This window comes from Neofelis nebulosa, chromosome 7, assembly GCF_028018385.1.
Source record: "Neofelis nebulosa isolate mNeoNeb1 chromosome 7, mNeoNeb1.pri, whole genome shotgun sequence".
Classification (NCBI taxonomy): Eukaryota; Metazoa; Chordata; class Mammalia; order Carnivora; family Felidae; genus Neofelis; species Neofelis nebulosa.
In genome coordinates, this window is record NC_080788.1 from 23,732,938 (window position 1) to 23,805,026 (window position 72,089).

A 72,089-nucleotide genomic window follows, 5' to 3' on the forward strand; every position below is an offset into this window, starting at 1 on the left:
CATAATAACATCATGGAATCAGAATTAGTGAGGAATATTTTCAGTGAGAGTTCAAGAAAGAGGCTTTCAATACACTGACAAGCTACCAGGTTCTTAACTATGAATATCTTTACATGTAAGGAAAGAGAAATTTGGGACTTTTAACTTAGTTTCTTTTAGCCTGGCACTTAAACCTGTTTCTTACACAGGCGCTTGCTGTGTACTCTTATCCAGAGTTTAACAAAGAAACCTAGCATTCTGTACTGCCTCTCTTTGGGACCCTAACATATCTTCTAATTAGAACCCAAATTTTTAGTAGCAAACTTTATCCATACCAGCTTTAAGAATATTTCTGAAGCAATTGTTTAGGAGTCAGTCACTAATGGATCTTAAATTGGAGTGAAGATAAATGTTTCAAAAGTGCACAGTCAGGGTCCTGGGGGATGGTCTGGAGGTCCAAAAATGTACCTGACCTTATCTGAGTCTCATAACATCATCATCATCATCATCATCATCATCATCATCATCAAAACAGATCCAGACATTAGTTAAAGTAATAAAAACATACACTATCCAGGACTATGACAATAGAGGGAGAGAAACCTCTTTACAGAATTGGGCTCAATTATAAATACATCAGGAGCAAGTGGTAGTTTTTAGCCAGGAAGCCTGGTGGGTGTCTGTAAATGAAAAATTACTAAAAGGAAACATCAAGGCTAAAGGAGTAGTTGACTAATCTACCCACAGGAGTCTTGGTGAATACAAGGAAGGCTTATTTTACACACCCTGATAGATGGTGGAGGATAAGGAACTTGTTCAGACAATGACAATGCTCAGATATGGAGGAAGAAAGACTTTTGCTAAACTGACTTAGCTAAGGATTTTACAGTGGATAGGTGGGCCTATGGGAGGGCTTAGGAGCCTAATGTCTGGTGAATAAAAGAATCTGCATTATTAGCAAATGAAAATAAAACAACTGATCCACAGTGGAAGTGAGAAAGAATATGTCTAGAATACAGAACATCACTTAGACATTCTCTTAGTATTAACTGATATGCCCCGATTTGAGAGACCCCCTGAAAACAATCCACCAGAGTGCAGAGTCAAAGCCAAGGGGCAAGGGTCATTTATTGCAGGTTCGAACCCGGTCCTCCACACACTCGTTGCCGGTGACGCTAAGAGGCCCCGAGCGAGGATCTTACAGCTTCTTTTATAGACAGGCACAAACAAGTTAGGGATTTTTTTGCGGTTACAGAGCTGTTATTGGTTGACATTTAAATTTGAACACTCAGCAGAACTTGATTGGTTCCCGCCTTTTTTCAAACCACTCAGGAAACTTGATTCGTTCCCGCCTTTAGGTCAGACCACAACTGGGCACGCCCTGGCTGGTCGAGGGAACAGCGGGGGGGAGGGAGGGGGAGGTCTTTTCTTTGCAGTTGTGAGTACACCTGGTAATTTTTCTCTTAGTCTCTCATTCCCCCTTCTCTTTGGTGCCTTAAGAGCCAATCTTGGATCTTATGTGTCTGACTCAAATGTTTGGGTAATGACGGGTTGGTATTGGGTCCTAAGGACCATCAGTTGGATCGTGTTAACTCAGTCTTTGATAAAGGCAACTAGTTTAATAATATAAGGCCCGAAGGTGAGGAGGAGAAGGAGGAGTATAAGAGGCCCAGCTAGAGCAGAAAGCAGGGTAGCTAGCCATGGGGACTGATTGAACCAAGACTCAAACCAGCCTTGTTGTTGTTCTCGTTCACGCCTCCTTTTGGCCAGGCCTTCTCTAACTTTAGCCATGGACTCTGGGACTACTCTGGTGTGGTCAGCATAAAAACAACATTCTTCTCTTAAGGCTGCACATAAACCTCCCTGTTGGAGGAAGACTAGATCTAGCCCCCTTCGGTTCTGTAGGACTACTTCAGAAAGGGAGGTCAGAGATTTTTCGTGGTGCGAGATTCAGTCCTCAAGTCTGGCTATATCCTCATCAATGGCTGCCCTTAGGCTATTGAACCCTCGGTGCTGGATGGCTAGTGATGAGATCCCAGTTCCTGTCCGGTGGCCAAGGTTATGGCTGTAAAGCGTTCCCGTTTTGTTCTTATTGACTCTCTTGCTTCCGTCCCTTCTGTCAACAGATCATATACAACATTTTCTCGGTGGTAAATAACCTGTGGAAATACTAATACCATGATACAATATTCGGTTGACGAATTAAAAACATCTCTGCTAACACATGGGGTGAGCCCTGTCTTAGAAGAACAAATCCACCAACTGTCAGGAGCTGGAATTATCCATTTAGATTCATCTATAGAGTAATTAGTCGGGGCACAGAGCTGGATATGGCTAGAGGGGACCTTTCCTATACAAGTCCCATTGCCAGTGACCGCTTGCAGTGTGAGGCCGGGGCCCTTTTGATTCCACTTGCAAGCTGCTGGCGACTCTTCTCCTGATTGTGAAAAAGGGGCAGCTAGACCTATGGCTTCGTAGAAGGGGGGTTTTATATCATAACGTAGCCAACAGGCCCTTGTTGCCTCAGGGTCTGATCGGTTTAAGGCCTCATATGCTGCTGTTAGCAATTTCCATAGGGAGTCTATGCCTTCTGGGTTCTGATTTTCTTGGACAGCTTGTGCTTTTACTCCTGGGGTAAGGACAGGGGTCCTGCTGGAGGGAGTAGTGGGGATCTGCCTGGGGATAGGCTCGTCTCTTTTTTTTTTTTTCCTAATACCTGATTTGGCCCCACCGGTTGTACAAGAGGGGTGACTTTTAATTTCATTTGAATGGCAGTCCCAAATAGGGGATATTGATATAAGTAGAGTCCCCAAGTGAGTCCTGAGACCCACCGCCTGTCCTTTTCCCCCTCCTCTGTAAATCTTACACAAATAAGGTTACAGTTTTCATCATACCTGATGCGGGTACATGGTTGGACATAGGACATTTCAGTAAATTGGGGTTTTACTTCCCCCTTCCATTCCCCATCATTGGAGGTGACACAACTCCAGGCTGCGCAATAGAGGGTTACAAACCTTCCACATGTGTGCCTTATCGCCCCCGTCCTAAATCCCAGACATGCATAAAATCCATTTCTATTTACTGATACCCTCCTTTGCAGTTGCCTCCATTTACCTCCTTCCATTTCTTCTAATGGACTAATTTTTTTTCTAAATTAAAATATAAATCTGGCCACCAGGTATTTAATGGGGCAGTTCCTAGGGTTTTGTTGTAGACTTCATGAGTCTCTAAATTAGTAATTTCCCATGTCAAATTATAGGGGTTGTGGGGGTTTGGATTTACAGACAGAATTTGCAGAACAATCAAGAGGAGGGCAAGTACCATAGATACAGCTCAGTCCGTTGGCGGCGTAGGGTCAATTTTACAGGATTGTCCTTAGTCTGATCAACAGTCCAGGTTGTCTTTGAAGGTCCAATGAGGTCTGAGAACGGGTCCACTGGTTTGGTGTGGGCGAAATGGATCCAGGTGGCGATTCCGTCTACTTTGATGGCAGTAGGCATTGTCAGGATGACCTGGAAGGGTCCTTTCCACCTGGGCTCCAGAGTTCCCTGCCGATGACATTTGATGAGGACCCAATCCCCTGGCCGGAATTGATGTGGAATAGGCGGGGGTCCAGTCTCATAGAGTTCCTTTAATTTGGGCCATACATCTTCATGGACCCTCTGCAAGGCTTGTAGGGAGAACAAGAATTCAAGACTATTATCGTTCTCAGCTTTGACAAGGTTATCTGTTAGGTTAGGGATGATGGGGGGTGGTCTACCATGTATTATTTCATTGGGTGTGAGTCCCAGTTTGTATGGGGAATTACGCACCCTGAACAGAGCGTAGGGGAGAAGGACCACCCAATTAGCGCCAGTCTCCATGGTCGATTTGGTTAGGGTCTCCTTTAATGTTCTGTTCATTCTCTCTACCTGTCCTGAGCTTTGGGGTTGGTATGCACAATGTAATTTCCAATCAGCCCCAAGTATGGAAGCCAGTCCCTGACTTACTTTAGAGACGAATGCAGGTCCATTGTCTGACCCTATCATTACTGGAAAACCATACCTGGGCAGGATTTCTTCCAGGATCTTTTTGGTTACAATCTGCGCCATTTCATTCTTGGTTGGAAAGGCTTCAGTCCATCCTGAAAAGGTATCTACAAAAACTAGCAAATACTTATATCCATATTTTCCTGGTTTTACCTCAGTGAAATCTACTTCCCAATAGGTACCCGGTCTGCTCCCTCTTTGTCTTACCCCTGTTGTCTGAGGATTGCTACTCGCATTGTTGAGTTGGCACACTGTACATTTAGTGACTACTTGATCGACCTTATCAGAGACATTTCTGATTTTTAGTCCAGTCTGTCTCAGTAAGTCCAACATTCACCAGGAACCTAAGTGGGTGCTGCGATGGATCCACTCTAGAACTTGCCATCCTAGTTTATCTGGGAGTATACTGCTGCTTTTGGAGTCTCTCCACCAGCCATCTTTGATTCGGGTCATAGGAAGTTTACTCATCCATTGAATGTCGCTTTCTGAATACTCAGGGCTGGGGGGCAATTCCCGGGGTCCGGGGTCTGGCAGCTGTACGGTCAGCAATTGCGCTGGGGGCCGAGCTATGTTTTTTGCAGTCTGATCGGCCAAATTGTTGCCCCGGGAAACTGGGTCGGTTGTCTTCTGGTGTCCTGGGCAATGCACAATCGCTAGCTTTTTGGGTTCCCATAAGGCTGCTAGCAGGGCTAGAATCTCTTCTTTATTTTTGATGTCTTTCCCTTCAGCTGTGAGGAGCCCCCGTTCTCTGTATATCACCCCATGTGCATGAGCGGTGGCAAAGGCATATCGACTATCAGTGTACACGGTTGGCTTGTGGTCTCTCCCTAATTTTAGGGCCTGGGTTAAGGCTATTAGTTCAGCCTTCTGGGCTGAGGTTCCGGGGGGTAGGGCTTCTGCCCAAATCACCTCGGTTTCTGAAGTTACTGCCACCCCCGCATACCTTTGTCCTTGGTGAACGAAGCTGCTTCCGTCGGTAAAACAGATGGCGTCTGCATCCAATAATGGTGGTCCTGCAAGTCCTCCCGGACCCCATAAACTTGAGCCAGTATGTCGGCGCAGTCATGAAGTGGGGTTCCCATGTCTGCGTCTGGCAGCAGTGATGCTGGGTTCAGGGCCGTTGGGGGGGTGAAGATGACCCTGAGGGGGTTCAACAGCAGTCCCTGGTAATGAATGAGTTGGGCATTGCTCAGCCATCAGTCAGGCGGCTGCTTGAGGATGCCCTCGATGGCATGCAGGGTGGTGACTTGTAGCTCTTGGCCCATGGTCAGCTTATCAGCGTCCTTTACCATTAGGGCAGTGGCTGCAATCATCCGGAGACAGGGTGGCCATCTGGCGGCCACTGGATCTAGCTTTTTAGACAGATAGGCTACTGGCCTGCGCCAAGGGCCCAAATGCTGGGTTAGCACCGCCTTGGCTATGCCCCGGTTTTCATCTACATATAGGTGGAAGGGTTTGGAGACATCGGGGAGTCCCAGGGCAGGTGCTGATAGCAGAGCAGTTTTGATTCGTTGGAAGGCCTGTTGGGCTTCTTCCATCCAACTAAAGGGCTGTTGATCTTTTGTTGCCTGGTATAAAGGTTTTGCTAATTCAGCAAACCCTGGTATCCATCGTCTGCAGAACCCAGCCGACCCTAGGAATTCCCTCACCTGTCGGGGTGTCTGCGGCCTGGGAATACGAAGGACAGTCTCCTTCCAGGCATCCGTTAGCCAGTGTTGCCCCCCTCTCAGTAAGTAACCCAGGTAAGTTACCTCTGACTTGCAGATCTGAGCCTTCTTTGCTGAGACGCGGTAGCCTAAGGTTGCCAGAGTTCGCAGGAGACCTTCGGTTCCCTGGATGCAGGCTTCGGGTGTCTCGGCAGCTATTAAGAGATCATCAACATAGTGTAGGAGAATTATATTAGGGTGTTGTTGTCTGTAGTCACTTAAATCTTCGTGTAGAGCCTCGTCGAACAGGGTCGGAGAGTTCTTGAATCCTTGTGGCAGTCTGGTCCAAGTGAGCTGGCCATTTATGCCCCTGTCTGGATCTGTCCACTCGAATGCAAAGAGCTCTTGACTTTTAGGCGCTAGTGGTAGGCTGAAAAAAGCATCTTTTAGATCCAGAACAGTATACCATTGTTTTTTTGGGCTGAGGGCGCTCAGGAGAGTATAGGGGTTAGGAACGGTTGGATGTATGCCCATCACCCGCTTAATGACTTCTCTCAGGTTCTGCACTGGTCTGTATTCCCCGCTGTTGGGTTTGCACACAGGCAGCAGGGGTGTATTCCATGCTGAGTGGCAGGTGTGTAGGACCCCAAAGTCAAGGAGGCGGCGGATATGTGGTGTGATGCCATTTTTGGCTTCCACGGGTATAGGCTATTGGCGCACATGGATGCTGTCCGTCCCGGGCTTGACCTCTATAAATAGGGCTGGGCAATGTTTTGCTAACCCCATACCACCCGTTTCTGCCCACGTGTCTGGGAAGCGTTGAAGCCAACGCTCGATGCCCTGAACCAGAGGAGTGGGTTCCTGATGGAGCCTATATTCATCTTCTAGTTTCACAGTGAGTACAGGTATGGGTTGGTTGTGGAAGTCAGTCACTGTGGGTCCCCCCGGTTGGAAATGAATTTGGGCCCCCATTTTGGTAAGCAAATCCCTCCCCAACAGGGGTCAGGGGCTGTCGGGAATGACCAGGAAGGAGTGGGTTAACTTTCCAGTTCCTAAGTCCACAGTCCTCTGAGTTGTCCAGGGGTACTTTTTTATTCTGGTGGCACCTTGTACCCAGGATGATTTTTCAGATACTTTTCCATGGGGCTTGACCAGAACTGAGTGCTGTGCCCTGGTATCAACTAGGAACTGGACCGGGTCCCCTCCACTTGCAATGTTACCCTAGGTTTGGGGAGGGGATCCGAACCCCGTCCTCCCTATTCTGTATCTTGGGTAAACAGTATGGGGGCTATTTTAGGCTGCCATTGTCCTTGGCTGGGGCGGGGTTGTTTCTTCTTGGGGCATTCTCATATCCAATGGCCTTTTTCTTTACAATAGGTGCATTGATCCTTATCTAAGTGCCACCTGGGAGGGCGTGTTGTTTGAGTGCCTTCTGGGGGTGGCTGTTCTTTCTGGACTCTAGCAGGCAGGACTTTAGTCATTTTCTCTGTGACCTTGATCTGTCTCTCTTCTGGGGCGTCCCTGTTGTTGTAGACCCGTTGTGCTATACAGAGCAGATCCTGGATCTGTTTACCTTCTAAATCCTCTAGCCTTTGGAGTTTTTTCTTAATGTCAGGAGTTGCTTGATTTACAAAGGACATAATGACAGCAGCCTGGTTCTCAGGGACTTCTGGATCCATGGGGGTAAACTGCCTAAAGTCTTCCATTAATGTCTCTAAGTAAGCAGCTGGACTCTCTGCCTTTCCCTGTAAGACTGAATATACCTTAGCCAAATTGGTGGGCTTGCGAGCTGCAGCCCGGAGACCAGCCATCAGAGTCTGGCGATAAATGAGTAGCCTTCCCCTACCTTCTGTCGTGTTGTAGTCCCATTCGTCCTGTGGAGGTCTGGTTAGGGGGAAAGCCACATTAATGAGGTCAGGGTTAGATGTCGGCCGACCGTCGTCTCCGGGAACCAGCTTTCTTGCTTCTAATTGGATCCTCTCTCGCTCCTCTGTAGTGAACAGGATGCGGAGGAGCTGCTGATATATATTTGGCTATATACCTTAGCCAAATTGGTGGGCTTGCTGCTGCAGCCCAGTCCCAGGTGGGCTGGTGGGTGAACATGACACTGTCTAAAAGAGCTATTAGGTCTTTAGGGTTATCAGAGAATCGAGCGTTCTGTGTTTTCCAGTTGTAAAGGTCACTGGTGGAAAAGGGCCAATACTGGAGTCGGGGGTTGCCTGTTTCATCGGGGGGTCCTATTTCCCGCAGGGGTAGGGCCACAGTGGAATTGGGGAGGCGAGGGTTTGGCTCACGCTGGGTGCGCCCGCGTGTTCAGCTGGCTGGCCCCTCGCGGTTGGTTTCATTTTCAATGGGGCCCGGCGGGGCTGCTGCCTCTTGTCCTCCTGGTTCCGGCGCAGCTGCTGCTTCCCGTCTTCCCGGTTCCGCTGTGGGGGCAACTAGTGGGGTGACTGGTGGGGTGGCTGCTGCAGGCAGGGCCTGGGGTACGAGGGGAGGGGGATGATAAGGTAGAGGGTCTAAGGATAGTAGGTCCTATCGAGCAATATGGGGTACAAGGGCACGGCTGGCGTCCTTGATTTTGGGGGATCTGCAGGCCGCATGGCAAGGACCTTATACGTTCCCGAGGATAGGAACGGGGCCAACCAATGGGGTGGATTTTCCACTAAATTCCGCCATACAAGAATGTAGGGAATCTGATCCGGGTGTCCCTCGCGACCCGGTCGAAAAATCTTTGATTTCACCTTAGCAATTATAGGGATGCAGAAAGTTCCTTCGGTTGGCCATCCAACGCCAAAGGTTGGCCATTCGGAGCGGCAGAGGGTTATTAATTTTCTCCGCTGGATGTCTAAACTCAAATTCTGTCCTCTGGTTCTAACATCCCTGAAGTTAGCAAGAGGAGAGAAAGGGGAGTGCTTTGAGATTGGCCCATCTATATCCTGGAGGTGGAGGAATGGATTAAAAGGAGAAACAGTAAAGTTATGAGGATTTCTGGCTGGGCCAGGCCAGGTCACATGTGAAAGAGAAGGAGTTTAACACTTAAAGGTTATAGAATAGAGAACACAACACTTAGATCGCTAGCGCATTTCAGGTGTCTGCCACCCGAACAGAAAAATTCCGATGGGCCCAAAAAGGTGCCCCAGACGGGTGCCAGTGGACGTCTCCTACTGGACCCAACCGACTGCCCTATAGCGTGTCCGCCAGGGCTGTGTCAGTCACCGATACAGATCCCGCGCGGGAGAGCCAGAAACGAACAAACAGAAATGGACAGAGCCAACTCATTTACCGATCGGTCTCAGGGACAACCCGTTGACTTGGGTTCTGGTGGGTTTGGGGGGATCCCGGACGAGCCCCCAAATGATATGCCCGGATTCGAGAGACCCCCTGAAAACAATCCACCAGAGTCCAGAGTCAAAGCCAAGCGGCAAGGGTCGTTTATTGCAGGTTTGAACCCGGTCCTCCGCGCACTCGTTGCTGGTGACGCTAAGAGGCCCCGAGCGAGGATCTTACAGCTTCTTTTATAGACAGTCACAAACAAGTTAGGGATTTTTTTGTGGTTACAGAGCTGTTATTGGTTGACATTTAAATTTGAACTCAGCAGAACTTGATTGGTTCCCGCCTTTAGGTCAGACCACAACTGGGCACACCCTGGCTGGTTCTGGGAACGGTGGCGGGGGGGGGGGAGGTCTTTTCTTTGCAGTTGTGAGTACACCTGGTAATTTTTCTCTTAGTCTCTCATAACATGTTCTAAGGTTAAGGGCAATGTAGAACTGATAACATAATCCAAGCAGGACAAGTATACTATAGTCCAGATGCTTCAGGAATAAAAATTTGGGTTAACCCATCAGGTAAAGGACCATCCTGAATCATTCCTTCCAGTTCAAGAATGCATAATTAGAGTAGCATACTTAATAGATGTAAGAATTAACATTTATTTCCTGACTTGCAGAATGAGGCTATTATCATGGGAAAGGCCACATGGAAGCCATAATAATTACCTTTACCTAGGAAGATAGTAAATCAAAAGCAATACCTAACATTCCTTTAGGGATTGCAGAGATACTTGCCAACATCAAAGATGCAAGATGCAAGAGTGGTGATTTCCATCACATCCACATTCAATATTTCTATTTGGCTTTGAGGTACAGAGGTTGATCTGTGTAAGAAAAAGAATGGATTATTACTAGCTTAACCAAGTAGTGATCCTATGGTAGTTGCTATGCCAGTTGTAATTTCATTTCTTGAGCAAATTCACATACCTTCTCATACCCAATATGAAGCTATATCTTTTTCTCTATCTTTCCATAAAGCCCACCAGTAACAATTTCTTTAATTATTCAAGGACAAAAAATATATTCATGGTCATACTTTAGAAGTATATTAACTCTCCAGCCTTATCACAGTTTAGTTCTTCAGGGATCTTGGTTTCCTCTTCCTTCCAAAGATACTACATTGATATATTGCACTGATGACTTTATATTGATTGGACCTACTGAGCAAGCAGGAATATAAACTTCTTGATAAAACATTTGAATTTTAGCTGGTATAGAATATAGCAAATAAAATGAAAGCATGTACTAACTCAGTGATATTTTTAGGAGTCCTGCGGTATAAGGATTGCCCAGATCTCCTATGTAAAGTGAAGGGTAAGTTTTTTCAACGTGTGTGTGTGTGTGTGTGTGTGTGTGTGTGTGTGTGTGCATGTGTGTATATGTATTTAAATTCCAGTGTAGTTAATACACAGTGTTGTATTAGTTTCAAGTCTACAATATAATGACTCGACAATTCTATATATTACTAAATGGTCACCAAGAGAAGTGTTCTCTTATTCCCCTTCACCTATTTTGCACATTTCTCCTACTCACTTCCCCCACAGTAACCACTGTTTGTTATTTACAGTTAACAGTCTGCTTTTTTTTCATTTTTCCCCTTTGTTTGTGTTTTTTTCCCTACATTCCACATATGAGTGAAATTATATGGTACTTGTGTCTCAGACTACTTCATTTTGCTTAGAACTATACTCTCAAACTGAGAACAGACTGAGGGTTGATGGGGGTGGGAGGGAGAGGAGGGTGGAGGATGGGTATTGAAGAGGGCACCTTTTGGGATGGGCACTGGGTGTTGTATGGAAACCAATTTGATAATAAACTTCATATTAAGAAAAAAAAGAACTATACTCTAGATCCACCTATTTTGTTTCAAATGGTAAGATTTAATTCTTTTTTATGGAGAAACAATACTCTCCTGTGTGTGTGTGTGTGTGTGTGTGTGTGTGTGTGTGTGTGGTGTAACATCTTCCTTATACATTCATCTATTGATGGACATTTGGGCTTCTTCTAAAATTTAGCTATTGTAAGCAATGCCACAGTAGTCAGGGTTGTGGATATTCCCTCAACTTAGTGTTTTTGTATACTTTGGGTAAAAAACCAGGAGTTCAATTACAGGATCATATGTAGTTCTACTTTTAATTTTCATTTTCTTCCTTTTTATATTGTTATTTAATTCCACTATAGTTGACATACAGTGTTATATTAGATTCAGGTATACAATAAAGAAATTCAACAATTCCATACATCACCCAACAGGTATTGTCCTTAATACCTGTCACATATTTAATACATATGCCCACCCCACCCCCCTAGAAACCATCAGTTCTCTATAGTAAAGGTCTGTTTCCTAGTTTCTCTCTCTCTCTTTCTCTCTCTCTTTTTTTTATTTTGTATTTTTTAAATTCTAAATATGAGTGAAATCATATGGTATTTGTCTTTCTCTGCCTTATTGCACTTAACATTATATTCTATAGTTCCATCCATGTGGTTGCAAATGGCAATATTTCATTCCTTTTTAATAACTGAATAATATTTCACTATACCTGCATCCAAGAAGCTAATTTTAGACCTAAAGACACCTGCAGATTGAAAGTAAGGGTATGGAGATCCACTATCATGCTAATGGATATCAAAAGAAAGTAAGAATAGCCACAGTTATATCAGACAAACTAGATTTTAAAACAAAGAGTGAAATAAGAGATTAAGAAAAGCATTATATCATAATTAATGGGTCTATCCACCAAGAAGACCTAGCAATTATAAATATTTATGCCTCCGACTTTGAAGCACCCAGATATATAAATCAATTAATCACAAACTTAAAGAAAGTCATTGATAATAATACAATAATGCCATGGGACTTTAGCACCCCACTTACAGCAATGGACAGATCATCTAAGCAGAAAATCAACAAGGACACAATCGCTATGAATGACACAATGGACCAGATGGACTTAATAGATATATTCAGAACATTTCATGCTAAAGCAGCAGAATACACATTCTTCTTGAGTGCACAAGAAACATTCTCCAGAATAGATCACAAATCAGCCATAAGAAGTACAAAAAGATTAAGATTACACCATGCATATTTTCACACCACAATGCTATGAAACTTGAAGTCAACTGCAAGAAAAAAAATTGGAAAGACCACAAATACTTGGAGATTAAAGAACATACTACTAAGAATGAATGGGTTAATGAAGAAATTAAATAGTAAATAAAGAAGTACATGGAAGCCAGTAAAAATGACAAAGTGGCAGTCCAAAACCTTTGATGCTAGGTGGTCATAAAGAGAGAAGTACATAGAAATCCAGGTATTTCTCAAGAAAGAGGAAAGGTCTCAAATATACAACCTAACCTTACACCCAAAGGAGCTGGGAAAAGAACAGCAAATAAAGGACAAAAGCAGCAGAAGAAGGGAAATAATAAAGATTAGAGCAGAAGTCAATGGTACCAAAACCAACAACAACACCAACACCAACAACAAAACAATAAACAAAAACAGTAGAACAGATCAATGAAGCTAGGAGTTGGTTCATTGAAAGAATTAACAAAATTGATAAATCCCTACCAAGATTTATCAAAAAGATAAAGGAAAGGGCCCAAATAAACACAGTCACGAATGAAGGAGGAGAGATCACAACCAACACCACAGAAATAGAAACAAAAATAAGAGAATATATGAGCAACTATATGCCAACAATATGGGCAAACTGAAAGAAATTGGTAAATTCCTAGAAACATATAAACTATAAAAACTGAAGCAAGAAGAAATAGAAAATTGGAACAGACCCATAACCAGGAAAGAAATGGAATCAGTAATCAAAAATATCCCAACAAACAAGAATCCAGGGCTGGATGGCTTTCCTAGGGAATTCTACCAAACCTTTAAAGAAGAAGTAATACCTATTCTTTTGAAGTTGTTACAAAAAATAAAAAAGAAAGGCAAACTTTAAACTCATTCTATGAGGCCAGTATTACCTTGATTCTAAAACCAGACAAAGACCCCACTAATAAAGATAATTACAGACCAATTTCCCTCATGAATATGGGTTCAAAAATTATCAATAAGATACTAGCAAACCAGATCCAACAATACATTAAAAGAATTATTCACCATGATCAAGTGGGATTTATTCTTGGGCTGCAGGAGTGGTTCAATATCTACAAATTAATCTCACATGATACATCACCTTAATAAAAGAAAGGATAAGAAGAACATGATCTGCTCAATAGATGCAGAAAAAGCTTTTGACAAAGTACAGCAACTTTTATTGATAAAAGCCCTCAAGAAAGTGGGGGTAGAAGGAACATACCTGAACATCATAAAGGCCATGTATAGAAAGACCCACAGCTAATATATCCTCAATGGGGAAAAATTGAGAGGTTTCCCCCTAAGGTCACAAACATGAAAGGGATGTCTCCTCTGTCACCACTGTTTTTCAACATAGTAATGGAAGACCTGGCTTCAGCTATCAGACAACAACAAGAAATAAAAGGCATCCAAGCTGAGAAGGAAGAAGTCAAACTTTTACTCTTCACAGATGACATAATACTCTATGTGGAAAACCCAAAAGACCACAAAAAAAAAAACTGCTAGAACTTATACATGAATTCATCAAAGTCATAGGATATAAAATCAACTTACAGAAATCAGTTGTATTTCTATCCACCATTAATGAAGCAGCAGAAAGAGAAATAAAAAATTGATCCCATTTACAATTGCACAAAAAAAGATGAAATACCTAGAAATAAACCTAACCAAAAAGGGAAAACATCTGTCTTTTGGAAACTATAGAAAGCTTGTGAAAGAAATTGGAGGCACACAAAAAATGGGAAAACATTCCATACTCATGGATTGGATGAACAAATATTGTTAATATGTCTATATTACACAAAGCAATCTACACATTCAGTGCAATCCCTATCAAAATAATATCGTTATTCTTCCCAGAGCTAGAACAAACAATTCTCAAATTTGTATGGAATCAGAAAAGACCCTGAATAGCCCTGAATAGCCAAAGTAATATTGAAAAAGAAAATCAAAGCTGGAGGCATCACAATTCCACACTTCAAGCTGTATTAAAAAGCTGTAATCATCAAGACAGTATGGTACTGGCATAAAAACAGACACATAGATCAATGGAACGGAATAAAGAACCCAGAAATGGACCCATAAAGTATGGCCAACAATCTTCAACTAAGCAGAAAAGAGTGTCTAATGAAAAAGTGAGAGTCTCTTCAGCAAATTGTGCTGGGAAAACTGGACAGTGACATGCAAAATGAAACTAAACCACCTTCTTACATCATACATAAAAAGAAATTCAAAATGGATACTGTATGTGTGTACACACACACACACACACACACACATACACACACATACACATTCATACACTGGAATATTACTCGGTGGTCAAAAAGAATGAAATTTTGCCATTTGCAACAATGTGAATGGGACATGAATGTATTATGCTAAGTGGAACAAGTCAGTCAGATAAAGAAACATATCATACGATTTCACTCATACGTATAATTTAAGAAACAAAACTGATGAACAGAAGGGAATCAAAAATAAGATAAAAACAAAGAGGGAGGCAAATCATAAGATATTCTTAAATACGGAGAACAAACTGAGGGTTGCTGGAGGGAGGTGGATGGGAGGATGGGCTAAAAGGGTGATGGGCATTAAGGAGGGCTCTTTCTGATGAGCACTGGGTGTTATATGTAAGTAATGGGTCACTAAATTCTACTCCTGATACCATTATTACACTATATGTTAACTGACTTGGATTTAAATTTTATTTTTTTTCTATTTTATAAATATATATATATGTATATATATATATATATATATATATATATATATATATATACACATATATACCACCTCCTCTTTATCTCTTAATCTATCAATGGACACTTGGGCTGCTTCCATAATATGGCTGTTGTAAATAATGCTTCTATAACTGCAAGAGCCTGTATCCTTTTGAGTTTGTTTTTTTCCTATTTTTTGGATAAATACCCACTATTGGCAATTACTAGATCATATGGTAGTTCTATTTTTAATTCTTCTAGTAACATTCATACTGTTTTCCACAGTGGCTACACATAGTTGAATTTACACAAGAGTGAAAGAGGGTTCCTTTTTCTTCACATCCTCACCAACATTTGGTGTTTCATGGGATTTTGATTTTAGCGATTCTAGCAGGTGTGAGGTGAAACTGCATTGCAGTTTTGATTTGCATTTTCATAATGAGTGACGTTAAGAATCTTTTCATGTGTCTGTTGACCATCTGTAGGTCTTATTTAGATAAATGTCTGTGCCTGTCTTCTGCTCATTTTAAAATTGTATTATATGATTTTTGGGTGTTGAGTTATATCAATTCTTTATGAATTTTGGATAATAAGATTTTATCATATATTTATCAGATATCAGAAGATAATACATAATATACTATTTTTCAAATTTTTACTTAAATTCCAGTTAGTTAACATATAGAATAATAATCGTTTCAGGTATAGAATTTGATGGTTCATCACTGAAATGGTTTATCACAGCACCCAGTGCTCAACTCAACAGGTGAACTCCTTAATCCTAATCATTCATTTAACCCACCCCTGACCACTTCCCTTCCAGTAACCCTCACTTTATTTTGTGTAGTTAAGAGTCTGTTTTCTGGTTTTCCTTTGTTTTATGTTGCCCCTATGTTCTTCTGTTTTATTTTTTTTTTTTGTTTTTTAATTTAACATATAAGTGAAATAATATGTTATTTGTCTTTCTGTGACTTATTGCACTTAACATAATACTCTCTGGTCCCTTCCATATCGTTGCAAAGGCAAGATTTCATTATTTTTATGGCTAAGAAATATTCTATCTATATTTATATCTATATCATCTATATCCATATATCTATATCTATTCATCAGTCAATGGACACGTGGGCTGTTTGCATCATTTGGCTATAGTTGGTAATGCTGCTATAAACATTGAGGTGCATGTATCTCACTGAATCGGTTTTTTTCAATCCTTGGGGTAAATACCTACTAGTGCAATTGCTGGGCAGTAGGGTATTAGGTTTTCTATTTTTAACTTTTTGAGAAACCTCCATACTGTTCAGAGTGGCTGCATCAGTTTACATTCCCATCAACAGTGTAAGAGGGTTTCCTTTTCCACTTTCTTGACAAGACCTGTTGCTTCCTGTTTTGTTAATTTTAGTCATTCTGACTGATGTGAGGTTGTATCTCATTTAGTTTTGATTTGTATTTCTCTGATGACGAATGATGTTGAAAATCTTTTCATGTCTCTCTTAGCCATTTGTATACTTTCTTTGGAAAAATGTCCATTGATATCTTCTTCACACTTTTTAACTGGATTATTAATTTTTGTGGGCATTAAGCCTTATACATTCTTTATATATTTTGGACAGTAACCTTTTATCAGATATGTCATTTGCAGATATATTTTCCCATTCCGTTGATTGTCTTTTAGTTATGTTGACTGTTTCCTTCACTGTGCAGAAGTTTTTATCTTGATGAAGTCTCTCTATACTTTATGTGTGCTCTTTCTCCTGTCTCATTTATGATTTTATCTGAGTCTTCTTTTGTGTGACAAGCCAGGCTAGAGATTTATCAATTTTATTTTCAAAGAACCAGCTCCTGTTTTTATTGATGTAGTATATTGGGATTTTTTGTTTGTTTGTTTCTATATTATTTATTTTTGCTCTGATCTGTACTATTTCCTTCCTTCTCATGTTTTTAAGTTCTGTATGTTGTTGATTTTCGAAGTGTTTTATGTCTAATGTTAGGTTATTTGATATTTTTCTCGCTTCTTGATGTAGGTCTGTATTGCTATAAACATTATTTTCAGGAACACTTTTGCTGCATCCCAAAGGCTTTGGAACATTGTGTTTTCATTTTCTTTTGTTTCCATGTAATTTTTCTTTCTTCTTTTATTTACTGGGTGACCCACTCATTGTTAAGTAGCATGTTATGTGATCTCCATGTTTTTGTGTCATTCCGGGTTTTTTTTTTTTTTTTTTTTTTTTTTTTTTTTTTTTTTTACTTGTGGTTGATTTTTGGTTTCATAGTGTTGTGGTCAGAAAATATGTGTGGTATGATTTCACAATTTCTGTACTTGTCTGAGGCCTGTTTTGAGACATAGTAGTGATCTATTCTGGAGAATGTTCCGTGTGCACTTGAATGGAATCTGTATTCTGCTGTTTTAGGGTAGAATATTCTGAATGTATCTGTTCAACCCATCTGTTCCACTATGTCACTCAAAGCCATTGTTTCCTTGTTGATTTTATGCTTAATCTTTTCATTGATGTATATGGGATATTAAAGTCCCTCACTATTATTGTATCATGCTCCATCATTTCCTTTATGTTATGAACTGTTTATGTGTTTTGGGTTCTTCTATGTTGAGTGCATAAATATTTACAATTGTTACATCTTCTTGTTAGATTGTCTCATTATTGTATAACATTCTTCCTTGTTTATTGTTACAATTTTTGTTTTAAAGTAAATTTTGTCTGATATTAGTATTGCTACTCCATCATTCTTTTCACATCCATTTGTATGATAGATGTTTTTCCATCCTTTCACTTTCAATCTGCAGATGTTTTAGGTCGAGATGAGTCTCTCATAGGCTTCATATATGGGTATCTTGTCTTTTGTTATTGTTGTTTTTTTGTTTGTTTATTTGTTTGTTTTAACCAATTATGTCACCCTATGTCTTTTGATTGGAGCATTTAGTCCATTCACATTCAAAGTAATTATTGATAGATAGTAATTATTTATTGTCATTTTATTATTTGTTTTATGGTTGTTTCTGAAGATATTCTCTCACTCTCTTTTGCTTTTATGTCTTTCATATTTTTTCTGATTTTCTTTAGTGATATATTTGAATTCTTTCTCTTTATTCTTTGCATATTTTAGTGTTTTTTGTATATATGGTTACCAACTGGTTTGTATAAAACCTCTTCTGCCTGTATCTGTCTATATTAATTTGATGATTATTTAAGTTTGAACCCATTCTTTACTGCTCTCCTTCCCATGTTTTGGGTATATGTTGTTATATTTTACCACCTTTTATTTTGTGAGCTCCTTGTTTTTTTTACAGAAATATTTATTTTTTTACTGTTTTTACTGTAACAGTCTTTGTATACTGTTACTTCTGGTCTCTCCTTTCCACTCAAAGCTTCCCCTTTAATATTTCTTGCAGGGCTGGTATACTGGTCATGAACGTCTTTAGTTTTTGTTTGTCTGGGAAACTCTTTACCACTCTATTCTGAATTATAGCCTTGTAAGAGAGAATTCTTTGTTGCAGGCTTTTCCCATTCAGCACTCTGAATATATCAAGCCACTCTCTCTGGCTTGCAAAGTTTCTGACAAAAAGTCTGATATCTATATGTGTTTTCTTTTATAACTTTCTTCTCCTCTTATCTTGTTGCTCTTAATATTTCTCCTATATATACATTTTTCAATTTTAATTACAATATGTCTCAGTGTGGGTGTGCTTTTGTTGATTTTGATGAGAGTTATCTGTGCCTCTTAGATATAGATATTTGTTTCTTTCCCCAGATTAGGGAAGTTTTCAGTTATTATGTCTTCAAATAATGTTCTGCCCCCTTTTCTCTGTTCTTTTTCTTCTGGGACCCCTATAATTTGAATGTTATTATGTTTTATGGAACCACTGAGCTCCCTAAGACTATTCTTTTGTTCCATAATCCTTCTTTCTCTCTTTTGCTCTGCTTGATTATTTTCCATCACTGTCTTCTTGGTCATTATTTGTTCCTGTGCTTTTTCCACTCTGCTGATCATTTCATCCAGTGTTTTTCTCATTTTGTGTATTGAGCCCTTTATCTCTGCTGTGTTATTCCTTATCTCTGTGTTAAGGGCTTCACTTATGTCTTGACTCTTCTCAAGTCCAGTGAATGCACTTATGATCTGGACTCTGAAAACTATAAAATAATGGTGAAAAAAATTAAAGATTGCATAAACAAACAGAAAGATAATCCATAGAAATCCACAGATTCAATGCAATCTTTATCAAAATATAAACAGTATCTTTCACAAAAGTAGAACAAATAATACTAAATTTGTATGGAACCATGAAAGAACATGAAAAGCCAATGCAATCTTGAAAAAGAACAAAACTGGAAGTATAACAATCCCAGATTTCAAGATATACAACAAAGTTCTAATAATCAAAACAGTGTGGTACTGTCATGTAAATAGATACTTAGATCAATGGAACATATTAGAGAACCCAGAAGTAAACCCATGCTTGTGTGGTCAGAAATCTATGACAAAGGAGGGAAGAATATACAATCGAGAAAAAGTCTCTTCAATAAATGATGCTGGAAAAACTGGACAACTACAAGTAAAAGAAAGAAACTGGACCATTTTTTAACACCATCCACAAAAATAAACTCAGATGGATTAAAGGCCTAAAGTTGAGACCTGAAACCTTAAAAATCCTAGAAGAGAGTAGAAGCAGAAATTTCTCTATCAGCCATAGAAAAATTTTCCTAGATATGTCTTCTAAGGTAAGAGAAACAAAAGCAAAAATAAACTGTTGGGACTACATTAAAAAAAGAAAGAACAGATTCTCACTGAATTTGTACAATAACCATATTACCATAAAAATAAAAATACTTGCCGAGTTTTCAAATTCTGGGGGGGGATCTTCTATGGAGAGAAAGTAATTGTTTGATCTTAGGTCACAAAGATAAACCTTACAAATTTCTACAAGGTATACATAGCTTAAGAGAGAAGTGTTTATTTAATTCTGGAAGGCAAAACATTTTTTAAAAGACAAAGCTTCAAACAGAAAGTCATAAACAAGCATAATCATTCTTATTAGTTCATTCATCCCCATGGATTTAATTATTGTTCTGTTATCTTAGATTAGCAGTTTTATAAATCCATCAGCTTCTTCAGTAATTTTTTTTTAATATTTAGGACACAAAGTTTTATAAAGGAAGCAAAGACCTGATAAAGACAATCTGAAGCATAATAAATTATTTTTAGACAAAAATCTTGGTTTCACAGGCATAAAAGAAAAATTAAAGAAAATTTTGATCCTTTCCACTAACAAAATATCAATAATCTAAGAAAACTATGTTGTTTTTGTTGAGATAACCAAATTGTGATTTTGTGTCAAAGCATAATATTGATCCTAAGTCAATAAATCCAATCATTGTTAGTTTTGACTGCACGAGGCAAGATAGCTTTTCAAAGATTCCTTTCCCACAAGCATTCTACAACTTTTTGTTTGTTTGTTTGTTTTTAATGTTCATTTGGTTTTTATATTACTCTTTTCATCTCTCTTCTTCTGGAATAACCAATTATTCTGCCTTAGGACAAAGTTATTCTCTTTTGTCTTAAAAAAAAAACAAACACCCTTCATGTCTTTCATTATCAACAAGAAATCTTATATTCCTTGCACACAGACTTTTTCTTTACTATTGTTAGTCCTAGCGATGCCATTTACAAATATTGAGTCAATTTTTAAATTACTAGTCACCTTTTACATAGAATCCCCAAAAGTAACAGTTTGAAACTGTCTGCCATATACTATCATTTTGTAGCAAATTTATGAACGTATCATTTCATTATTTCCTAGAGACATATGCCTTTTTCCTTGTACAAATTACACACTTATTAACAGACACAAATACATTTAGCTTCTCTGTATTGTATAACATAAGATGCCAAAAGTAGAGAAACTTATATTCAATTAGTAATGTTTAAATAGTTTAGGGGCACCTGGGTGTCTCAGTCAGTTAAATGTCCGACTCTTGGTTTTAGATCAGGTCATTATCTCATGGTTCATGTGATTGAGCCCCACATTGGGCTCTGCACTGACAACTCAAAGCCTACATGGGATTCTTTCTCTTCCTCTCTCTCTGCCCCTCTCCTGTTCTCTCTCTCTAAAAAAAACTAAAATAAATAAACATTAAATATTTTATCTTATTTGGAAATCATCTAGACATTTATTAGTATCCATCATTTACCTTAACTTAATATGATTTCAGGTTTTAAGTCACCAGCTTGTGCTGTGAAAATACTGTAAGCATATTTTGAAACATAGTAATTGCAGAAACGTTCATTTATAAGCTTTTGTCCCATTTGCATCTATTTAATCCACTTGTTTTTGCCAATTATTTTCAAATAGTGATGAAAATTTCATGAGCTAAACAAATGAATGTAGCTGTTATCTTGAGTTATTGTTCATGTTGACAAATTATGAAGTATTAAAAGAAAACACAAAAGCAAAGACCCTAAAAAGTTAAACATGATGCTTTTTTTCTTTATAATTTATTACTACATTTGACATCCATCAAGCACCTTATTTAATGTACATTTTTCTTATGTTAGATTTATATTTTTACAATATTAAAACATCTAGTAGAGGTAACATAAGCTTGTTTGATTACTAAACATAGAAAGAAATTTTTATGTGCATTATATTTAATGCTGACAACTCTAAGGCGTACTTATTTTTATTTTACCAACAAATTTGAAACTTACGTTTTATTAGCAATGTTTGTCCCAGGTAAAGTTTACTTAAATATATTCGATTTTTTTGTATATTTCTGAGGGTTGTGAGAACACTTATAGAAGCAATCATTACCCTAAGCCAATTTGAATAGAAACACTTTAAGAGATTTTATAAATTAATTTAGTAATATTATTAAGAAATAGAAAGTGTAACATATATGCAGCAACATACTTAAACTTAGAGACAGATGAAGAGATCTTAAAGCTTTCATTATAAAAAATATCCTGACTCATATAAAATATAATAATACAATCTCACTGGTGTATCAACACTTTCTATTTTTATCTGAATAGTGTTGGACAATTTAAGGTTACCTGTTTGCCAATTTTTGTGGGAGAGATTGTTACGATTTTCTTTTGCCCTGAAATATAACCTGATAATGCTATGGACTAAATTCTAGGCCAATGACTGAAAAGACATCTAGCAGCCCTCTGGATGTTTCCAAAAACCGTCTGCATGGACAAAATATGCAGTTCTGATTTCAAATAGCTTTTTGGTCTTTTTTTTAATCATCAGGTGGTAATTTTGTTTGGAGGAGTGTGTCCCATAGTCTGTTAAGAGCCATCACTAGAGGATATGGGATCTAAAGTTCACATGACTCTAGTGAATGGAGGGGCTGAAGTGGGAATGGAAGAGTGACCAGAGTGGACAGAGAGATAAAGAAGATAAGGTTTTGAAGGTGGATATATCAAAGGACTCATGGGAACTGAATTAAAGTTCCAAAGCAGTGAAGGAAGGAAGCAGGAGCACCTGTGATGAGAAGGGAGCAGCTAAGGAAGAAGTTTAGGAAGATTTTAAGTTTAGTGAAGAGTTCCTTGAAGTTCCCAATTACCTTTAGTAAAATCTTGGCAGCAGAAGATAAGCAAACTGAGCTGGCAGTGCATCTAATAAACAGTGATTCAAGAATGGGTTTTGTAATGCACTAAGAAGCTCCCACATTCTTAGCTAATGATAATTTTATACTTGGTAAGAGAAACTTGGGACTCTAACATAGGTTGTGCTTGCCTGTGACTATTTTGTGCTGGTCTCAGCCTATTGAGAATGATGTGACCAACTCAAAATGCCTGGGGGTGCTCACTTGGACCCAGATTCCTCTTTCAGAACCAGTGTTGTAGCTGGACTTGCCCCTATGATTCTTGTTATGATTGCAAGATGCCTACAGCAATGAAAATCAGGGAACTTTTAAAGAAACAAGATTACTCACAAGTCCTGGATGGTACACCGTATGCTTGGGGCCACACAATGAAGTTGCAGGTAGAGAGACAGAGACACAGAGAGGTGTTCTCCTTTTATTTGGGTTAGGGAGGGAGCCTAGAGTTGCATGGGTTTACTCGTTATTGGTGAATTTAAAACTTGGTGGTTCTTTTAAAAAAATAAAGTTTACTTATTTTTGAGAGAGAGAGAGAGAGCATAAGCAGGGGAGAGGCACAGAGGGATGGAGACACAGAATCTGAAGCAGGATCCAGGATCAGAGCTATCAGCACAGAGCCCAACATGGGGCTTGAATTCATGAACCATGAGATCATGACCTGAGTGTAAGTTGGATGCTTAACTGACTGAACCACCTAGGCACCCCAAAACATGGTGGTTCCTAAAGCATGAGAAGAAGAGTAAAGGAAAATAAAACAAAACTCAAACAAGCAGATAGATATATAAGCCAAGTTAACATCTCTAAACAAAGGAACCTCATATGGGGCATCCTACCTCTTTGTCTATTCCTATGCCTGGCAATGTGGTTAATGGAGATAGCTGCCTTTGAAGTGGATGCCTTAAAATACAAAGCTTAAGTGAGGCACTTGCATTAAATGAGTTTTAAAAATTGGCAAGTTCTTACATGATATGGACTCTTAACAAGCTTCTTACAGAAAAATCTAGTACTCTAATCTACCTCTGTTTTTCTGTGACTCTAGAGGATATTCACAATCTCATGAATCAAAATATATCCTTAATATTACAAGTAATTTTTGCATGGAACAATTATACAGGGACTGGACTCACTCATTGGTAATTAGGTGATCCCTAATCAGACAGTCAGAAGTGAAGACAAATACTTCAAAGGTGAATATGTAGGGTTCTGGGTGAAGTTTCTGCAGCTCCATGATGAATTTGCACTATCTGACTTGTGGCATTATAACTGTCAAAGAAAAACTGGATGTATAAAAGGGTAAAAATAGATTTAATTCAGGGCTTTTGCAATAGAAGAAAAGAGATCTCTGCAGAGAAACAAAATTGAATTCAAATACAGCATGGGCAAGTGGAGACTGATATAAGTCTGTGGGTAGAAAATTAACAACAGCAAAATTAATAACAGTAAGGAAGATTCTGTCTAAACTGACCTAACAGGATTCTTGCTGAAGACAGGGCAGGTTTATCAGTCATCACCTGGGGGATGGTAGAGGATGAAAAAGCTGATTAGATTTTGATGATAATCATACATGGAGGATGTGAGACTCTTGACAACTGAGTTAGTGAGGTTCACACTAAGGATTTTACAAGGAAGTGCACAGAGGGTTCTAGAAGTTTCATGAGCCTGACTGACTAATGTTTGGCAAGCAAAAAAATGTATGTTATGACCAAAAAGAATTGAACAACTATTCCAGATAGTTGTATTCTGTCTGGAATACAGAATGGCCCTTAGGGTTTCTTATAGTATTAATGTGCAAGTGATTAAGGCCAAAGGGAAATTGTAAAAAATCAATCCAAGCAGGACTAGTAATGATCCAGATCTTTCTGGAATAAAGGTTTGGGTCACTCCACCAGGTAAAAAGCCACCACTGGCTGACGTGCCTGCTAATGGAAAGGGGATACAAGAAAGGTATTAGAAGAAGGTAGCTTTAAATAACACGTACCACTACATGACTGGATATGTAAATGAGAGATGTAATTATCATGAATATTTCCTTCTTTTTTTGATGTTGATATGTGACACTTATTGATACATTTTTTGTGTGTGCCAATATCTTTTTCTTCTATCCTTTCTTATTCCCTTATAATGAGACATATGACATATAATATGAGATATAATGGCTTTGTAACAATATTTGAGTATTGTTAGTTTTGCATCATACTATTTTTATGAGGTATCTGGGAGAAGAGTAAACATTCACGGAATTTACCTTCTTTTCTGGGGAAAATGTTAGTGTATTTTCAGTATTATACAGGATACCTCTATCATGTTAAGGTTTGCAATCTTGTCATTGTCTTTATTTGAAGATTGAGTATGGTTGAAGGCATTGGGTACAGGTGTCACATTGAAAAGGGTGGGCTTGCGATGTTATGTGTTAACTTGTTTGGGATATGGGAAGTCAGTTAAATTGTAAAACATTGTTTCTTAGTGTATCTGTGAGAATGTTTCTGGAAAGAACTAGAGTAAAGAGATCGAGTAAAGAGATCTTCTCTCACCAATGTGGGAAAGCAACATGTAATCTGAATAGAGAGTCACAATAGAACAAAAAGACAAAGAAAGGGTGAATTCCTTCTCCTCTCATTGAGCTGGGATGTCTGTCACTTCCTACCCTAAGAGAAATGAGATCCTGATTATTAGACCTTTGGCCTCTAGGACATTACACCAAGGGCCCCTTCATTCTCAGGGCTTTTCCTTGGGACTAGGAGTTTTGCCATATGCTCCCAATGTTTCTCAGAATGTCAGACTGAGAATTATATCACTGGCTTTGTTCTCCACTTAGCAGATGACCTATTATAGGACTTCTATTCTCCATAACTGCCTGAAACAATTCCTTTAATTAATTAATCTCATATTATAGCTATCTATCTATCTATCTATCTATCATCATCATTATCATCATCATCATCATCATCATCTATCATCATCTATTCTATAAGTTCAGTTTTTGTTGTTCTTTTTGGAGAAACATGAAAATTTTAGATTGGGTATAGAGAGTAGTTCTAAAGGATATAATTTTAAAATCGGTTTTCTGGATTGGTTCTAGGGTCATTGAAATTGCTCTCTAATTTTACTGGATTTGATGATGTTAATGATTATTTTCGTTAATAAAGATAGCACTGTGTAAAGTGTGAACTGTATATTAAAATATGCAGAATATCTGGATTAGCTATATGTTCTATATTAGAAATGTATTTAATTTATTTCCTTTTTTAGTTTTTAAGTAATAGTTTACAGTAAAATATTAGTTTCAGGTGTACAATTTAGTGATTCAGCATTTTCATACAGCAATAGTTGCTCATCATAACAACTTCACTTCCTAATCCATATCATCTATTTAACCCAGCCCCCAACCATCAGTTTGTTCTCTGCACTTAAGAGTCTGTATCAGGCTGGATAGCTCAGTTGATTAACCATCTCACATTTGATTTCAGCTTAGATCATGATCTCATAGTTCATGGGATTGTGCCCCACTTTAGACTCTGCACTGACAGTGTGGAGACTGGTTAGGATTCTCTTTCTCCCTCTCTCTCTCTACTCCTCCCCAGCTCATGCATGTGCACACACACACTCTCTCTCTCTCATTAAGTAAATATATATTTTTAAAATATTTTTAAAAAGAGTCTGCTTCATGGTATGCATCTTTTTCCCACTATGTTTGCTTTCTTTCCAAATCCCACATATGAGTGAAACCATATGGTATTTGTCGTTCTCTGACTGGCTTATTTCACTTAGAATTATACTCTCTATCTCTATTCACATTGTTGCATATGGCAAGATTTCATTGTTTTTTATATGCACACACCATATTTATGGCTGACTAATGTTCCATGGTGTGTGTGTGTGTGTGTGTGTGTGTGTGTATACATACATATATATATTCTTTATTTCTTTATCCATTTTCTTTATTTCTTTATCCATTCATCAGTGGATGGACATTTGGGCTATTTACATATTTTAGCTATTGATAATACTGCTATAAACACAGGAGTGCATGTACCCCTTTGAATCTGTATTTTTGTATTCTTTGGGTAAATAGTAGTGCAATTGCTGGATCATAGGGTAGTTCTATTTTTAACTTTTTAACTTTTTGAGGAACTTCCATACTGTTCTCTAGAGTGGCTGCACAAGTTTGCATTTCTACCAATGAAAGGGCGGGCCTATGCCGGAGACTCCATCTTATTCTGTGTCCTTCACCTTGACCCCCCCCTCCTCCCCTTGAGTAACACCCCCCCCCTCACCTGCCTAACAGGACTCGGACCCTTCCCCAGCCAATCATCTGAGGCCACAGCCATTACCTCACCAACTGCCCCTAGGCCCCAATAAAACCTTTGTCCTTTTGAAAGTCGTTCTCTCTCCGGTATCTCACCGCTGCGTCGGTGCAGGTAGGGGATTGAGCTCGAGCTAGCTCGAATAAAGGCTCTTTTGCTTTTACATCGGAATTGGCTCCCTGGCAATCTTTGGGGATCATGAATTCTGGACATAACACCAACAGTGTAAGAAGGTCCCCCCTTCTCTGAACACTCAACAAAACCAATTGTTTACTGTGCTGTTAATTTTACCCACTCTAACTGGCGTAAGGTTGTGGGAGATGCTAGAGAGGAGCATCAAAAGAAAAGACTTCAAAAGGAAGGGCTGGAGAAGGTGCAAGGCCTTAGGACATGTTTACACAACTGAACTCAGCTGCAGCACATAAGGAACGCCTAGAGTCATTAACATTGTCCAGGGCCAGATCCTCCTTCACACCTGACCGTTCCTAGTGTTATAGAAACCAATTAACTAAAAATTCAACCTTGAAAAGTTAACCAGTAGATTGATTAACACACTTGCTTAGCTGACTTTATGCACATAGTCTTTAGCAATTATCCTAATAAAAAGAAGCTTTATTCTGGAGTTGGGGACTCCTTCTGATTTGAGTATGAGGACCTTCACTTAACTGCACTTTGTTTGTGGACTCATCTTTTGTGACTCTGGCCATACTCCCTGCAACTGAGTTTTTCGGTTTTGTTTTGTTTTGTTTTGTTTTGCAAACAGCATATGGAGCTCAAACTCTGGGATTTGGGAAGTGCATGGACTTTCCCTAGAGTAGAGCTGTGGTGCAAGTTCCTGGGGAGAAGGAGGGTCCTGGCCCTGAGAATGGTATAGGGACCTCCTGAGTTGCACTGGGAGAGAAAATTCCCCTTCCTGGAGTACATTGGGAAAAGAGTATATTGCCTCTCCAAGGACGAAAGACCTACAGGCACCAGTAAAAGGTTGTTCATTGCTAGGGGACAGAGGGGCACACAGAGGGCAGATAACCTGATTGCTACTTTTTGTGGTGCTAAACCAGATTCCACACGTGAATGGGTATGGGGCTGTTTTTTTGGGGGGGTGGGGGACAAATGACATCAGACACAGCATGCTGTGTACATGATGTGTACACATAATCTGTAGGAGAGGGGCAGGGCCATGTGGTGCTGGGCACTTTAAGTTTCCCGGTTTTGAATCCTAGCCCCGTGCCAAAGAAAAAAATGCAGGAGAGTTGTGGTGTGGAACATGCTGACTGCCCAGACTTCAGAGAGCAACACAGTGGCTCATAGTGGAAGCAGGACGTACTTACACCAAACCCTATCCCCTTATACCTGGCAACTACTTATTTACTGGGGCAAGACTGATGCTGAACCAATGCAGTGGGCCACTTCTACAGACCAGCACAGCCACCATCCCCAAGATTTTTTTTTTCTCCGCAGCACCCAACATTCACCAAGTATACAGAAAATAAAGTGCTTCAAAGCATCAACTGCAGTTTTGGTGGAAATTGAAACTTTTTTTTTTTCTTCTTCTTCTTCTTCTTCTTCTTCTTCTTAATTTTCCTTTTGAAATCAGACTTATAGTTTCTTTGTGTGTTTGGTTTTGTTTTTAATTTAGTTTCCTTCTCTCTCTCTCTCTCTCTCTCTCTCTCTCTCTCTCTCTCCCCCTCTCTCATTTTGTTTTCTTTGGAATCAGGGTTATAGTTTTTAATTTTAAATTATTTTTCATTCCTTTTCCTTACTCTTTTTTTTTGGGTCAGACTTTTTTCTGTTCTTTTTTTTTTCTAAGACTTATTTTTCAAGATAATTTATTGTCAAGTTAGCTAACATACAATGTATACAGTGTGCTCTTGATTTCATGGGTAGATTCCTATGATTCATCTCTTGCATACAACACCCAGTTCTCATCCCAACAAGTGCCCTCCTCAATGCCCATCACCCATTTTCCTCTCTCCCATGCCCCTCCATCAACCTTCAGTTTTTTCTCTGTCTTTAAGAGTTTCTTCTGGTTTGCCTCCCTCTCTGTTTGAAACTATTTTTTCCCTTCTCTTCCCCCATGGTCTTTTGTTAAGTTTCTGAAGTTCAACATATGAGTGAAAACATATGATATCTGTCTTTCCCTGACTGACTTATTTCACTTAGCATAATACCCTCCAGTTCCATCCATGTTCTTGCAAATGGCAGGATTTCATTTTTTCTCACTGCCAAGTAATATTCCATTGCATATATAAACCACATCTTTTTTATCCATTAATCAGTTGGTGAACGTTTGGACTCTTTCCATAATTTGACTATTGTTGAAATCACTGCTTTCCTGTGCCCCTGTGAATCAACACTCCTGTATCTTTTGTATAAATTCCTAGTAGGGTTATTTCTGGGTCATAGGGTAGTTCTATTTTTTAATTTTTTGAGGAACCTCCAAACTTCTTTCTAAAACAGCTATACCAGTTTGCATTCCCACCAATAGTGCAAGAGAGTTCCCATTTCTCCCTATCCTTGCCAACATCTGTTGTTGCCTGAGTTGTTAATTTTAGCCTCTCTGAGCAGTGTGAGGGGGTATCTCAATGTGGTTTTGATTTGTATTTCCCTGATGATGAGTGATGTTGAGGATCTTTTCATATGTCTGTTGGATGACATCTGGATACCTTCTTTGGAAGGTATTCATGTCTTCTGCCCATTTCTTCACTGGGTTATTTTTTTCAGGTGTTGAGTTTGGTAAGTTCTTTGTAGATTTTGGATACTAACCCTTTATCCATATGTCATTTGCAAATATCTTCTCCCATTCTGTTAGTTGCCTTTTATATTAGTTGATTGCTTCCTTTGCAGTGCAGAATATTTTTATCATAAGGAGGTACCAATAGTTCATTTTTGCTTTTATTTCCCTTGCCTTCAGAGGTGTGTCAAGCAAGAAATTGGTCAAATAGATTGTTGCCTATTTTCTCCTCTAGGGTTTTGATGATTTCCTGTCTCACATTTTCGTCTTTAATCCATTTTGAGTTTATTTTTGTGTATTATTAAGATATTGGTCCAGTTTCATTATATTGAATGTTGCTGTCCAGGTCTCCCAGCACCATTTGCTAAAGAGACTGTCTTTTTTCCATTGGATACCTTTTCCTGCTTTGTTACTGAAAATACAGTGTTTCAAAGCTCTTTCTTTCTTTCTTTCTTTCTTTCTTTCTTTTTCTTCTTCTTCTTCTTCTTCTTCTTCTTCTTCTTCCTCTTCTTCTTTTTCATTTTCATTTTGAAATCAGGCTTATAGTTTTTTTGTGTGTTTTTTAGTTTATTTTTTTCATTGCCTTTTCTTTTTTGGAACAGCCTTCCTTTTTTCTTTTATTTTTCTTTTTTTTTTTAATTTCTTTTTCTTTGGAATCAGGCCTATAGTTTTTTTTTTTCATTCTTTTTCCTTTACTCTTGTTTTGGGCCAGACTTTTTTGTTCTTTTTTTTTCCTCTGGACTTAGTTTTAACAGACAAATCATAGCACAACTAGTTAAAGGTTCAAACGATCCCCACTGTATACACCAGAAACACTTCCTGAAATGCTGTACCTTTGGCAGTGTATGACCCCTTTTCAGTACAGCATTGCTTTCAGGTGCAGGAAACATAAAAATATTTCAAATATGCAAAAGACAGAAACAGCCAAAATGACAAGATGGAGGAATTTTCCTCAAAAGAAAGGTCAAGAAAAAATCACAGCCAGGGACTTGCTCAAAACAGATGTAAACAATATATCTGAAAAATAATTTAGAACAATAATAATAAGACTACTATCTGAGCTTGAAAAAATCATAGAAGACACCAGAGAAAGCATTGCTATGAGGCATAAAAAGTAGTCAGGCTTAAATAAAAAGTACTATAACTGAGATGCAACACCAACTGGATATAGTCACTATAAGAATTGAAGAAGTAGAGGAGAGAATAGGAGATATAAGAGATAAAATTGTGGAAAATAATGAAGCTGAAAAGAGAATGGAAAGAAGATCACTAAGAAAGACTGAGGGAACTCAGTGATTCCAAAAAGCAAAACAATATCCATATCACAGGAGTCCCAAAAGAAGAAGAGTGGGAAAAGTGTAAAGAAGGTTTATTTGAACAGATTTTTGATGAGAACTTCCCTAGTCTGAAGAAAGAAATGAGCATCCAAGTCCAAGAGGCACAGAGAATTCCCCTAAGAATCAATGAAAACAGGTAAACACCATGACATATCATAATGAAACTTGAAAAATACAAAGTTAAAGAGGTAATCCTGAAAGCAACTAGGGACAAAGGTTTTTAAATTACAAGGGTAGACACATAAGGTTAGCAGAAGACCAGTCCACTGAAACCTGTCAGATTAGAAGGGAATGGCAAGAAATATTTAATATGCTGATTGGTAAAAAAAAAAATATATATATATGCAGCCAAGAATTCTTTATCCAGCAGGACTGTCATTCAGAATAGAAGGAGAGATAAAGAATTTCCCAGACAGAATGCAAACTGGTGCAGCCACTATAGAAAACAGCCACTCTGGGAAACACTCTGGAAATTAAAAAAAAAAAAAAAATAGAACTACCCTATGACTCAGCAATTGTAATACTAGGTATTTATCCAAAGGATACAGGAATGCTGTTTTGAAGGGGCATATGCACCCCAATGTTTATAGCAGCACTATCTACAATGGCCAGATTATGGAAAGAGGCCAAATGTCCATCAACTGATGAATGGATAGAGAAGATGGAAAGGAATATTATTTGGTGATCAAAATGAATGAATCTTGCCATCTGTAACAACGTGGACTGAATTAGAGTATATTAGGTTAAGTGAAATAAATCAGTCAGAGAAAGACAAATATCATGTGCCATCACTGATATGTAGACTTTAATATACAAAACAGATGAACATAAGAGAAGGGAAGCAAAAGTAATATAAAAACAGACCAGGAGATAAACCATAAGAAACTCTTAAATACAGAGAAAAACTGAGGGTTGCTGGAGGGGTGTTGGGTGAGGGGATGGGATAAATAGGCAAGGGGCATTAATGAGGACACTTGTTGAGATAAGCAATGGGTTTTATATGTAAGTGATGAATCACTAAATTCTATTCCTGAAATCAGTATTATGTTAACTCACTTGAATTTAAATTTTTAAAAACTTAAAATTAAAAAAAGTATTTCCCAGACCAAAAAAAAAAAAGGACTTTGTAACCAGTAAACAAGCTCTGCAAGAAATTTTAAAAGAGACTTTTTGAGTAGAGAACAACAAAAAACAAACACAAAGCAACAAAGACTAGAAAGGACCAGATGTATCACCATAAACACCAACACTATATGTAACACAAAGACACTAAATTCATATCTTTCAACAATCACTCTGAATGCAAATGGACTAAATCCTCCAGTTGAAAGACAAAGGGTGTCAGAATGGATAAAAAACAAGGTCCATCTATATGCTGCCTACAGGAAACTTATTTTAGATCTAAAAACATCTGCTGATTGCATGTGAAAGGATGGAGGGGTGTCTGGTGGCTCAGTTAAAAGACCAACTCTTGATTTTGGTTCATGCCAAAATCTCATGGTTGTGGAATTGAGCCCCACATGGGGGTCCATGCTGATCATGTAACCTGCTTGGATTCTCCCTCTCTCTCTGTCTCTCCCCCACTGGTGTACACACTCTCTTTCTCAAAGCAAATAAATAAACTTAAAAAAAAAGAAATAAGAGAATGTAGAAACATCTATCAGGGTAATGGATGTCAAAAGAAAGTGAGAGAAGCCATACTTACATCAGACAAAATGAATTTTGAAACAAAGACAGTAACAAGAAATGAAGAAAGGCATTACACCATAATTAAGGGTCTGTCTATAAAGAAGATCTAACAATTGTAAACATTTATGCCCCCAAATTGTAGAACCCAAATATATAAACCAATTAACAGCATACATAATAAACTCATTGATAATAATTTAGTAATAGTAGGGGACTTTAACACCCCACTTACAACTATGGTAGAGTATTTAAGCAGAAAATCAACAAGTAAACCAAGGTTTTAATTGATACACTGAACCGAGTAAATTTAACAAATATATTCAGAAAATTTCATCCTAAAGCAGCAGAATACACATTTTTTTCTCGAGTGCACATGGAGCACTCTCCATTCTAGATACATACTGGATCACAAATCCGTCCTCAACAGGTACAAAAAGATCAAGATCTTATTTTCATGTTACAACATTATGAAACTTGAAGTGAATCACAAGAAAAAAAATTGGAAATACCACAAATACATGGAGGTTAAAGAATATCCTGTTAAAGAAGGAATGGGTTAATCAGGTAATTAAGTGAGAAACAAAAAATATATGAAACCAAATGAAAACAAAAACAGTCTTAACACTCAGTCCTAACATTCTGGGATGCAGCAAAGACAGTCTGACAGGAAAGTATATTGCAATTCAGGTCTACCTCAAGAATCAAGAAATTTCCCAAATGCACAATCTAATCTTATGCCTAAAGGAGCTATAAAATAAACAGCAAATAAAGCCTAAAGCCAGCAGAAGAAGGGAAATAATAAAGATAAGAGCAGAAATAACTGATACCAAAACAAAAAGAAAACAGTGGAACAGATCAACAAAATTCATAGCTGGTTCTTTGAAAGAATTAACAAAATTGATAAACCCCTAACCAGACATATCAAAAAGAAAAGAAAAAAACTCAAATTGACAGAATTATGAATGAGAGAAGAGAGATCACAACCAACACCATGAAAATGCAAACGATTATGAGAATACTAGGAGAAATTATATGCCACAAATTGGGTAATCTGGAGGAAATGGACAAATTCCTAGAAACTGACAAACTACAAAACTGAAATGGGAAGAAATAGAAAATTTGAACAGACACATAACCACCAAAGAAATTGAATCAATAAAAGAAAATCTCCTAGCAAACAAGAGTCCTGGGCCAGATAGTTTCCCAGGGAATTCTACCAGACATATTAAAGAGTTAATACCCATTCTTTTCAAACTGTTCCCCCCACACACACACACAAAAGGAAGGATAATTTCCAAACTCATTCTACTAGGCCAGAATTACCTTGATTTGAAAACAAGACAAATATCCCACTAAAAAGGAGAATTACAGGCCAATTTCCCTGATGAAAATGGATGCAAAATTTCTCAACAATATACTAGCAAAGTGAATTCCACTCTACACTAAAATAATTAATCATCATTATCAAGTGGAATTTATTCCTGGGCTGCAGGGCTGGTTTAATATCTGTCCATTCATCAATGCAATACACCATATTAAAACAGAAAGTATAAGAATCATATAATATTCACAATAGATACAGAAACAACATTTGAAAAAAATACAGCATCCATTCTTGATTAAAAAAAAAAAAACCTCAACAAAGTATGGATAGAGGGAACATGCCTCAAGATCATTAAGGCCATATATGAAAGACCCAAAGCTAACATCATCTTCAAATATATATATATTTGAAATATATATATATATATATATATACGCATGTATATATGTATATATATATACACACATGTATATATGTATATATATATACACATGTATATATATATGTATATATATATATATATATATATATATATATATAAAGGAAATTTATTCAGTCATCAAAAAATGAAATTTTGCTATTTGCAATGATGTGGATGGAGCTAGAAGGTACTATGCTAAATAAAATAAGTCAACCAGAGAATGACAGCCATACGATTTCACTCATGTGGAATTTAAGAAACAAAACAGATGAACATATGGAAGCAGCTGGAAGAGAACAGAGGCAATCAAACCACAAGAGACTTAGTGATAAAGAAGAAACTGAGGATTAATGGAGAGAGGCAGGTGGGAGCTGGGCTAGATAGATGATATTAATGAGGGCATTTGTTGTGAGCACTGGGTGTTGTATGTAAGTGATGAATCACTGATTTCTACTCCTCAAACCAATAGTTCACTGTATGTTAACTAACTAAAATTTAAATAAATAAAAAAAGTTTGAAGTATATAGCAATATAGGCCTACCTCAAGAAGCAAGAAACATCTTTTTTTTTAATTTTTAAAATGTTTTAATTTATTTTTGAGACAGAGACACAGAGCATGAGCAGGGGAGTGTTAGAGAGAGAGGGAGACACAGAATCTGAAGCAGGATCCAGGCTCTGAGCTGTCAGCACAGAGCCCAATGCAGGGCTTGAACTCACAGACTGTGAGATCATGACCCGAGCTGAAGTCAGACACCCAACCTACTGACCCACCCAGGCACCCCTAAGAAAATTCTTAAATAAACAACCCAACCTTATACCTAAAGAAGCTAGAAAAAGAACAACTAATGAAACCTAAAGCCAGTAGAAGGAAGTAAACAATAAAGATTAGACTAGAAATAAGTGATAAAGAAACTAATAAAACAATAGAAGAGATCAATGAATCCAGGAGATGGTTCTTTAAAAAAAAATGAAATTGATAAATTCCTAGGCATAATTATCAAAAAGGACAGAGAAAGTACTCAAATAAATGAAATCACAAATGAGAGAGAAGAAATAACCAACACCACAGAAATACAAACAATTAGAGAAAAGTATGAAAAACTATATGCCAACAAATTGGACAACCTGGAAGAAATGATACACTCCTAGAAACATACAAACCACTAAAACTGAAGCAGGAAGAAACAGAAAACATTGACTGATAACCAGCAATGAAATTGTATCAGTAATAAAAAATCTCCCAACAAACAAAAGTGTGAGGCCAAATAGATTCACAGATTAATTCTACCAAACATTTGAAGAAGAATTAATACGTATTTTTTCTCAAACTACTCCAAAAAATAAAAATTGAAGTAAAATTTCCAAATTCATTCTACAAGGCCACCATTACCCTCATACCAAAGTCAAAGACTCCACTGAAAAAGAGAACTTGATGCCAATATCCCTGATGAACATGGATGCAAAGTTCTCAATAAAATACTAGCAAAGTTGTTCCAAGAGTACATTAAAAGAATCATTCTCCACAATCAAGTTGGATTTATTCTTGGTCTGCAAGTGTGATTCAATATTTGGAAATCAAACAGTGTGATACATCACATTAATAAAATAAAGAATAAGAACAATATGAGCCTTTAAATAGATACAGAAAAAAAGTTCTGACAAAGTATCCACGCATGATAAAAACTCTCAACACCTCAACATCATCCCACAGCTGATATCATCCTCAATGGGGGAAAAGTGAGAGCATTTTCTCTGTGGTCAGGAAGAAGACAGGGATTTCCAGCCTCACCATTGTCATTTAACATAGTACTGGAAGTCATAGCCTCAGAAATTACACAACAAAAATGAATAAAAGGATCTAAATCAGCAAGGAAGAAATCAAACTTTCACTAGTTGCAGATTACATGGTATCATATACATAATCCCTGAAAGACTCCATGAAAAATTTGCTAAAAGTGATGCACAAATTCAGGAAAGTCACAGGATACAAAATCAATGTACAGGGATTTGTTGCATTTTTATACTCCAGCAATGAAGCAGCAGAAAAATAAATCAAGGAATCAACTCCATTTACAATTGCACCAAAAATCATAAGATATCTAGAAATAAACCTAACCAAAGAGGTAAAAGGTCTATAGTCTGGAAACTATAAAACCCTGATATAGGAAATTGAAGATGACAAAAAGAAATGGAAAAACATTCCATTCTTATGTACTGGAAGAAAAATAATATTGTTAAACTGTCAATACTATCTAAAGCAATCTACACACTTAATGCAATCCCTATCAAAATAACAACAACATTTTTCACAGAGCTAGGACAAACAATCCTAAAATTTGTATGGAACCACCCAAATACCCGAAGAAAATTTGAAAAAGAAAAGTAAAGCTGGAGGCATCACCATTCCTTACTTGAAAATATATTACTAAGTGATATAAAACTTTGGGTGACCAAAACAGTATAGTACAAAAATAAACACATAGATTAATAATAGAACAGAATAGAAAGCCCAGAACTGAACCCACAACTATATGGCCAATTAATCTTCGATAAAGCAGGAAATAATATCCAATGGAGAATAGACAGTCTATTCAACAAATAGCATTGGGAAAACTGGACAGCAAAATGCAAAGAATGAAACTGGTCCACTTTCTTATACCATACAGAAAAATAAATTATAAATGGATTAAAGATATAAAGGTGAGACAGGATACCATTAAAATCCTGGAAGAGAACACAGGCAGTAACTTCTTTTACATTAGCTATAGCAACTTCTTACTATGTATGACTTCTGAGGCAAGGGAAACAAAAGCAAACATAAAGTATTGAGACTTCATCAAGATAAAAAACAAAACAAAACAAAACAAAAATTCTAAACAGGGAAGTCCTCAACAAAACTAAAAGGAAAGTTTTGGAATAGGAAAGGTTTTTGCAAATGACATATCCAACAAAGTGTTAGTATCCAAAATAGAGAAATAACTTATAAAACTCAACACCCAAAAAACAAATAATCCAGTTAAAAATGGGAAACCATGAATAGACAATACATATGGTTAACAGACACATGAGTAGATTCTCAATATCACTCATCATCAATGTAATGCAAATTAAAACTACAATGAAATATCACCTTATGTTGCAAGGAATATGGTCTGAGTCACAAAAGATGAGTCTGCAAACAAAGTAAAGTGAAAGTCCTCCTACTCAAGTTGGAATGAGGCCCCAACTCCAGAATGAAGCTTCTTTTTATTAGGATAATTGCTAAAGACTATGTGCATAAGTCAGCTAAGCAAGTGTGTTAATCAATCTAATGGTTTAGCTTTTCAAGGTTGAATTTCGAATTAATTGGTTTCTATAACACTAGGAAGGGTCAGGTGTGAAGGAGGATCTGGCCCTGGACAATGTTAATGGCTCTAGGAATTTCTTAGGAGCCCAGCTGCGTTCAGCTGTGTAAACGTGTCCTAAGGCCTTGCACCTTCTCCAGCCCTTCCCTTTTGAAGTCTTTTTTCTGTGATGCTTCTCTCCCGAATCTCCTGAATCTCCCCCTTTTTCTTTCATTTGGCAAAGCTAGAGGGCAAAGACAGAGACTCATGAGGCATATTCTCAGATTCTCAGATTCATTGCTGTCTTCTTCTCCAGACTAGGTATATGCAAAGTAATAAGACAAAGATTAATATAAAAATGCCAATCACAGAAAAGCTTAAGTGTTTTATATAATTCATTGGATTCAATTCTGAGATTGGATTAGTTATCTCAGTTAGAAAAGGAGCACTAGAAATCATCTCAAGTTTATTTTTGAACATTTCATAAATGTCCTTTTGCAATTGAGCTGTATCAACGGAGGTATTGCCTTGATTAAGAAGGTGTCAATGCACCAGGTCCCATGATATCTTAGACTGATTATATACCTGGTGGGTGACACAAAAGGGGGTTATGTTCCAATCACATTGAAGCTTTATCTGTTGTTGTAAACTAATCAATTGATCTCCGAGAAAAAGAACAGCTTGTTGCAAGTCAGATAATTGGCTCTCTATTCAGCTATCATGTTGATGTTCCACAGCCTTTCTGAATCTTGATGCCAGTTTTATACAAAGCGGGGTAGTTTGCACAGTCTGATGCAGTGCAAAACCAGCTGTTGCTGCTGTAGCTGTAATAGTTATAATCCCAAGTACAGCAGTTACCAGTAAAGCTAAAAACTGTCAGGTGCAGTGTAAGACACTGATATGCCCCGATTCGAGAGACCCCCCCAAAAACAAACCACAAGGGTCCACAGTCAAAGCCAAGATGCAAGGTCGATTATTGCAGGTTCAAACCCGGTCGTCCGCGCACTCATTGCCGGTGACGCTAAGAGGCCCCGAGCGAGGATCTTACAGCTTCTTTTATAGACAGGCACAAACAAGTTAGGGATTTTTTTACGGTTACAGAGCTGTTATTGGTTGACATTTAAATTTGAACACTCAGCAGAACTTGATTGGTTCCCACCTTTTTTTCAAACCACTCAGCAGAACTTGATTGGTTCCCGCCTTTATGTCAGACCACAACTGGGCATGCCCTGGCTGGTTCCGGGAACTGCGGGGCGGGGGGGGGGGGGGAGGTCTTTTCTTTGCAGTTGTGAGTACACCTGGTAATTTTTCTCTTAGTCTCTCATTCCCCCCTCTCTTTGGTGCCTTAAGAGCCAATCTTGGATCTTATGTGTCTGACTCAAATGTTTCGGTAATGACGGGTTGGTATTGGGTCCTAAGGACCATCAGTTGGATCGTGTTAACTCGGTCTTTGATAAAGGCAACTAGTTTATTAATAATATAAGGCCTGAAGGTGAGGAGGAGAAGGAGGAGTATAAGGGGCCCAGCTAGAGCAGAAAGCAGGGTAGCTAGCCATGGGGACTGATTGAACCAAGACTCAAACCAGCCTTGTTGTTGTTCTCGTTCACACCTCCTTTTGGCCAGGCCTTCTCTAACTTTAGCCATGGACTCTGGGACTACTCTGGTGTGGTCAGCATAAAAACAACATTCTTCTCTTAAGGCTGCACATAAACCTCCCTGTTGGAGGAAGACTAGATCTAGCCCCCTTCGGTTCTGTAGGACTACTTCAGAAAGGGAGGTCAGAGATTTTTCGAGGTGCGAGATTGAGTCCTCAAGTCTGGCTATATCCTCATCAATGGCTGCCCTTAGGCTATTGAACCCTCGGTGCTGGATGGCTAGTGATGAGATCCCAGTTCCTGTCCGGTGGCCAAGGTTATGGCTGTAAAGCGTTCCCGTTTTGTTCTTATTGACTCTCTTGCTTCCGTCCCTTCTGTCAACAGATCATATACAACATTTTCTCGGTGGTAAATAACCTGTGGAAATACTAATACCATGATACAATATTCGGTTGACGAATTAAAAACATCTCTGCTAACACATGGGGTGAGCCCTGTCTTAGAAGAACAAATCCACCAACTGTCAGGAGCTGGAATTATCCATTTAGATTCATCTATAGAGTAATTAGTCGGGGCACAGAGCTGGATATGGCTAGAGGGGACCTTTCCTATACAAGTCCCATTGCCAGTGACCGCTTGCAGTGTGAGGCCGGGGCCCTTTTGATTCCACTTGCAAGCTGCTGGCGACTCTTCTCCTGATTGTGAAAAAGGGGCAGCTAGACCTATGGCTTCGTAGAAGGGGGGTTTTATATCATAATGTAGCCAACAGGCCCTTGTTGCCTCAGGGTCTGATCGGTTTAAGGCCTCATATGCTGCTGTTAGCAATTTCCATAGGGAGTCTATGCCTTCTGGGTTCTGATTTTCTTGGACAGCTTGTGCTTTTACTCCTGGGGTAAGGACAGGGGTCCTGCTGGAGGGAGTAGTGGGGATCTGCCTGGGGATAGGCTCGTCTCTCTTTTTTTTTTTTTCCTAATACCTGATTTGGCCCCACCGGTTGTACAAGAAGGGTGACTTTTAATTTCATTTGAATGGCAGTCCCAAAGAGGGGATATTGATACAAGTAGAGTCCCCAAGTGAGTCCTGAGACCCACCGCCTGTCCTTTTCCCCCTCCTCTGTAAATCTTACACAAATAAGGTTACAGTTTTCATCATACCTGATGCGGGTACATGGTTGGACATAGGACATTTCAATAAATTGGGGTTTTACTTCCCACTTTCATTCCCCATCATTGGAGGTGACACAACTCCAGGCTGCGCAATAGAGGGTTACAAACCTTCCACATGTGCGCCTCATCACCCCTGTCCTAAATCCCGGACATGCATAAAATCCATTTCTACTTATTGATACCCTTCTTCGCAGTTGCCTCCATTTACCTCCTTCCATTTCTCCTAATGGACTAATTTTTTCTAAATTAAAATATAAATCTGGCCACCAGGTATTTAATGGGGCAGTTCCTAGGGTTTTGTTGTAGACTTCATGAGTCTCTAAATTAGTAATTTTCCATGTCAAATTATAGGGGTTGTGGGGGGTTGAATTTACAGACAGAATTTGCAGAACAATCAAAAGGAGGGCAAGTACCATAGTTACAGCTCAGTCCGTTGGCGGTGTAGGGTCAATTTTAAAGGATTGTCCTTAGTCTGATCAACAGTCCAGGTTGTCTTTGAAGGTCCGATGAGGTATGAGAACGGGTCCACTGGTTTGGCGTGGGCGAAATGGATCCAGGTGGCGATTCCGTCTACTTTGATGGCAGTCAGTGTTGTCAGGATGACCTGGAAGGGTCCTTTCCACCTGGGCTCCAGAGTTCCCTGCCGATGACATTTGATGAGGACCCAATCCCCTGGCCGGAATTGATGTGGAATAGGCGGGGGTCCAGTCTCATAGAGTTCCTTTAATTTGGGCCATACATCTTCATGGACCCTCTGCAAGGCTTGTAGGGAGAACAAGAATTCAAGACTATTATCGTTCTCAGCTTTGACAAGGTTATCTGTTAGGTTAGGGATGATGGGGGGTGGTCTACCATGTATTATTTCATTGGGTGTGAGTCCCAGTTTGTATGGGGAATTACGCACCCTGAACAGAGCGTAGGGGAGAAGGACCACCCAATTAGCGCCAGTCTCCATGGTCGATTTAGTTAGGGTCTCCTTTAATGTTCTGTTCATTCTCTCTACCTGTCCTGAGCTTTGGGGTTGGTATGCACAATGTAATTTCCAATCAGCCCCAAGTATGGAAGCCAGTCCCTGACTTACTTTAGAGACGAATGCAGGTCCATTGTCTGACCCTATCATTACTGGAAAACCATACCTGGGCAGGATTTCTTCCAGGATCTTTTTGGCTACAATCTGCGCCATTTCATTCTTGATTGGAAAGGCTTCAGTCCATCCTGAAAAGGTATCTACAAAAACTAGCAAATACTTATATCCATATTTTCCTGGTTTTACCTCAGTGAAATCTACTTCCCAATAGGTCTCCGAGCTGCTCCCTCTTTGTCTTACCCCTGTTGTCTGAGGATTGTACTTGCATTGTTGAGTTGGCACACTGTACATTTAGTGACTACTTGATCGACCTTATCAGAGACATTTCTGATTTTTAGTCCAGTCTGTCTCAGTAAGTCCAACATTCGCAGGGAACCTAAGTGGGTGCTGGGATGGATCCGCTCTAGAACTTGCCATCCTAGTTTATCTGGGAGTATACTGCTGCTTTTGGAGTCTCTCCACCAGCCATCTTTGATTCGGGTCATAGGAAGTTTACTCATCCATTGAATGTCGCTTTCTGAATACTCAGGGCTGGGGGGCAATTCCCGGGGTCCGGGGTCTGGCAGCTGTACGGTCAGCAATTGCGCTGGGGGCCGAGCTATGTTTTTTGCAGTCTGATCGGCCAAATTGTTGCCCCGGGAAACTGGGTCGGTTGTCTTCTGGTGTCCTGGGCAATGCACAATCGCTAGCTTTTTGGGTTCCCATAAGGCTGCTGGCAGGGCTAGAATCTCTTCTTTATTTTTGATGTCTTTCCCTTCAGCTGTGAGGAGCCCCCGTTCTCTGTATATCGCCCCATGTACATGAGCGGTGGCAAAGGCATATCGACTATCAGTGTACACGGTTAGCTTGTGGTCTCTCCCTAATTTTAGGGCCTGGGTTAAGGCTATTAGTTCAGCCTTCTGGGCCGAGGTTCCAGGGGGTAGGGCTTCTGCCCAAATCACCTCGGTTTCTGAAGTTACTGCCACCCCCGCATACCTTTGTCCTTGGTGAACGAAGCTGCTTCCGTTGGTAAACCAGATGGCATCCCCATCCAATAATGGTTGGTCCTGCAAGTCCTCCCGGACCCCATAAACTTGAGCCAGTATGTCGGAACAGTCATGAAGTGGGGTTCCCATGTCTGTGTCTGGCAGCAGTGATGCTGGGTTCAGGGCCGTTGGGGGGGGTGAAGATGACCCTGAGGGGGTTCAACAGCAGTCCCTGGTAATAAGCGAGTCGGGCATTGCTCACCCATCAGTCAGGCGGCTGCTTGAGGATGCCCTCGATGGCATGCAGGGTGGTGACTTGTAGCTCTTGGCCCATGGTCAGCTTATCAGCATCCTTTACCATTAGGGCAGTGGCTGCAATCATCCGGAGACAGGGTGGCCATCCGGTGGCCACTGGATCTAGCTTTTTAGACATATAGGCTACTGGCCTGCGCCAAGGGCCCAAATGCTGGGTTAGCACCGCCTTGGCTATGCCCCGGTTTTCATCTACATGTAGGTGGAAGGGTTTGGAGACATTGGGATGTCCCAGGGCAGGTGCTGATAGCAGAGCAGTTTTGATTCGTTGGAAGGCCTGTTGGGCTTCTTCCGTCCAACTAAAGGGCTGTTGATCTTTTGTTGCCTGGTATAAAGGTTTTGCTAATTCAGCAAACCCTGGTATCCATCGTCTGCAGAACCCAGCTGACCCTAGGAATTCCCTCACCTGTCGGGGTGTCTGCGGCCTGGGAATACGAATGACAGTCTCCTTCCCGGCATCCGTTAGCCAGTGTTGCCCCCCTCTCAGTAAGTAACCCAGGTAAGTTACCTCTGACTTGCAGATCTGAGCCTTCTTTGCTGAGGCTCGGTAGCCTAAGGTTCCCAGAGTTCGCAGGAGACCTTCGGTTCCCTGGATGCAGGCTTCGGGTGTTTCAGCAGCTATTAAGAGATCATCAACATAGTGTAGGAGAATTATATTAGGGTGTTGTTGTCTGTAGTCACTTAAATCTTCGTGTAGAGCCTCGTCGAACAGGGTCGGAGAGTTCTTGAATCCTTGTGGCAGTCTGGTCCAAGTGAGCTGGCCATTTATGCCCCTGTCTGGATCTGTCCACTTGAATGCAAAGAGCTCTTGACTTTTAGGCGCTAGTGGTAGGTTGAAAAAAGCATCTTTTAGATCCAGAACAGTATACCATTGTTTTTGTGGGCTGAGGGCGCTCAGGAGAGTATAGGGGTTAGGAACGGTTGGATGTATGCCCATCACCCGCTTAGTGACTTCTCTCAGGTCCTGCACTGGTCTGTATTCCCCGCTGTTGGGTTTGCGCACGGGCAGCAGGGGTGTATTCCATGCTGAGTGGCAGGTGCGTAGGACCACGAAGTCAAGGAGGCGGCGGATATGCGGTGCAATGCCATTTTTGGCTTCCGCGGGCATAGGGTATTGGCGCACGTGGACGGGGTCCATCCCGGGCTTGACCTCTATAAATAGGGCTGGGCGATGTTTTGCAGAAACCACCCGTTTCTGCCCACGTGTCTGGGAAGCGTTGAAGCCAACGCTCGATGCCCTGATCCAGAGGATTGGGTTCCTGATGGAGCCTATATTCATCTTCTAGTTTCACAGTGAGTACAGATATGGGTTGGTTGTGGAAGTCAGTCACTGTGGGTCCCTTGGTTGGAAATGAATTTGGGCCCCCATTTTGGTAAGCAAATCCCTCCCCAACAGGGGTCAGGGGCTGTCGGGAATGACCAGGAAGGAGTGGGTTAACTTCCCAGTTCCTAACGCCACAGTCCTCTGAGTTGTCCAGGGGTACTTCTATATTCCGGTGGCCCCTTGTACCCAGGATGATTTTTCAGATACTTTTCCATGGGGCTTGACCAGAACTGAGTGCTGTGCCCCGGTATCAACTAGGAACTGGACTGGGGTCCCCTCCACTTGCAATGTTACCCTAGGTTTGGGGAGGGGATCCGAACCCCGTCCTCCCTATTCTGTATCTTGGGTAAACAGTATGGGGGCTATTTTAGGCTGCCATTGTCCTTGGCTGGGGCGGGGTTGTTTCTTCTTGGGGCTTTCTCATATCCAATGGCCTTTTTCTTTACAATAGGCGCATTGATCTTTATCTAAGTGCCGCCTGGGAGGGCGTGTTGTTTGAATGCCTTCTGGGGGTGGCTGTTCTTTCTGGACTCTAGCAGGCAGGACTTTAGTCATTTTCTCTGTGACCTTGATCTGTCTCTCTTCTGGGGTGTCCCTGTTGTTGTAGACCCGTTGTGCTATACGGAGCAGATCCTGGATCTGTTTACCTTCTAAATCCTCTAGCCTTTGGAGTTTTTTCTTAATGTCAGGAGCTGCTTGATTTACAAAGGACATAATGACAGCAGCCTGGTTCTCAGGGACTTCTGGATCCATGGGGGTAAACTGCCTAAAGGCTTCCATTAATGTCTCTAAGTAAGCAGCTGGACTCTCTGCCTTTCCCTGTAAGACTGAATATACCTTAGCCAAATTGGTGGGCTTGCGAGCTGCAGCCCGGAGACCAGCCATCAGAGTCTGGCGATAAATGAGTAGCCTTCCCCTACCTTCTGTCGTGTTGTAGTCCCATTCGTCCTGTGGAGGTCTGGTTAGGGGGAAAGCCGCATTAATGAGGTCAGGGTTAGATGTCGGCCGACCGTCGTCTCCGGGAACCAGCTTTCTTGCTTCTAATTGGATCCTCTCTCGCTCCTCTGTAGTGAACAGGATGCGGAGGAGCTGCTGACAGTCGTCCCAGGTGGGCTGGTGGGTGAACATGACACTGTCTAAAAGAGCTATTAGGTCTTTAGGGTTATCAGAGAATCGAGCGTTCTGTGTTTTTCAGTTGTAAAGGTCACTGGTGGAAAAGGGCCAATACTGGAGTCGGGGGTTGCCTGTTTCATCGGGGGGTCCTATTTCCCGCAGGGGTAGGGCCACAGTGGAATTGGGGAGGCGAGGGTTTGGCTCACGCTGGGTGGGCCCAGGTTCGGCCGGCTGGCCCCTCGAGGTTGGTTTCGTTTTCAATGGGGCCTGGCGCGGCTGCTGCCTCCCGTCCTCCTGGTTCCCCTGCGGGGGCAACTAGTGGGGCGATTGGTGGGGCAGCTGCTGTGGGCAGGGCCTGGGGTACGAGGGGAGGGGGATGTTAGGGTGGAGGGTCTAGGAATAGTAGGTCCTGACTATCGGGCAATATGGGATACAAGGGCGCGGCTGGCGTCCTTGATTTTGGGGGATCAGCAGGCCGCATGGCAAGGACCTTACACATTCCTAAGGATAGGAAGGGGGCCAACCAAGGTGATGGATTTTCTACTAAATTCCGCCATACAAGAATGTAGGGAATCTGATCCGGGTGTCCCTCGTGACCCGGTCGAAAAATCTTTGATTTCACCTTAGCAATTATAGGGAGGCAGAAAGTTCCTTCGGTTGGCCATCCAACGCCAAAGGTTGGCCATTCGGAGCGGCAGAGGGTTATTAATTTTCCCCGCTGGATGTCTAAACTCAAATTCTGTCCTCTGGTTCTAACATCCCTGAAGTTAGCAACGAGGAGAGAAAGGGGAGTGCTTTGAGATTGGCCCATCTGTATCCTGGAGGTGGAGGAAAGGATTAAAAGGAGAAACAGTAAAGTTATGAGGATTTCTGGCTGGGCCAGGCCAGGTCACCTGTGAAAGAGAAGGATTTTAACACTTAAAGGTTATAGAATAGAGAACACAACACTTAGATCGCTAGCGCGTTTCAGGTGTCTGCCACCCGAACAGAAAAATTCCAATGGGCCCAAAAATGTGCCCCAGACGGGTGCCAGTGGACGTCTCCTACTGGACCCAACCGACTGCCCTATAGCGTGTCCGCCAGGGCTGTGTCAGTCACCGATACAGATCCCGCGCGGGAGAGCCAGAAACGAACAAACAAGCAGAAACGGACAGAGCCAGCTCACTTACCGATTGGTCTCAGGGATGACCCGTTGACTTGGGGTCTGGTGGGTTTAGGGGGGATCCCGGACGAGCCCCCAAATGATATGCCCGGATTCAAGAGACCCCCTGAAAACAATCCACCAGAGTCCAGAGTCAAAGCCAAGCGGCAAGGGTCGTTTATTGCAGGTTCGAACCCGGTCGTCCGTGCACTTGTTGCCGGTGACGCTAAGAGGCCCCGAGCGAGGATCTTACAGCTTCTTTTATAGACAGGCACAAACAAGTTAGGGATTTTTTTACGGTTACAGAGCTGTTATTGGTTGACATTTAAATTTGAACACTCAGCAGAACTTGATTGGTTCCCACCTTTTTTTCAAACCACTCAGCAGAACTTGATTGGTTCCTGCCTTTATGTCAGACCACAACTGGGCATGCCCTGGCTGGTTCCGGGAACGGCGTGGGGCGGGGCGGGGGGGGGAGGTCTTTTCTTTGCAGTTGTGAGTACACCTGGTAATTTTTCTCTTAGTCTCTCAACACGTTTCAATATTTCATCTATGAGAAACATTTCAGGGGAGTGTAGCCAATACCGATTCCATGATTACAGGCATCCAAACCCCATTACATGCATTAAGGATATCTAAGCTTGGTTTTTCCTGGTTAAAAGAAATAGAATCAAGACAAGTATAAAAGGAACAATTAAGGCAAGTAAGAAGATTGTTATCCGGATCCCAATGAGGCATGTATAACATAAACAGAAAAGGAAGTCTGACACATGATTGAATTTTATGAGTATCATTTAATCTAAAAGAGATTGAGAATTTATTTGAAACATTCGTTAAGTGGCCTTTCAAGTGGCATGCCTAAAAATCCAGTGCCAATTTTCCGAAGTTCTAAATGAATTGGCCCATCAGGTAAATGTGGGCTGGGGAGAGTCATCTCTCCTTCATTCCACACAATGGGTTCAGATGTTACATCTGAAATGATGTCGTCTTGATATTGATGCCATCAGAGCTCTTTTTTGGAGTATTTGCTCCGAGCAGAGTCTACAGAGGCACAATTAATGATGCTTCCTTTGGAAGTATTAAGAACTCTACCAGCCTCTCCTCTATAGCTCTATAGAGTTCCCAATTTACCCATGCCTCAGGATTTATGATATTTCTTAATTGACATTGAGAAAATTTATGAAGGTGATCATATGTAATTCTTTGACTTCTCATGGAGACTCCCTGTAGTAAGTACAATATAGAGACATTAGTCCCATTGGGTATTTTTGTTCTCCATGGCTGTGAATGAAATGGAACATAGTATCTGCCTATTCCAAAGCATATAGGTGGCCCATCTGCACCTACAAAAATTCAGGGATTACTTTTACTTCTTATGGTTTACATGGGCCTCTATTATCATAAGGTCCAGGCAACCAGACTGAATTATTTACATAAACCAGGAAAGAGAGATCATCCCATGTAATTAATCTATTTAAGAGGTGAATTTGGAATATAAGCCCAATATGTGTGATTCTCTTTATTTTTTTAATATGAAATTAATTGTCAAATTGGTTACCATACAACACCTAGAGCTCCGCCCAATAGGTTCCCTCCTCAATGCACATCATGCACTTTCCCCTCCCTCCCACCCCCATCAAACCTCAGTTTATTCTCAGTTTTTAAGAGTCTCTTATGGTTTGGCTCCTTCTGTAACTTACTTTTTTTTTCATTCTGCTTCCCCATGGTCTTCTGTTAAGTTTCTCAGGATTAGCATAAGAGTGAAAACATATGTTATCTCTCTTTCTCTGTATGACTTATTTCACTTAGCATAAAAGTCTCCAGTTCCATCCACATTGCTACAAAACACCATATTTCATTCTTTCTCATGGCCAATTAATATTCCATTGTGTATATAAACCAAAATTTCTTTATCCATTCATCAGTTGATGGACATATAGGCTCTTTCTGTAGTTTGGATATTGTTGAAAGTGCTGCTCTAAACATTGGCGTACAAGTACCCCTATGCATCAGCACTCCTGAATCTGTTAGGTAAATTCCTAGCTGTGCTATTTCTGGGTCATAGGGTAGATCTATTTTTAATTTTTTGAGGAACCTCCACACTGTTTTCTAGAGTGCCTGCAACCAGTTTGCATTCCCAACAATTCCCATTTCTTCCCTGGATTATTTATTTTTAAGGTGTGGACTTTGGTGAGTTCCTTATAGATTTTGGATAGTAGCCCTTTGTCTGATATGTCTTTTGCAAATATCTTTTCCCATTCTGTCGGTTGCCTTTTAGTTTTGTTGATTGTTTCCTTTGCAGTGCAGAAGCTTTTTATCTTCAAGAGGTGCCAATAGTTAATTTTTTCTTTTAATTCCATTGCCTTTGGGGATGTGTCAAGTAATAAATGGCTGCGGGTGAGGTCAGAGAGGTTTCTTCCTGCTTTCTCCTCTAGGGTTTTGATGGTTTCCTGTCTCGCATTCAGGTCCTTTATCCATTTTGAGTTTATTTTTGTGAATGGTGTGAGAAAGTGGTCTAGTTTCATTCTTCTTGATGTTGCTGCCCAGTCTCCAAGCACCATTTGTAAAAGAGACTGTCTTTTTTTCCATAGGATATTTTTTTCTGCTTTGTCAAAGATTAGTTGGCCTGGGGTGCCTGGGTGGCTCAGTTGGTTAAGCTGCCGACTTCAGCTCAGGTCATGATCTCACGGTCTGTGAGTTCGAGCCCCGTGTCAGGCTCTGTGCTGACAGCTCAGAGCCTGGAGCCTGTTTCAGATTCTGTGTCTCCCTCTCTCTCTGACCCTCCCCCGTTCATGCTCTGTCTCTCTCTGTCTCAAAAAAAATAAATAAATGTTAAAAAAAAAAAAAAGATTAGTTGGCCATACTTTTGTGTGTCCAATTCTGGAGTCTATTCTATTACATTGGTCTATGTGTCTGGTTTTGTGTCAATATCATGCTGTCTTGATGATTGTAGCTCTGTAGTAGAGGCTAAAGACTGGGATTGTGATGCCTCCCGCTTTGGTCTTCTTGTTCAATATTACTTTGGCTATTCGGGGTCTTTTATGGTTCCATACAAATTTTAGGATTGCTTGTTCTAGCTTCAAGAAGAATGCTGGTGCAATTTTGATTGGAATTGCATTGAATGTATAGATTGCTTTGGGTAGTATTGACATTTTAACAATATTTATTCTTCCAATCTATGAGCACAGAATGTTTTTCCATTTTGTAGTATCTTCTTCAATTTCCTTCATAAGCTTTCTATAGTTTTCAGCATCCAGATGTTTTGCATCCTTGGTTAGGTTTATTCTGAGGTATTTTATGATTCTTGGTGTAGTTGTGAATGGGATCAGTTTATGTGTCTTTCTGTTGCTTCATTGTTAGTGTATAAGAATGCAACTGATTTCTTTACATTGATTTTGTATCCTGCGACTTTGCTGAATTCATGTATCAGTTCTAGAAGGTTTTTGGTAGTCTATCGGGTTTTCCATGTATAATATGTCATCTGCAAAAACTGAAAGCTTGACTTTATCATTGCCAATTTTGATGCCTTTGATTTCCTTTTGTTGTCTGATTGCTGATGCTAGAACTTCCAACACTATGCTAAACAACAACGTTGAGAGTGGACATTCCTGTCGTGTCCCTGATCTCAGAGGGAAAACTCTCAGTTTTTCCCCATGGTGGATGATATTAGCTGTGGGCTTTTCATAAATGGCTTTTATGATGTTTAAGTATGTTCCTTCTATCCCGACTTTCTCGAGGGTTTTTACAAGAAAGGATGCTGAATTTTGTCAAATGCTTTTTCTGCATTGATTGACAGGATCATATGGTTCTTATCTTTTCTTTTATTAATGTGAGGTATCACATTGAGTGATTTGCAAATGTTGAACCAGCCCCATAACCCAGAAATGAATCCCACTTGATCATGGTGAATAATTCTTTTTATATGCTGTTGAATTCAATTTGCTAGTATTGTATTGGGAATTTTTGCATCCACATTCATCAGGGATATTGCCCTGTTGTTCTCTTTTTTTGCTGGGCCTCTGTGTGGTCTGGGAATCAAAGTAATACTGGCTGCATAGAATGAGGCTAGAAGTTTTCTCTCCCTTTCTATTTTTTGGAACAGCTTGAGAAGGGTAGGTATTATCTCTGCTTTAAATGTGTGGTAGAGTTCCTCAGGGAAGCCATCTGGTCCTGGACTCTTATTTTTTGGGAGATTTTTGATAACTGATTCAATTTGTTTGCTGGCTATGGGTCTGTTCAAGTTTTCTATTTCTTCCTGTTTTAGTTATGAAAGTATGTGGGTGCTTAGGAACTTGTCCATTTCTTCTAGGTTGTCCAGTTTGTTGTCATATAAGTTTTTATAATATTCCCTGATAATTGCCTGTATTTCTGAGGGATTGGTTGTAATAATTCTGTTTTCATTCATGATTTTATCTATGTGGACCATCCCCTTTTCTTTTTGAGAAGCCTGGCTAGAGCTTTATCAATTTTGTTTATTTTTTCAAAAAACTGATTCTTGATTTCATTGATCTGCTCTACAGGTTTTTTTTTTAAGATTCTATATTGTTTATTTCTGTTCTGGTCCTTATTATTTCTCTTCTTCTGCTGAGTTTGGGGTGTCTTTTCTGTTCTGCTTCTATTTCCTTTAGGGTGCTGTTAGATTTTGTATTTGGGATTTTTCTTGTTTCTTGAGATAGGCCTGGATTGCAATGTATTTTCCTCTCAGGACTGCCTTCGCTGCATCCCAAAGCATTTGGATTGTTGTATTTTCATTTTCATTTGTATATATATATATATATATATATATATATATATATACAAATATATATATATATAAATTCATTTGTATATATATACAAATATATATATATATATATATATATATATATATATATATATATATATAAATTTCTTGTCTAATTGCCTGGTTGACCCATTCATCCTTTAGTAGGGTGTTCTTTAACCTCCATGCTTTTGGAGGTTTTCCAGACTTTTTCCTGTGGTTGATTTCAAGTTTCATTGCATTGTGGTCTGAAAGTGTGCATGGTATGATCTCAATTCTTTTATACTTATTAAGGGCTGTTTTGTGACCCAATATGTGATCTATCTTGGAGGATGTTCCATGTGCACTCGAGAAGAAAATATATTCTGTTGCTTTGGGATGCAGGGCTCTAAATATATCTGTCAAGTCCGTCTGGTCCATTGTATTATTCAGGGTCCTTGTTTCTTTATTGATCCTGTGTCTAGATGATCTATCCATTGTTGTAAGTGGGGTATTAAAGTCCCCTGCAATCACCACATTCTTATCAAGAAGGTTGCTTATGTTGTGATTGTTTTATATATTTGGGGGCTTCCGTATTTGGTGCATAGACATTTATAATTGTTAGCTCTTCCTGATGGATAGACCCTGTAATTATTATATAATGCCCTTCTTCATCTCTTCTTACAGACTTCAATTTAAAGTCTAGTTTGTCTGATATAAGTTTGTCTACTCCAGCTTTCTTTTGACTTCCAGTAGCATGATAGGTAACTCTCCATCCTCTCACTTTCAATCTGAAGGTGTCCTCAGGTCTAAAATGAGTCTCTTGTAGACAGAAAATAGATGGGTCTTGTTGTTTTTTTATTGATTCTGTTACCGTATGTCTTTTGGTTGGAGCATTTAGTCCATTTACATTCAGTGCTATTATCGAAAGATATGGGTTCAGAGTCATTGTGATGTCTGTAGGTTTCATGCTTGTAGTGACGTCTATGGTACTTTGTGGTCCTTGCAACATTTCACTCACAAAATCCCCATTAGGATCTCTTGTAGGGCTGGTTTAGTGGTGATGAATTCCTTCAGTTTTTGTTTGGGAAGACCTTTATCTCTCCTTCTATTCTGAATGACAGCCTTGCTGGATAAAGAATTCTCAGCTGCATATTTTTTTTTTCTGTTCATCACATAAAAGATTTCCTGCCATTCCTTTCTGGCCTGCCAAGTTTCAGTAGATAGGTTTGCCACTAGCATTACAGTCTCCTTTTATATAGTAGAGCATGTTTGTCTCTAGTTGCTTTCAGAATTTTCTCTTTATCCTTGTATTTTGGCAGTTTCACTATGATATGTCGGGCAGAAGATTGCTTCAAGTTACATCTGAACGGAGTTCTCTGTGCCTCCTGGATTTCAATACCTTTTTCCTTCACCAGATCAGGGAAGTTCTCAGCTATGATTTATTCAAGTACACCTTCAGCCCCTTTCTCTCTCTCTTCTCTTCTGGGATTCCTATTATATGGATATTGTTCCGTTTGACTGCATCACTTAGTGCTCAAATTCTCCCCTCATACTCCTGGATTTTTTTTATCTCTCTTTTTGTCAGCTTCCTCTTTTTCCATAATTTTATCTTTAATTCACCTATTTTCTCCTCTGCCTCTTTAATCCATGCTATGGCTGTCTCCATTTTATTTTGCACCTCATTTATTTCATTTTTTAACTCCTCATGACTATTTCTTAGTCCCTTGATCTCTTTAGCAATAGATTCTCTGCTGTACTCTATGCTTTTTTCAATCCCAGTGATTAATTTTATGACTATTACTCTAAATTCTTGTTCTGTCATATTGCTAAAATTGTTTTTTTCAATCCGTTAGCTCTCACTACTTCCTGGAGTTTCTTTTGAGGAAAATTCTTCCGTTTTGTCATTTTGGATAGTCCCTGATGTGCCTCCAAACTGCAGGGCATTTCCCCTTTGCTGTTGGGAGTAACTTGTGTTGGTGGGCTGGGCCACAGTCAGACATGATGTCTGCCCAGCCCACTGCTGGGGCCACAGTCAGACTGTTGTGTACCTTTTCTTTCCCTTTCCCAGGGGCAGGACTCACTGTGGAGTGGTGTGGCCCTTGTATGGGCTACTTGAGCACTGCTAGGCTTGTGGTGCTGCTTTGATGGGATCTGGCCAAGGGGGTGTTAGCTGATGGGGTGGATCTGTAAGGTGCACAGGGGTGGGAGGGGCAGGCTTAGCTCACTTTGCTCTCAGTGGTCCCCTGCAGGAGGGGCCCTGTGCTACTGGGAGGGAGGCAAACCCGTCGGAGGGATGGATCCACAGAAGCACAGCGTTGGGCATTTGCATGGTGCAAGCAAGTCCAGTGATTGGAACTGGTTCACTTTGGAATTTCAGCTGGGGAATGGAAGAGGGAGATGGTGCTTACCAGCACCTTTGTTCCCCTGCTGAGCTGAGCTCTGTCTTCTGGGGCTCAACAAGCCTTCCTCCCAGTAACCTCTCACCCTCCCCGCTCTCTGAGAGCAGAGCTGTTGGCTTTTAACATTACAGATGTTAAGTCCTGCTGGGTGTCAGAACTCACAGAGTCTGGCCCTTCCACTTTTGTAAGCCAGATATTGGGTGCTCTGTCTTGCTGGGTAGGCTGCCCCTCCACCTCCCCGGCTCCCTCCTGCCAGTCTGTGTACGCTCACTGCCTCCCCACCCTTCCTACCCACCTCTGCAAGCCTTTTGTCTACACTTGGCTCTGGAGAGTCCATTCTGCTAGTCTTCTGGTGGTTTTCTGGGTTATTTAGGCAGATCTGGGTGGAATCTATGGGATCAGCAGGATGAGGTGAGCCCAGCATCCTCCTACACCACCATCTTCCTGGCTGTGTGATTCTTTTTAGTACTCACAGTTAAAGTAAGAACCAACATCATGGCAGTAAACAGAGTAGTAGAAGTCTTAGGTGTTCCTGTTTTTTGGAGGATCTGTTCTGCTTCTAGAGTCATCTTCATCTGTTCCATGTCATAGGTTTGGCTTTCATTGTTTTTTCTGTTCTTCTTTTTATTTCCCATTCCAGGTTTAATTCTTCCATATCTTTTTCCAGTGGTTAAAAGTGGTCAAATCTTTTTCTCTTTGACCAACTTTTCATATCATGGTTTTAATCGCTGGGTTAGGAGCCAGATATCCCTTTTGTGGATACAAGAGCAAATCCTTGACCCCACAATTTGACATACCCAGGACACCATTGGTTATTATCATTTTTCCAAAATATTCATTGTGAAAGGGGTCTTGTATTAGAGACTGTGTGATGTTTTTCAGCTGTGGTGAGTTCTTGTTCACCTCTTAAATCCAGAAAATTTAGTGTAAATAATGCTTTCATTAATTGATTCTTTGGATTCAAGACCATACCCCCTTGTTTTTAATGTACAATTAGCACGTTCAATAATAGCTTGACTTTGTTGATTATAAGATGACTGTAGTATGATGAATGCCCCATTTTTGGCAAAATATAAGAAAAGTGTGAGAAGTGTAAGTCGGGCCACTGTCAGTTTTAAGATTCCAGGGGAGTCCCATCATGGCAAATGCTTCTAAAAGATGTTGAATAACATGGGCCATTTTTTTTTTCCCTGATGAAGGTATAGCCCATATAAAACCAGAATGTGTATCTATTTATACATGTACATATGCAAGGTGACCGAATTGCAGAACATGAATAACATCCATTTACTATAAATCATTAGGTTGTTGACCTTTAGGATTAATCACCTGAGAATATCGAGGAATGACAATAACCCACAAGTGGAGCAGTGTGTGATAATTTCTTTAGCTTGTTAAGGGAAATAGAAAAGTGTTTATTTAAGCTTTCAACATTAAGATGAGTCAGATTGTGAAAATCTTGTGTTGTAATAACAGGAGTTCAATAAGAAATCCGCTGTAGTGTTTCTTTCTGGCAAGGGGCTGGAGAGGCCAGGATAAGATCATATGTGAGTAATGTCTATAGGACGGAGTTGGTGTTGGAGACAATGTTGGATCTGAAAAAAATAAGTCAGACAGTTCTGAGAAATATGAATACTAATGATTTCCAAATTTTCAATCACTTGTTTACAATAGGCTGAATCTGTTAAGATATTGATGGAGGAGGGAATATCCTTAAGCAATAGAAATATGGCAAGGAGTTCAGCTTTTTGTATTGAGGTATATGGGAATTTTACATATTTAGAAGTAGTACCATAATATGCAGAATAACTAGGTTTGTTAGTATCTGTGAAATAATTAGGCCCATTTATAGGTATCAATTGTACAATTCAATGCATGATGAAGGAGATGGTTTTGATAAATTAAATTTGTTTTGGATTTAGGGAAATGGTTGTCTGCTGTGACCTATATAATCTGCAACTCCAAGTTACTATGAAATGAATTGCCAATATGCCATGGATATTTGTGCATGAGACAGAGAGGTACTATAATTGTCTCAGGGGCTTGGGCTGTCATTTCTTTAAGTCTTTCCCGACCCTTAGAAATTAACATTCCTATTTTGTCTAAATATGTAGATAATTTTTTAAAGGCTTTGTTGGAAAGAAATATCCATTCTATTATTCCACTAGCCTGCCAAAGTACTCCTGTAGGAGAATGAGGTGACAGTAAAATTAGCAAGGAAACAGGTAGCAAGGGGGTAATTCGAGTAAGCTGACTAGAAGCATTTTTTTTTCAGTCCATTATCATTCTTGAGATGCTTCCAGAGTTACTTTTTTTTAAATTTTTTTTAACATTTATTTATTTTTGAGACAGAGAGAGACAGAGCATGAACGGGGGAGGGTCAGAGAGAGAGAGAGAGACACACAGAATCTGAAACAGGCTCCAGGCTCTGAGCTGTCAGCACAGAGCCCGACGCGGGGCTGGAACTCACGGACTGTGAGATCATGACCTGAGATGAAGCCGGCCACTTAACTGACTGAGCCACCCAGGCGCCCCTAGAGTTACTTTTCTAGGGCTGTTTAAATTGGAATCCTCTTTAAGTATATCAAAAAGATGAGTCAGTTGATAAGCAGGTATACCTAGAGTAGAATGTAGCCAGTTAATGTCTCCTAATAACTTCTGGAAATTATTTAAAGTACTCAAGGTATCCTTATGAATTTGAACATTTTGAGCCATTATTGAATTTTGTATTAATTTTTGATCTAAATAGAATATGAGATCTTCAAGTTGAATTTTGTCTTCTGCTATAATAAGGCCATATTCTGAGATGGTTGCCTGAGCTACTGAAAAGAATGCATGTAAATCATGTCATTTGGGTAAAGCTAATAGGATGCCATCCATGTAATTAGCATGAGGAAACTGAGATCCTAAATATCGGAGAGGTTCTATAACATTTGACAAAGGGTGGGACTATTTAAAATTCCTTGAGATAAAACTTTCCATTGAACTCTGCTTATGGGCTCCTCATGATTAATTACAGGAAGAGAGAACACAAATCTCTCTGAATTTTTAGGGTTTAAGGGAATGGATAAAAAACAATCCTTAAGATTAATAATAATTTTCCAAACTTGAGGGACAGCGGCAGGTGTTGGAAGGCCAGGCTGTAGAGCCCCCATAGGTTGTATGATTTTATTTATGGCTCAGGGATCAGTTAGCATTCTCCATTTTGCAGATTTCTTTTTTTCTGAAAAAAAAAACTGGAGAATTCCAGGGACTAGTTGAGGGTTCAATGTGTCCCGATTCTAATTGTTCAGAGACTAAAGATTTTAAAGCTGTCACTTTTTCTTGAGAAAACGGCCATTGCTCTATCCATATGGGCTCATCAATAAGCCATTTTAAAGGCAGCACATATTTTTGTTCTCTGGCAGTGACCACTAGGATAAATTTGGATATCCTAGCCCTGTGGCTTTATGTTTGTGGAAAATATCAAGGGGTGTTTTAATGCCTTGTTGATTTTTATCTAATCCCTTCAGTGGGTCATATCCCATGGCATACATTATATTTTTATTTTGAGTGAATGCAGATGGCATGTTAGTATATGCACCCCATTATTGAAGTAAATCCCTACCCCATAGGTTATTGGCAATAACCTTGGGTTCTTCACATCTCATAATCTGTTGAGTTATTTTTATTCCCCCTAAGGAGCCAAGTCTTGTAAAAATTACAGGTATGTTCTCAACAGGTCAAGATGAAGGCCAAAACTTTTCAGATATGATAGTAACATCAGGTCCAGAGTCTACTAATCCTATAAAAGATTTATTGTTAATTTTAAGATGTATTTCGGGGTGAGGATCTTTCAAAAGAGTTTGCCAATACAATTGTTATCCAGTACTGCCAAAACTTTCAGTTCTGATAACAAAATTGCTTTGGCTTTCTATATAATGAAAAATAAGTAATTGAGCAATTTTATTTCCTGGTTGAATAGTATACGGGTTACTGGCCAATATCATAACTTGAATTTTATTTTCAAAATCACAATCAATAACACCAGGATGCATATGAATACTTTTAAGTGTAAGACTACTCCGTTTAAAAATAAGGCCTATTGTGCCTTTTTTCCATATTTAGTAATTAGTGTTTTAGCTCTTCATCTCATTAGACATCCAATGAATTTATCTCAGTTTATCATGCAAACAAAACTTAAATGTTTTAGGTTACCAAAGACTTTGAAAGTTATCTTAACAATTATTCATGAAAATTATGAGGCAAATAAAGTTAACCATTGCTTTAAGTCATCCTTTTGTTTACAGATTAGAACAGAGATAATGTGAGTTTATTTGACTTTTAATAAACCTTAGTAGAATAAAGTTTTATATTTAATGCTGATAACACCAAAGACAAATCCAACAAATTTAAATTAGTTTAGTATTAAGCATGTTTTATTTACCATCTAAATCCTGGGAAGTTTCTTAAAACCTTAAGAAGTTATCATAAAGCATATCCTAAATAGGATTATACATTTTTATAAATCTTAAAGTTGTATTTATTGAACCAACGTGGCAATAAAAGATCCTAAAGGTGAATGTATAGCATTATATAGTTGTTAGCAAAACTCAGCTCCTTTAACATTGAGAAGTTTTACCTAAGCAATCAAAGACCTGATAAAGATGAAACATAAAGCTTTGTTTTTGTTTTGTTTTGTTTTGGTTTTTTTTTGGCAAAGAGAAAAGAAAAAACCTTTGCTTACACTGTCGTATCAAGAGCAGAGCAGTCCAAGAAAGCTTTGTTTTTCGAACAGAGAGAAAAGCAGAATTTTAACTTTATATCAGTATATTTTAAAATTCCATTTACCTCAATCTTAGTAAAGTCTTATAATTTAAAAGACATATCTATCTTAATAATATTTTCTCTGTGTTTTCTTAAAGTTTACCATTGTTAATGTTCCCATGGAAACAATGAGGAAATTTAAAATTTAAGGAAGTGTTTTCTTTGCCTTTTGACAGTGTACATCCTCACCTCTCAGAAGAGTTGAGTTGTTGCTGCCAAGAGGCCTGAAGGCAGACAGAGGGGCAGAGGGCAAATGAAAGAGTTCACATGGTTCTAAAGTCTGTCAGCTCAGAGAGATGAGCAGATACAGATTTTTGTTTTGTTTTGTAATATTTGTTTTCTTTTTTTTTCAATATATGAAGTTTATTGTCAAATTGGTTTCCATACAACACCCAGTGTTCATCCCAAAATGTGCCCTCCTCAATGCCCATGACCCACCCTCTCCTCCCTCCCACCCTCTATCAACCCTCAGTTTGTTCTCAGTTTTTAAGAGTCTCTTATGCTTTGGCTCTCTCTCCCACTCTAACCTCTTATTTTTCCTTCCCCTCCCTCATGGGTTTCTGTTAAGTTTCTCAGGATCCACATAAGAGTGAAAACATATGGTATCTGTCTTTCTCTGTATGGCTTATTTCACTTAGCATCACACTCTCCAGTTCCATCCACGTTGCTACAAAGGGCCATATTTCATTCTTTCTCATTGCCACGTAGTATTCCATTGTGTATATAAACCACAATTTCTTTATCCATTCATCAGTTGATGGACATTTACACTCTTTCCATAATTTGGCTATTGTTGAGAGTGCTGCTATAAACATTGGGGTACAAATGCCCCTATGCATCAGCACTCCTGTATCCCTTGAGTAAATTCTTAGCAGTGCTATTGCTGGGTCATAGGGTAGGTCTCTTTTTAATTTTTTGAGGAAACTCCACACTGTTTTCCAGAGTGGCTGCACTAGTTTGCATTCCCACCAACAGTGCAAGAGGGTTCCCATTTCTCCACATCCTCTCCAGCATCTATAGTCTCCTGATTTGTTCATTTTGGACACTCTGGCGTGAGGTGGTATCTGCGTGTGGTTTTGATTTGTATTTCCCTGATGAGGAGCGATGTTGAGCATCTTTTCATGTGCCTGTTGGCCATCTGGATGTCTTCTTTAGAGAGGTGTCTATGCATGTTTTATGCCCATTTCTTCACTGGGTTATTTGTTTTTCGGGTATGGAGTTTGGTGAGCTCTTTATAGATTTTGGATACTAGCCCTTTGTCTGATATGACATTTGCAAATATCCTTTCCCATTCCATTGGTTACCTTTTAGTTTTGTTGGTTGTTTCCTTTGCTGTGCAGAAGCTTTTTATCTTCATAAGGTTCCAGTAGTTCATTTTTGCTTTTAATTCCCTTGCCTTTGGGGATGTGTCAAGTAAGAAATTGCTACAGTTGAGGTCACAGAGGTCTTTTCCTGCTTTCTCCTCTAGGGTTTTGATGGTTTCCTGTCTCACATTCAGGTCCTTTATCCATTTTGAGTTTATTTATTTATTTTTCAACGTTTATTTATTTTTGGGACAGAGAGAGACAGAGCATGAACGGGGGAGGGGCAGAGAGAGAGGGAGACACAGAATCGGAAACAGGCTCCAGGCTCTGAGCCATCAGCCCAGAGCCTGACGCGGGGCTCGAACTCACGGACCACGAGATCGTGACCTGGCTGAAGTCGGACGCCCAACCGACTGCGCCATCCAGGCGCCCCGAGTTTATTTTTGTGAATGGTGTGAGAAAGTGGTCTAGTTTCAACCTTCTGCATGTTGCTGTCCAGTTCTCCCAGCACCATTTGTTAAAGAGACTGTCTTTTTTCCATTGGATATTCTTTCCTGCTTTGTCAAAGATTAGTTGGCCATACTTTTGTGGGTCTAGTTCTGGGGTTTCTATTCTATTCCATTGGTCTATGTGTCTGTTTTTGTGCCAATACCATGCTGTGTTGATGATTACAGCTTTGTAGTAGAAGCTAAAGTCTAGTATTGTGATGTCTCCTGCTTTAGTCTTCTTCTTCAATATTACTTTGGCTATTCAGGGCCTTTTGTGGTTCCATATGAATTTTACAATTGCTTGTTCTAGCTTCAAGAAGAATGCTGGTGCAATTTTGATTAGGATTGCATTGAATGTGTAGATAACTTTGGATAGTATTGACATTTTGACAATATTTATTCTTCCAATGCATGAGCATGGAATGTTTTTCCATTTCTTTATATCTTCTTCAATTTCCTTCATAAGCTTTCTATAGTTTTCAGCATACAGATCTTTTACATCTTTTTTTAGGTTTATTCCTAGGTATTTTATGCTTCTAGGTGCAATTGTGAATGGGATCAGTTTTTTTATTTGTCTTTCTGTTGCTTCATTGTTAGTGTATACAAATGCAACTGATTTCTGTACATGGATTTTGTATCCTGCTACTTTGCTGAATTCATGTATCAGTTCTAGCAGACTTTTGGTGGAGTCTATCTGGTTTTCCATGTGTAATATCATGTCATCTGCAAAAAGTGAAAGCTTGACTTCATCTTTGCCAATTTTGATGCCTTTGATTTCCTTTTGTTGTCTGATTGCTGATGCTAGAACGTCCAACACTATGTTAAACAACAGCAGTGAGAGTGGACATCGCTGTCGTGTTCCTGATCTCAGGGAAAAAGCTCTCAGTTTTTCCCCATTGAGGATGATATTAGCCCCGGGCTTTTCATAAATGGCTTTTATGAACTTTAAATATGTTCCTTCTATCCCGACTTTCTTGAGGGTTTTTATTAAGAAAGATGCTGAATTTTGTCAAATGTCTTTTCTGCATCGATTGACAGGATCATATGGTTCTTATCTTTTCTTTTATTAATGTGATGTACCATGTTGATTCATTTGCAAATGTTGAAACAGCCCTGCATTCCGGGAATGAATCCCACTTGATCATGGTGAATAATTCTTTTTATATGCTGTTGAATTCAATTTGCTAGTATCTTATTGAGAATTTTTGCATCCATGTTCATCAGGGATATTGGCCTGTAGTTCTCTTTTTTTACATGGCCTCTGTGTGGTTTAGGAATCAAAGTAATACTGGCTTCATAGAATGAATCTGGAAATTTTCCTTCCCTTTCTATTTTTTTGGAATAGCTTGAGAAGGATAGGTATTACCTCTGCTTTAAACGTCTGGTAGAACTCCCCTGGGAAGCCATCTGTTCCTGGACTCTTATGTGTTGGGAGATTTTTGATGACTGATTCAATTTCTTTGCTGGTTATGGGTCTGTTCAGGCTTTCTATTTCTTCCTGTTTGAGTTTTGGAAGTGTGTGGGTGTTTAGGAATTTGTCCATTTCTTCCAGGTTGTCCAGTTTGTTGGTATATAATTTTTCATAGTATTCCCTGATAATTGTTTGTATCTCTGTGGGATTGGTTGTAATAATTCCATTTTCATTCATGATTTTATCTATTTGGGTCATCTCCCTTTTCTTTTTGAGAAGCTTGGCTAGAGCTTTATCAATTTTTTTTTTATTTTTTCAAAAAACCAACTCTTGGTTTCATTGATCTGCTCTACAGATTTTTTAGATTCTATATAGTTTATTTATGCTCTGATCTTTATTATTTCTCTTCTTCTGCTGGGTTTGGTGTGTCTTTTCTGTTCTGCTTCTATTTCCTTTAGGTGTGCTGTTGGATTTTGTATTGGGAATTTTTTTTTTCTTGAGATAGGCCTGGAGTGCAATATATTTTCCTCTCAGGACTCCCTTTGCTGCATCCCAAAGCGTTTGGATTGTTGTATTTTCATTTTCGTTTGTTTCCATATATTTTTTAATTTCTTCTCTAATTGCCTGGTTGACCCATTCATTCTTTCGTAGGGTGTTCTTTAACCTCCATGCTTTTGGAGGTTTTCCAGACTTTTTCCTGTGGTTGATTTCAAGCTTCATAGCCTTGTGGTCTGAAAGTATGCATGGTATAATTTCAATTCTTGTGAACTTATGAAGGGCTGTTTTGTGACCCAGTATGTGATCTATCTTGGAGAATGTTCCATGTGCCCTCGAGAAGAAAGTATATTCTGTTGCTTTGGGATGCAGGGTTCTAAATATATCTGTCAAGTCCATCTGATCCAATGTATCATTCAGGGCCCTTGTTTCTTTATTGACCGTGTGTCTAGATGATCTATCCATTGTTGTAAGTGGGGTGTTATATTCCCCTGCAATTACCACATTCTTATCAGTAAGTTTGCTTATGTTTGTGAGTAATTGTTTATATATGGGGGCTCCCGTATTTGGTGCATAGACATTTATAATTGTTAGCTCTTCCTGGTGGATAGACCCTGTAATATTATATAATGCCCTTCTTCATCTCTTGTTACAGCCTTTAATTTAAAGTCTAGTTTGTCTGATATAAGTATGGCTACTCCAGCTTTCTTTTGGCTTCCAGTAGCATGATAAATAGTTCTCCATCCCCTCACTCTCAGTCTAAAGGTGTCCTCAGATATAAAATGAGTCTCTTGTAGACAGCAAATAGATGGGTCTTGTTTTTTTACCCATTCTGATACCCTATGGCTTTTGGTTGGCACATTTAGTCCATTTACATTCAGTGTTATTATAGAAAGATATGGGTTTAGAGTCATTGTGATGTCTGTAGGTTTCATGCTTGTAGCAATGTCTCCGGTACTTTGTCTCACAGGATGCCCCTTAGGATCTCTTGTAGGGCTGGTTTAGTGATGACAAATGCTTTCAGTTTTTGTTTGTTTGGGAAGACCTTTATCTCTCCTTCTATTCTAAATGACAGACTTGCTGGATAAAGGATTCTTGGCTGCATATTTTTTTTCTGTTCATCACATAAAATATTTCCTGCCATTCCTTTCTGACCTGCCAAATTTTAGTACAGAGATCCATCACGAGTCTTATTGGTCTCCCTTTATATGTTAGATCACGTTTATCCCTAGCTGCTTTCAGAATTTTCTCTTTATCCTTGTATTTTGCCAGTTTAACTATGATATGTCATGCAGAAGATCAATTCAATTAGTCTGAAGGGCGTTCTCTGTGTCTCTTGGATTTCAATGCCTTTTTCCTTCCCCAATCAGGGAAGTTCTCAGCTATGATTTCTTCAAATACACCTTCAGCACCTTTCCCTCTCTCTTCCTCCTCTGGAATACCAATTATGTGTAGATTATTTCTCTTTAGTGCATCACTTAGTTCTCTAATTTTCCCCTCATACTCCCGGATTTTTTTATCTCTCTTTTTCTCAGCTTCTTCTTTTTCCATAATTTTATCTTCTAGTTCACCTATCCTCTCCTCTGCCTCTTCAATCTGAGCTGTGGTCATCTCCATTTTATTTTGCAGCTCGTTAATAGCCTTTTTTAGCTCCTCCTGGCTCTTCCTTTTTCCCTTGATCTCCATAACAATAGATTCTCTGCTGTACTTTATAATGTTTTCAAGCCCAGCGATTAATTTTATGACTATTATTCTAAATTCACTTTCTGTTATATTGTTTAAATCATTTTTGATCACTTCATTAGCTGTCGTTATTTTCTGGAGGTTTTTTTGAGGGGAATTCTTCCGTTTTGTGTTTTGGATAGTCCCTGCAGTCGTGTGGAACTGTGGGGCACTTCCCCTGTGCTGTGTTGAATAACTTGTTGGTGGGTGGGCCGCAGTCAGACCTGATGTCTGCCCCCAGCCCACCGCTGGGGCCACAGTCAGACTGGTGTGTAATTTCTCTTCCCCTCTCCTAGGGGTGGGATTCACTGTGGGGTGGTGTGGCCCATCAGGGCTACTTTCATTTTGCCAGGCTTGTGGTGCCGGGATCTGGCATATTAGCTGGGGTGGATCAGCAAGGTGTAAGGGGGCAGGAGGGACAGGCTTAGCTCGCTTATCCTTTGGTGATCTGCTTCGGGAGGGGCCCTGCTGCACCAGGAGGGGGTCAGACCTGCCAGAGGGATGGATCCACAGAAGCACAGCATTGGGTGTTTGCCTGGTGCCAGCCAGTTCCCTGGCAGGAACCAGTTCCCTTGGGATTTTGGCTAGGGGATGTGTGAGGGAGTTGGTGCTGGTGAGTGTCTTTGTTCCCCCCCTAGCTGTGCTCTGTCGTCTGGGGTTCAACAACTCTCCCTCCCGGTGTCCTCCAGCCTTCCCGCTCTCTGAGCAGAGCTGTTAACTTATAACCTTCCAGGTGTTAAGTCCTGCTTGCTGTCTGAACACACTCTGTCCAGCCCTTCCGCTTTTGCAAGCCAGACTTGGGGGCTCTGCTTGGCCGGCTGGCTATCCCTCCACTCCGGCTCCCTCCCACCAGTCTGTGTAGCATGCACCACCTCTCCGCCCTTCCTACCCTCTTTTGTGGACCTCTCGTCTATGCTTGGCTCTGGAGAATCTGTTCTGCCAGGATTCTGGCGATTTTCTGGGTTCTTTAGGCAGGTGTGGGTGGAATCTAAGTGATCCACAGGACGCGGTGAACTCAGCGTCCTCCTACACAGCCATGTTCCCAGAAGTCTCCAACACCATACTTTTAAAGAAATGATATCTCCATTTTGATAAGCATGTCTAAGCATTTTCATAATTAATCTCCATTGTTTAAGGTTTAAAAGATATTTTTCCTGGAAGGGTTAAACCAATAGCAATATTTTTAAATTAAATACCAGAGCTCATCAAAAGTTCCCCTTTTCACTTTTACTCCTGAACTTCCAATAAATTATGAAGTAATTTAGAGTAAGCTCCATGATCATGAGACTGGGAATTTCCCATACTTCACTATCCAAAGCTGGGACTTACCTGTCCTACCACTCTGCTTTGGTCCTATGTGTTTGGAAACTGAAGTAGTCTCGAAGACTGTTTGCCATGCCATATCCTGCCAACTAGGCCAAATGTTGCAGGGATTATGGCCAGGGTCGCAAAAGATGAGTCTGCAAACAAAGTGCAGTTAAGTGAAGGTCCTCATACTCAAGTCGAAAGAGGCCCCAACTCCAGAATGAAGCTTCTTTTTAATAGGATAATTGCTAAAGATTATGTGCATAAAGTCAGCTAAGCAAATGTGTTAATCAATCTAATGGTTAACTTTTCAAGTTTGAATTTTGAGTTAATTGGTTTCTATAACACTAGGAAGGGTCAGGTGTGAAGGAGGATCTGGTCATGTACAATGTTAATGGCTCTAGCCATTCCTTAGGAGTCCAGCTGCGTTCAGCTGTTTAAACATGTCCTCCTTGCACCTTCTCCAGCCCTTCCCTTTTGAAGTCTTTTCCTTTGATACTTATCTCCTGCATCTCCCATAACACTCAGTACCTCTAGCTTCCCATTCCTTGGTCCAGAGATGTTTTCCTCTTGTGCAATCCAGACTCTGTGGTCTCTAAACCCATGTTTCTTTCTCTCCCTTTTGTCTCTCCACATTTCTGTGGGTTCCCTTACCTCTGCAACACTGCTGTTTTTCTCTCCCCCAATTCACTTCCATGCACCTTGAACACACTGTCTCCAACCATGGAGATTATTCTGCCAGTCCACATATTGATTTCCTATGTGTTCCAAGTGATCTTATCTCAATACAGGTGTGTTTGAGGGACAAGGAAAGCCCAGAGTCCCCCCACTTCTCTGCCATCTTAACTACTTATCCTATATTTCACTATTATTACTGTTTTTGTTGTATCTGAAAAGTTTTGGACAATTGTGTTTTCATTTTCATTTTGTACAGGATTTTTTTGTGTCTTCTTTATTTTTTGAAGTTAATTATTTATTTTGAGGGGGATAGAAAGAGAGGGAGAGAGGGAAAGAGAGAAAATCCCAAGCAGGCTCTGCACCAACAGCATGGAGCCCAATGCAGGGCTCAATCCAACAGCCCTGGGATGATGACCTGAGCTGAAATCAAGAGTCACACCTCAACTGACTGAGCCACACAATAGCCCCTGGTTACTCCATTCCTTATTTACTAGCATGTTGTTTAACCTCCCCATATTTTTGGTCTTTAATTTTTTTCTTGTGGTTTATTTCAAGTTTCATTATATTGTGCTCAGAAAATATGCATGGTATGATCTCAATCATTTTGTGCTTGTTGAGGCCTGATTTATGACCTAGTATGTGATCTATTCTTGTGAATGTCTCATGTGCACTTGAAAAGAATGAGTATTCTGCTGCTTTAGCATGAGATGTTCTGAATTTATCTGTTAAGGCCATCTGGCCTAGTGTGTCATTCAAAATCATTGTTTCTTTTTTTATTTTCTGTTTAGATGATCTTCCCATGGCTGTAAGATGGGTGTTAAAGCCCCTAGTATTATTGTACTATTATCAATGAGTTTCTTTATGTTTGTTATCATTTTATATATTTGGGTGCCTCCATGTTGGGTAAATAAAAATTTACAACTGTTAGATCTTCTTGTTGGAAAGTCCTCCCTTTTATGATATTGTGTCCCCCTTCATCTCTTCTTCATTCTTTGGCTTAAAATCTAGTTTGCGTGATGTAAGTATTGCTACTCCAGCTTTATTTTGATGTCCATTTGCATAATAAATATTTATCCAGCCTCTTACTTTCAATCTTCAGTATCTTTAGGTCTAAAATGAGTCTCTTGTAAGCAGCATTGACATTATTTCTGGAAATATCTCCCCCCAGAGAGTCCCCTTTAATATTTCTTTCAGGGTTGGTTTAGGGTCACAAACTCTTTTAGGTTTTTTTTTTTTTTTTTGTCTGGCAATTCTTTATCTCACCTTCAATTCTGAATGATAGCCTTTCTGGATACAGTATTAATGACTGCAGATTTTTTCCATTCAGTACATTGAATATATCAGGTCACTCCCTTCTGACTTGCCACATTTCTGTTGAGAGATCTACAGCTAGCCTTATGGTTCTTCCCTTATAAGTTAATGACTGCTTTTTTCTTGATTCCTTTAGGATTTTTTGTTTATCTCTATATTTTGCAAATTCAATTACAGTATGCCTGGATGTTGGCCTGCTTTTATTGGTTTTGATGGGAATTCTCTGTGCCTCCTGGATCTGGATGTCTGTTTCCTTCTCCAGATTAGGGAAATTTTTAGTTATTATTTTCTCAAAATATTTTGTGCCCCTTTTCTTTCTCTTCTTCTCAGACTCCTATAATACAAATATTATTACATTTGATGGAGTCACTGAGTTTCCTAATTCTATTCTTGTGTTCTATAATCCTTCTTTCTTTCTTTTGTTCAGGTTCATTATTTTCCATTACGTTAGCTTGTATACCACTTACTCATTCCTCTGCTTCTTTCATCCTTCATTCAGTTTAGAATCTCAATTACTGCATTTTTCATTTCTGTTTTGTAACTCTTTTATCTCTGTGGTAAGGGACTCTCTGAAGCCTTCCTTTCTTTTCTGAATCCCAGCAAGTATCCTTATGATTACTGCTTTAAATTCTCCAGCAGGCATATTACTTATGTTTTTTTTATTTAGATTTCTGGTCATGGTATTATATTTTTCTTTCATTTGGGATGAATTTCTCTTTCTTGTCTCTGTCGTCTTGTTTGTGGTAAAAGTCTGTCATGTTTCTGGCTTCTGAGAGTAATGACATTATGTAGAAGAGTTTGTATAGGGTCCAGGACCTGGTGCTTCTTGGAGTGTCTCTGTTTTGTTTTGTGTGTGCTCTGCTGTGTTTTGCCTGCTCTGTCCTTCAGGTCAGTTGTCTGCAGAGGCTCTCCTTGCCTGCAGTGTTTGGTTCTTGGCCAGAGTGTGGTGAATTTTAACTAGATGTGCTCTGGTCTGCTTATTAAATGAGACCTGATACTATTTCCCCTGCAATACTCTCTGGTTAGGAGACATGGGCAGGGGTTTCTGCTTCTACGGAAGGTGCCTGCTCTGCAGGGACTCATGCAAGCTTGACCAGAAATGACAGTATTGCTGGTGCACAGGGATGTGGAACATGGTGTAAGCAGTGTCAGAACTGTGCTACTTACTGCAGGTGGCTCTGTGTTTATATTAGGGGGTAGGAGGGAAATGACACCAATAAACTTCTTTGTCCTAAGAGAGGAGTGAGTGTCTGTGCATGCTGCTTCTCAGGAAAACAGTTCAAAAAGAGCAAATAATCTCCCCACCATGTGTCCCAGGCATTTTTCAGATAACTGTTTCCACAATGTCTGCCTCCAAGTTGTTTGACTCCTTCCTTCCAGTAGCTGTGCAGTGCCCTTGGGTATCTGTCCCAACCAAGGCTTCTGACTTTTAAAACTACTGGATTTAGGTATGTGGTGTTTTCAGAGTCCTTCCCTGGTCTTCTGGGGAAGGGTATTTCCATGCTAGGACTATGGCTGGCTTGACATATCAGATAATTTGTGCCAGAGCACAACAGTGTGGGGTTTTATATAAATGGGTTAAGTGGCCAATGTTGGGGCTGACCCACTTCCCATATTTGGTCTGTGATTATGCTGAGGGGAAGAGGAGGGAAATGGCACCATTTCCTTTGTCCTCTGAGAGGCATCTCCATGAACACTACCTCTCTGGGACAAGCTACAAGAAGATAATTATTTAATAATTAATACAATAATAATATTAGTTAACAATAATTATTTAACAATTATTTAAACAATTATTTAATAAATATTTAATTAATATATGATATAATTACATTATTTTATATAACAAAAATTATATATATTTTTTTCTTTATTAGTTAACTATTGATGGACACATAGGTTGTTTCTATGTCTTCCTATTATAAATAATGCTGCAGTAAAAATGAGGTTGCAGATATCTGTTTGAGGTACAATTTTGTTTCATTGGTATATACACAGAAGTGGAATTACTGGGTTATATACTATTTCTAATTTTTTGAAGAGCCTTAATACAGTTTTCCATAGTGACTGTACAAAGTTACATCCCACTGCCAACAGTGCACAAGGTTTTCTTTTACTCCACATCCTTACTAGCATTTTTTATCTTTTACTTTTTGATACTAGCCATTCTAACAGATTTGAGGTCACATCTCACTGTTTTCTTTTCTCTTTAGAAAAAATAATACTAGTATAGTAAATAAACAGTGTAATGTTAGTATAGGGTACAACATAGTCATTCAAAAATTCCATAGATTAGTTATTGCTCATCATGTTCAGTGTACTCTTCACCTATTTCACCCATCCCCCACACCCACCTCCTCTCTGGTAACCGTCAGTTTCTTCTTTATAGCTAAGAGTCTTTTTCTTGGTTTCTCTCTTTTTTCTTTGTTTTCTTTCTTAAATTCCACATATGAGTGAAATTGTATGATATTTGTCTTTCTCTGACTGACATCACTTAACATTATACTGTGGACCTGTTCATGTTGTTGAAAATGGCAAGATGGCATTCTTTTTTATGGTTAAATAATATTCTGTTGTATATGTATAGCACATCTTCTTTACTCATTCATCAATCAGTTGATGGATACTTGGGCTGTTTCCTAATGTAGTTATTATAAATAATGTTTATATAAACATTGGGGTGCACCTTCAAATTTTTGTGTTCTTTAGGTAAATACCCAGTAGTGCAATTCCTAGATCATAAGGCAGTTTTAATTTTAATTTTTTTGAAGAACTTCCAAACTGTCCTCCAAAGTGGTTTCACCAGTTTTCATTCCCACCAACAGTGAATGAGAGCTCCTTTTTCTCCACATCCTCACCAACAATTGTTGGTTCTTGAGGTTTTGATTTTAGCCATTATAACAGGTATCAAGTGATATGGAATTGTGGTTTTGATTTGCATTTCCTTGATGATGAGTACTGTTGAGTATCTTTTCATGTGTCTTCTGGCTATCTGTATGTCTTCTTTAATGAAGTGTCTTCTCTTCTGCCCATTTTTTAATTGGATTATTTTGTTTTTGGGGTGTAGAGTTTTATCAGCTCTTTATATATTTTGGATACTAATGCTTTATCAGATATGTCATTTTCAAATATCTTCTCTCATTCAGTGTGTTGTCTTTTAGCTTTGTTGAAAGTTTTCTTTCCTGTGCTGAAGCTTTTTGTTTTGATATAGTCTCAATTGTTTATTTTTGCTTTGGGTTCACTTGCCTCAGGAGACATATCTAGAAAGATCTTGTTAGGGTTGATGTCAGAGAAATTACTGCCTTTGCTCTCTACTAGGATTTTCATGGTTTCAGGTTTCACATTTAGGTACTTAATTCATTTCAAGTTTATTTTTGTTTATGGTGAAAGGAAGTGGTTCAGTTTCATACTTTTTCATGTTGCTGTCCAGTTTTCTCAGCACCATCTGTTGAAGAGACTGTCTTTTTCCCATTGTATATTCTTGCCCACTTCATTATAGATAAATTGACCATAAAATTGTGGATTTATTTTGGGGCTCTCTGTTATGTTCTATTGATCTATATATCTGTTTTGTGCCCAAACCATATGCTTTTGATTACTACAGCTTTGTAGTATATCCTGAAATCTTGATTTTGATACCTCCAGTTTTGTTTTACTTTTTCAAGATTGCTTTGGCTTTATGAGGACTTGTGCGGCTCCATACAAATTTTAGAATTATTAGTTGTTCTAGTTCTGTGAAAAAGGCTGTTTTGATAGGGATTGAATTAAATCTGTAGATTGCTTTAGGTAGTAAAGGCATTTTAACAATATTTTTTCTTCCAATCGATGAGCATGGAATATCTTTCCATTAGTTTGTGCTCTCTACAAGGTTTTCCATCAATATTTTATAGTTTTGGAGTACAGGTCTTTCACCTCCTTGGTTAAGTTTATTCCTAGATTTTGGTGCAAATGTAAATGAGATTATTTTCTTAATTTCTCTTTCTGCTACTTTATTATAGTGTATAAAAATACAACTGACTTCTGTATATGGATTTGTATCCTGCATCCTTACTGAATTCATTTTTCAGTTGTGGTAGTTTTATGATTGAGTTTTAAGTCTTTCTATATATAGTATCATGCCACTACAAATACTCAAATAGTGAAAATTGTACTTCTTCATTACCAATGTGGATGTTTTTTTGTTTCTTTTCTGCTTGCTGTGTCTAGGACTTTCAGTAGTGTGTTGAGTAGATGTGATGGGGGCAAACATCTGTGTCTTGTTCTTAATCTTAGAGGAAAAGCTTTTAGTATTTTTTAAAATTTGGTATGATATTAGCTGTGGGTTTTTCATATATGGCTTTTACTATGTCAATGTATGTTCCCTTTAACCCTAATTTGTTAAGAGTTTTTATCATGAATTGATGCTGTAGTTTGTCAAAAACTTTTTCTGCATCTTATGGTTTTTATACTTTCTCTTGTTAATGTGATATATCACATTGACTGATTTGTAAATATTGAACCACTCTTGCATCCCAGGAATAAATCCCACTTCATCATGTTGAATGCTTTTTAGTACATAGTTGGATTTGGTTTGCTAAAATTTTGTTCAAGATTTTTTATCTATTTTCATCAGAGATATTACCTTGTAGTTTTTTTGTTGTTGTTGTTTCTTTGTTTTTGTAGTTTCTTTATCTGGTTTAATGTCAGGGTAAAGCTAGCACCATAGAATTAATTTGGAAACTACCCTCTTCTATTTTTAATAGTTTAAGAAGAATACATATTAACTCTTCTTTAAATATTTGATAGAATTTACCTGTGAAGCCATCTTGTCCTGGACTTTTTTTTTTGGGGGGGGGAGATTTTTTTTTGACTATTAATTAAATCTCATTGCTGGTAATCTGTTGGTTCAAATTCTCTGTTTCTTCCTTTCTTCAGTTTTGGTAAGTTATATGTTTCTAGGAATTTATCCATTTCTTCTAGGTTGTACGGTTCATTGGCGTGTAGTTTTTCATGATATTCTCTTATATTCTTTTGTATTTCTATTGTGTTGGTTATTATTTCTCCTCTTTCATTTCTGATTTGTTTATTTGACTTCTGTCTCTCTCTCTCTGTCTCTCTGTCTCTGTCTCTTTTTTTTTTTTCTGATGAGTCTGGCTGCATCCCAAGTATTTTGGACTATTGTGTTTTCATT

At 39.4% G+C, this 72,089-nt stretch overlaps 1 protein-coding gene across 1 annotated transcript; it reads right to left on the minus strand.

Moving 5' to 3' along the window:
* Positions 1-3,136: 3,136 nt before the first annotated feature.
* On the minus strand, positions 3,137-46,073 carry LOC131516176 (uncharacterized). Its single transcript, XM_058736852.1, is given in 4 exon segments — positions 3,137-5,017; positions 5,020-5,868; positions 44,923-45,115; positions 45,738-46,073. Coding segments are annotated over 4 exon segments (2,967 nt in total). The 5' UTR covers positions 45,927-46,073; the 3' UTR covers positions 3,137-3,281.
* Between the last annotated feature and the right edge of the window lie 26,016 nt (positions 46,074-72,089).